Genomic DNA, 69,626 nt, shown 5'->3' with positions numbered 1-69,626 from the left:
TACTAACCAAAGGATAAAAAAAAAGCTAAAATATTTACTTGACAATATAAAAAATACTACCATGTTATTTACCACTCATTCCTAATTACCATGAAGCACATTGGCATTCTGCAGAGCATTGTGAGTAGGAGTGACTTTGTTAAAGGCACTGATCTCAACAAATAAGTAACTTACTGTGAGACTTCAGGGGATACCGATTGTGACTTTTGAATTAGATATTTACTCAAGAATAAATGAAAAATTAAATACTGGCTTTTTTTGATCAAACCCACCTACTATAAAATTTAATCCCTTTAAAGAACATGAATCGATATTTTTAAGAAATTTATATGTTTGCTTAACCCTCCCCACAACTGATTTTAGATATTTTTATATCCCCCAAAGAAACCTCTGCCCATTATAGTCATTTCCTTGGCCTTCCCCTTAGCTCTGACAGCTGCTAATCTACTTTGAGTCTCTACCAAATTTCTATTCTGGATATTTCCTATAGAGAGATCATGTACCATATGGCCTTTTGGGTCCGAATTCTTACACTTAAAGTGATGCTCCTCTAGGTTGTATATATCAGTACTTCATTTTTATGACCCAATAATTGTCCATTATTAATAGACCACATTTTGTTTATCCATTCATCAATTGATAGACATTTGGGCTATTTTGCTTTGGTACTATTATAAATAATACTTCTATATAATGTATATAATTTTGTATGTATAATAGTAGAATTTCTGGGTCATACAGTAGCTCTGTCTTTAATCTTTGTGTGGTCTTGGGGTTGGAACTGAGGGCTTAAACTTGCTAAGTAAGCACTACTTACTACTTGAACTGTACCTCCAGCCCTATATTTAACCTTTTTTTTTTTTGGGTCTGGTTGTGGGGCCTGAACTCTGGTTCTGGGCGCTGTCCCTCAGCTCTTCAGCTCAAGGCTAGCGCTCTACCACTTGAGCCACAGCGCCACTTCCGGCTTTTTTTTTTCTTTTTGCTTATGTGGTGCTGAGGAATCAAACCGAGGGCCTCATGTGTGCAAGGCAAGCGCTCTACCACTGAGCCACCCTCCCAGCCCCTATATTTAACCTTTTGAGAAATTATCAGACCACTTTTAAAACTGCCTGCATTTTTTACAACCTTTGCCAACAATGTATGAGAAGTACTAATTTCGCCACATTCTAATTAGCCCTTGTGTTTTTAATTTTAACTCTGTTAGTAGGTATGAATTCTTGTTGTATTTTCACTTGTGATTCCATGATAACTAATGACCTACTTATTGGCCATTTATATGTCTTCTTTAGGAAGATACCTACTCAATTCCTTTGAACATTTTTTTATTTTTTTGCTGATCCTGAGGCTTGAACTCTGGGCCTGAGCTTTTTTATACAAGGCTGGTGCTCTCTACACTTGAGCCATAGCTCCACTTCTGGCTCTTTGTGGCTAAGTGGAATAAGAGTCTGATGGACTTTCCTGCCTGGGCTGGCTTTTAACAGCAATCCTTAGATCTCAGCCTCCTAGTAGCTAGTATTACAGGCATGAGCCACCAGTGCCTGGCTTCCTTTGAACATTTTAAACTAGGTTGTTTATTTTATTCTGCTTTAGTAGTTCTCCACTCTAGTTATTTATTTCTTATCAAATATATGCCTTGAAAATATTTTCTTCATTTCTGTGTATTGTCTTTTCATTGTTTTTTATTTTGTTTTGTTTTTTCCAGTTGTGGGACTTGAAATTGGGGCCTGGGTGCTATCTCTGAGCTTTTTTGCTCAAGTCTAATCCTCTACCACTCTGAGCCACAGCACCACTTTTAGTTTTCTGGTGGTGAATTCGAGATAAGAGTCTCATGGACTTTCCTGCCTGTGCTGGCTTCAAACTGTGATCCTCAGATCTCAGCATCCTGGGTATCTAGGATTACAGGTGTGAGTCACTGACACCAGCCTGTCTTTTCACTTTCTTAATGTTTTTTTTTTTTGGGGGGGGGGGGGTTCTGGTCATGGGACCTGAACTCTTGGCCTGGGCGCTGTCCCTCAGGCTCTTCAGCTCAAGGCTAGCGCTCTACCACTGAGCCAGCCCCTTAATGGTATTTTTTTAAGCACAAATGTTTCTAATTTTAAAGAATCTCATTTTTTCTTTTTTGTTTTATGTGTTGGTTTTTTTTTTTTTTTTTGGTTGCTTATGCTTTTGGTACCTCTGAAAACCATTGCTTAATCCTAGGTCACAAAACTGTATGCAGCTGGGAAGGTGGCTCAGTGGTAGAGCGCTTGCCTTGCATGATGAGGCCCTGGGTTCGATTCCTCAGCACCACATAAGCAAAAAGAAAAAAGCTGGAAGTGACACTGTGGCTCAAGTGGTAGAGTGCTAGCCTTGAGCTGAAGAGCTGAGGGACAGCGCCCAGGCCCAGAGTTCAGGCCCCACGACCGGACCAAAAAAAGAAAAAAGAAAAACAAAACTGTATGCATTGCTCTAAGAGTTCTATAGTTTCAGCTCTTACATTTAGATCAATGATTCATTTTGAGCTAATTTTCATATAAAGTGGGAGGTAAGGATCCACCTTCATTTTTTTTGCACGTGGATATTCAGATGTCCAAGCACCATTGATTGTAAATGCTAAGGATAGGTAGGCTTTAGAGAACAGCATGTACAAAGGCATAGCAGCATGCATTCATGAATACACAGGAATAGTAACTGGCTCATCTTGACTATAGTATGTAGTCTATGGACAAATAGGTATCTTTCAGGATGGATGAAACTGGAAGGACATGCAGGATAGATTATGGAGGGAGTAGAGTGCCAAAAGTTGAAAAACATCAGAGTCAGGCTGTTTTAGAAGACTGATCTAGCTGCAGACTCTTGGCAGGGTTGGAATTAGGTAAAGATTCTAAGATACTTAAAATCAGTCAGTGGTACTTCTACAGTGGCTTAGATCAGAGGTCAGAAGTAAGAATGTAATGGTGAACAGAAAAGATGAACCAGTGTGTAAACAAATATAATACTGGCATCCTCCCCACAGTCTTTGTAACTGATTGGAGAATGAGAGCTTATCAGAAGAAACTTGGGAAATTAGTGGTTCCATCATCAAAAATCAGTGTAGCTAGGAGCTAGTATGCTAGATGTACATTCTTTACAAGCTGAACCATTCCCTGTAGGGAAATTTAGTGTTCGTGTAGAAATATAATTCTAGATCTCAAGATAGAGGTGAAGATACATAAAGATTTGGGAGCGATCACATAATTATGGCACTTAAAACCATTTTTATAAAATGAGGTGAGCCTTCCTTTCCTCCTGTCATCCATCTAGCCCTCTCAGATGATATTTCTTGCTGCTTCCATTGACTTGTTTCACTCTCTCATTCAACAAATGTTTATTAGATGCCTATAATCCCCAAGTAATATTCAAGTCACTATTGCTATAACACAAACCAAATAAAAAAGTCTGCTTTATTAGAGAGTACAGTCTACTGGGAGGAAGCAAATTGTAAACACATAAATAGCTATAACCTAAAGTGTACTTTAAAAGTGCTATAAAGACAAAGCAGAGGATGGGAGGGAGAAAATTACTTTTTTTTGTTTTCTTTTGCAATAGTGGGGATTGAACCCAGAGACTCAAGCACACTAGGCAAATGTTTTACAACTGAGGTAATCCCCCAGCTCTTGCAGTTGACAATATTAAATAGAATAATGAAGGAAAGCCTCAAGAAGAATGAGTCTCAGCCGAGCGCTGGTGGCTCACACCTGTAATCCTAGCTACTCAGGAGGCTGAGATCTGAGGATCGCGGTTCAAAGCCAGCCCGGGCAGGAGAGACCGTGAGACTCCTATCTCCAATAAAAACCACCAGAAAACCGGAAGTGGCACTGTAGCTCAAGTGGTAGAGTGCTCGCCTTGAGCTGAAGAGCTGAGGGACAGCGTCCCAGGCCCAGAGGTCAAGCCCCATGACCGACCAAAAAGAAAAAAAAGAAGAATGAGTCTCCTAAACATTTTTGCCTGAGTTGGCCTTGAACAGTTGTGATCTTACCATCCCAAACATCTAGGATTATACGAATGAGCCACAGTGCCCAACCATGGTCTTTCTTAAAGTTGGATATTTTTGGATATAAGTAAACTGGCCCTGTGATTCAAATATGTCTTCAAGTATCTCAAGGATTAACAATAACACAAGTCACAGAAATATCCAAATGTGCCCTAGAGTCTTAGCCTAAATACTAAGGAGACTAAGATCTAAGGATCACAGTTCAGAGCTAGCCGGGCAAGAAAGTCCAGAAGACTCTCATCTCCAATTAACCATCAGAAAACCAAAGTGAGGAATAGCTTTGAGCAGAAAAGGCTCAGGGACAGCACCCAGGTCCTAAGTTCAAGCTCCACAATCGACCAAAAAAAAAAAAAAAGACTTACAGTTTTGTTCCATGACAAGCACTTAATTCAATTTGATTAATTAGTCCACTTGGCTGGACCAGGAAATCATACAAATCTTTATATGTAACAGGAACTCCTAGACAAGGAGATACCTCTAGAGCTTCTGCCTTTCACTCCCTTGTGCCAAGGTAGAATCATCTCCTGGGAGAATCTTTACCCAGGCCTATGACAAAGCTTTGTCTTTTGTCACTCAGTTGTGTTTGTTGTTCTGCTTTCTTTCCCAACAATGTGATGGGGAATTAATCTGTATCTGACCTGGTAATGTTCAAATGTTTCAAGGATTTCCCTGACATAAAGATTGCCCTTCTTGGGGCTGGGAAGGTGGCTCAGTGGTAGAGTGCTTGCCTTGCATGCATGAGGCCCTGGGTTCAATTCCTCAGCACCACATAAACAGAAAAAGCTGGAAGTGGCGCTATGGCTCAAGTGATAGAGCACTAGCCTTGAGCTGAAGAGCTGAGGGACAGCTCCCAGGCCCAGAGCTCAGGCTCCATGACCAACCAAAAAAAAAAAATAAAATAAAGATTGCCCTTCTGAGTCTGAATACTTACAGTTATTCAGAGTTCATCATTTTATGTACATGTCTAGATATATGTGTTCATGTGTGTATGCAGCTGATACACCAGTCTTTAAGGATCAGAAATTCACCTCCAAACTCATCAGAGCTATGTCAATTATGAGAAGACAATTTAGTAGTCTTGAACTTCTTTCTGTGTTTTGCTGGCATGACCACACTTTAGAGTATTTTTTTTTTCAGGTGATTTGGCTCTGTCCACCAAGCTTTAAAAGGCAGGCCTTTGTTTTTCTGACTTCTGTAGTCTTCTATGATTTTCCATAGCTTTTTTCTTTCAGATTCTTTTCCATCTTTTTTTTTTTAAATTGTGAAAATACTGTACAGAGGAGTTACAATTACATGGGCAAGATAATGAGTACATTTCTTATCAAGCATTGTAGCCTTCCTTTGTTTCCCCTTCCCATCCCTTCCTATCCTCCCTCCGCCCCCTCTTTTCCATCTTCTTAAATAGAAGCCTCTAGTTTGTTAATATTGTTTCTTGAGAGCTAGTTATTTTGTAGGTATGTGTGTGTTACCTTAAGAGAGATCAAGTAAGCCATTTGACCTTTAACAAAAGAACTGATTGAACTCAGTCTTCTTTATCTTCACTCCCCTTTCTAGTGACATTTCAGTATCTTATCAACCTTCAGAATTCCAAGGGTACAACCTACACAGAACAGCCCATAATGATTCTCAGGTTACTTTCTTTCTTTTTTTTGGGGGGGGGGGGGTCTGGTCGTGGGGCCTGAACTCTGAGCCTGGGCGCTGTCCCTCAGCTCTTCAGCTCAAGGCTAGCACTCTAACACTTGAGCCACAGCGCCACTTCCGGCTTTTTTCTTTTCTTTTTTTTTTTTTGCTTATGTGGTGCTGAGGAATCGAACCCAGGGCCTCATGCATGCAAGGCAAGCACTCTACCACTGAGCCACCTTCCCAGCCCCCCAGGTTACTTTCTTATAATGGAAAAATAACTTATTTTGATTAATTTGAAATTCCCATTCTGAAGTCATTCTCCATAACTCCATTGCCGATCACACATATATGTACATAGATACATGTATGTGTACATATGTATATATGTGTGTATGTGTGTATGTATAAAAATAAGTTTAACTTTGAATTTTTATAACTATAGATTTTCAAAAGCTGCAAAGAAACTTTCCTTTTTTGGTCCGATTGTGGGGCCTGAACTGTGGGCCTGGGCGCTGTCCCTCAGCTCTTCAGCTCAAGACTAGCACTCTACCACTTGAGCCACAGCGCCACTTCCGGCTTTTTTCTTTTTGCTTATGTGGTGCTGAGGAATCGAACCCAGGGCCTCAGGCATGCAAGGCAAGCGCGCTACCACCGAGTCACCTTCCCAGCCCCTGCAAAGAAACTTTCAAGGGAGCCTCATGCATCCTTTCCACAACCTCCTCTAGTGTTAACATTTTACAACTGTTGTACAAAATCTTTAGAGCTTACTCACACTTCATATTTCTACCTAAATTTGTGGATGCATGTATTCCTATATAAGGGCATGTGTGTATGTTGATGGAGTTTTGCCATGTGTGTGCTCTGGTATAACTACCACAGTTAAGACACTGAACCTTATCATCACCCCATGTTCCTCTCTTTTGTGTTTGCTAGTTCTAGGACTTTAACTCAGGGCCTTGTGTTCTCACTTGGCTTTTTTGCTCAATCCTAATGTTCCACCACTTGAGCCACATCTCCACTTCTGGCTTTTTACTGGTTAATTGGAGATAGACTTTCCTGCCCAGCTGGCTTCAAACTGTGGTCCTCAGATCTCAGCCCCCTAAGTAGGTAGGATTACAAGTGTGAGCTACCAGTACTGGACTTCATGGTACTCTTTGTAGCCACTTCTATCTGCTCATTCTAATACCCCAGCAACTGCTAATCCATTCTCAGTCCTATCATTGCATTATTTCACTATTGTTACATAAATAGATTCATATAGAGTGTATCCTTTTGAGGTTGACTTTAATCATTCTGGTTTCCTTGAGATTCACTCAAGTTGTTGTGTTTATTAATAATCAATTCCTACAACCCTGAGATACCACCTTACCCCAGTCAGAATGTCCCACATCCACAAATCAGCCAACGACAAATGCTGGAGGGGATGTGGAGAAAGAGGAACCCTATTACACTGCTGGTGGGAATGTACACTTATACAACCACTTTGGAAAGCAGTCTGGAGGGTCCTTAGAAAGCTAAAGATTGACCTCCCTTACGACCCAGTCATACCACTTCTAGGCATCTACCCTGAACAACAGGAACCAATATACAAGGACACGTGCACCTCCATGTTTATTGCAGCACTGTTCGCAATAGCTAGGATATGGAAACAACCTAGGTGCCCCACCACAGATGAATGGATCCAAAAATTGTGGTATCTATACACAATGGAATATTATGCAGCCATTAGAAATGACAAAATAATGGCATTTGCAGGGAAATGGATGGAGCTAGAAGGAATCATGTTGAGCGAGGTAAGCCAAGAACGAAGAGACAAACGGTACATGGTCTCCCTCATAAGTGGATGCTAAATCCAAAAGGTTAGGTGATACGACAAAACTAACAGGACTTAAGAAACAAAGAACTCCCGCTCATCTGGTTGAACCACTACTAAATATCCTCATGCTGCTGATCACAAATATGGTATATAACATGTGAACACTGTTATATATTACAGACTGTGGTAGACAATTTGCTCCAGAGAAGTTAGAATGAACTTGTGACTTTGAAATTATGTAATCATTTAATCACAATCAAAAAAAAAAGAACCTCGGGGAAGGGAGGGAGGGAAGGGATGGTAGGGGGAAAACAATGGAGGGGGTAACAATGTTCAAGAGGAAGTGTACTCATAACCTCACTCATGTAACTGTAACCCTCTGTATAGTAGCTTTACAATAAAAAAAAAAAAAAAAAAAAAAAAAAAAAAAAAAATAATCAATTCCTTTCTGTTTTTTGTTGATGACTAATATTCCATGGTGCCACTGGTTTGGGATTTTGTTTTTGTTGTTGGAATATTTTGTTTCATTTTGTTGGTGCAGTGCTGGGGATTGACCCAGGGCCCTTGAGCATGCTAAGCAATGCCATAATTTTTTTTAAACCATTTACCCTTAAAAGGACATTGGAGCAGTTGCCAATTTGGGACTTTTATGAATAAAGCAGAATGGCCACTAGGGAACAAAGGCCCAAGTAAAAGAAGTTGTTTCCTTGGGATGAATACCTAAGAGTGCAACTGCGGAGTCGTGTGGAAAATTCATTTTTAGTTATAAAAGAAAAAAAAAAAACAACTTTTCCAGAGTTGGATTTTTAAGATAGCCATCTCACTGTTCAGTTCCTCCTAGATAGAAAAATATCCTTTTAAAGTCCCATGGATGGGATGGTAGGGGAAAACAAAAAGGAAACAACAATGATCGATAGGAAATGTACTCATTACCTTGCTCATGTAACTGTAACCCCTCGGTACAGTATTTTTACAATAAAAAACGTACAAAAAATAAAGTCCCCTGGAGCCAGAGAAACCTGGATCCAAAGCTCAGTAACATTGAACATATGTTTAACTTTATTTTTGAGTTCAAGATTCACTATTTATAGCAAAAGAAAGGGTAACATTGTCCAAAGAAAAAGACTAACTAACTTGTGAAATGGTAACCCCTCTGTACAGATCCTTAATAATAACAACAAAATTATATTTTAAAAGATTCACTATTTGCAAAATAGAGACAATAATTCTTGAGACAGGAAGTATTTAGCAATACTAACAAGTAAAACACCAAGAGTAGTGTGTGGTATACAATCATGACAATGCTAGTTCTCTTTCCCCACCCTATACAAAATAATAATCAAACATTATTTTATAATTTACTTTCAAAGTCCAAAACTATACTATATTTATTCATATTCTTTTTTACTTAGTTATCTTTATTAAGTTGGTTATACGTAGATATTTCCTTAGTAAAACTAGCTTCCCTTTCTTCCTATCAATGATACTTGATGGCATAATTCTTCCAATTCTTGGAGGCAGAAACAAGCTGACGTCTTTCCACTGTACACAAGTATTTTTTTCTTTTAGGTCTGTGAACAATTTCCTGATGACAGGCCCAAAGGTAAGGGAAAACTTCTTTGACTAATTCAACATTACTGATTTTTAACCTGACAGCTATCAATTTCTTTTCATTATAGCCACATCTTTTATAATTCTGTAGTAGATGTTATACATAGAAAACCTAAGGCCCAGAGAGAGTTAGGACCATGCTTCAAAACGCAGGGCCAATTAATGCCAGAGCTCAGGTAAGACTAAAGGGTACTTATTCTGACTTTATAGGCCATACTTTCAAAGGAACAGAAGTCACCAGCCCTTCTGTGTCAGGCTGCAAAGTCATACATCCTTCTCCGTGCATTGGAGGGATGCATTTCCCAGGCAATTCCAATGAAGAAATAGCTTGACACAATCCTACATGAAAGAGGATTTCCAGATCCAAAGTGTTATCTTCCAAGTGGGCAATGGAAGGAGAAGGGCTGAAACTTCATGAGCTGCAGCTCATTTAGAGAGGCAGTTTGCTACGATAAATAAAGACTAGTGGGAACTAGAGTCTGATAAAACTGACTTTCATTCCTAGTTCTGCCATTTGCTGACTGAGTACTTCACCTTCCCTTTCTCAACTTCCCAATCTATACAATGGCCCCTATTTCACAAGATCACTTGTAATATTAAATGAGACCATTTGAATAAAGGACTTACTCAACCATTATTTTGGAGGGATGGGTGAGTGGGCAGGAAGAGAGGTTGTGTGGCCAGTTTGGGGGAAAATACTTCCTAAGTTCCTCTCTGTTCCTCTAGGCTTACCTTATCTACTCTAGCAGTGTGGCAGCTGGTGCCCAGAGTGGTATTGAAGAATGCAAATACCAGTTTGCCTGGGACCGCTGGAACTGTCCTGAGAGAGCTTTGCAGCTGTCCAGCCATGGTGGACTCCGCAGCGGTAAGGAAAGCTTGGTCTCGGCATCCTGGCCTCCACTGGTCACAGTTTGGAGCCTAAAGGATGTCCCCCTTTCTTCTCCATATACTTAATTTTGTCACTTGGTCTCTTCTCTCTGGAAATCTCCCTCTTCTGGGATCTCTTTTCTTTTCCATCTTCTCTTTTCCTACCTATGGAATTTTGTTCTTTCTTCCAAATCATCTTCACTGTTCAACGAATGAATCTGCTCTCACCTCGGTCCTATAAATAGCATCCTTGTTCACACAGTTGTCTATGGTTTCCCTCAATATAAGTGATGTCAGGAGATAGGTCAGAGTCATAATTCATAATTACTCAAGGGTTTTTTTTTTTAGCTCCTTTCTTCAGCAAGCTGAACAGAGAGGAACTGGACAAATGGAAACTAGGACTGAGAACAGATTTCCAGAGAAGATCAGTAACCATATCAATAAATGGAAGAACTGCCCATGAGAGGTCTTTGTGAGACTAGCTATGCATGTCCGTTACAGTCTAGTATTCCAGGAGGAAGCAGGGATGGGTTCTGTACCATCTGGCTTCACAACCATGACTTTCCACACTTCTTTCTCAAACTCCCACCAAAATCCCTTATAATCAACAACAATAATAACAATGTCAGTCAACAACAGCAATAATAATGTCAACAATAGTCCAGTCATAAAATGTGCGATCTGAGGCTGGGCGCCGGTGGCTCATGCCTATGATCCTAGCTACTAAAGAGGAGAAGATCTGAGGATTGCGGTTCAAAGCCAGCTCGGGCAGGAAAGTCTATGAAACTCTTATCTCCAATTAACCACCAGAAAAATCATGTGGCGCTGTGGCTCAAGTGGTAGAGCACTGCCCTTGAGCTGAAATGCTGAGGGACAACGCCCAGGCCCAGAGTTCAAGACCCATGACCAAAAAAAAAAAAAAGGGGGGGGGTGAAGCTAGGGGTAGAGCAGACTATGAAGGAGGGAAAAGTACATTATGAAGTAGAGGAAATAGGGTGGAGCTAGGAAAGGCAAGTGTAAATGGCCTTCAAAGGAAGATAACCTGACTGGAATTTCTTGGGGGCCATCTCTTCCTCTAACTCTATGGATTTTGGGTTCCTGTTAGCGAATCGGGAGACAGCATTTGTGCATGCCATCAGTTCTGCTGGAGTCATGTACACCCTAACAAGAAACTGCAGCCTTGGAGATTTTGACAACTGTGGCTGTGATGACTCTCGGAATGGGCAACTGGGTGAGTACAGATGTAGTATGGGTGGGTAGTCCAGCCCAGAAAGTTCACTTACAGAATGAAGAACTTGCTGAGTTAATGCTATAATCTTCTAAATATAAGGAAAATCATGGTGACAATTAGTGAATCTATTTAAGCCCAAGCCCCACAGGGTGGTCCTCTTCTCCCATTGAGTGCTTTCTTTATTTAATAACAACAGTAGAGGGGCTGGGAAGGTGGCTCAATGGTAGACTACTTGCCTAGCATGCATGAAGCCCTGGGTTCAGTACCACATACACAGAAAAAGCTGGAAGTGGAGCTGTGGGTTAAGTGGTAGAGTGCTAGCCTTGAACCAAAGATGCTCAGGGACAGCGCCCAGGCACTAAGTTCAAGCCCCAGGACTGGCAAAATAACAATTTTTTTTCCTGTCAGTTGTAGGGCCTGTACTGTGGGCCAGGGCACTGTCCTTCAGCTCTTCAGCTCAAGGCTAGCGCTCTACCACTTGAGCCATAATGCCACTTCTGACTTTTTCTGCTTATGTGGTGCTGAGGAATCGAACCCAGCACCTCATGCATGCCAGGCAAGCACTCTACTAAGCCACCTTCCCAGCCCCAAAATAGTAATAATAGTAATAATAATGACAACAACAACAACAACAACAGTGGAACACCATGTCTTGCAGACACAATCTTCCTTTCCAGCACAGGGAACTTCCTTCCATGTTGCCTGTCCCGGTGTACTTCTCACTCCACCTGCACTGCTGCTCCAATCCTCTGTGTCCTTTCAATTCTGTTTCACATGATTCACTTGTGCCCCTTGTCCTCCTCCAGCACTATTCTTCCCTTTCCCCCACTAATCACAGGCTGCACGCGTGCATTCTCTTCCCACTAAATAGGAGAATTCCATGTGGCAACTCCCTGCATAATTTAGCAGGGGATTGACTGAGACGGAAAGTGGTACCCCAAAGATGGCAAAAAAAGAAAAAACCCCAAACGAATCTTCTAGACTGAAACAAATCCACCTTTCCTATACCAAACACCACCACCTCAATCTATTTATAAACAGTGGCTCAGAAAGCGCCTTGTCTGCTCAATGACCTTCCCTGTCCTTTTCCAGGAGGCCAAGGCTGGCTTTGGGGGGGCTGCAGTGACAACGTGGGCTTTGGAGAGGCCATTTCCAAGCAGTTTGTCGATGCCCTGGAGACCGGACAGGATGCCAGGGCAGCCATGAATCTGCACAACAATGAAGCTGGCCGCAAGGTGAGTCCTGCAGCCCCCGGCATGAGTCGGCCCTGTGGCAGGCCCCTGTGGCAGGCGCGGGCAACTCCTTGCGCAGGCTGGAGTGGCGCCCGGCACGGGCTGGGGGACGGGCCTCTTACGTTCAGCTCTCTCCCCAGGCAGTGAAGGGCACCATGAAACGCACGTGTAAATGCCACGGTGTGTCCGGCAGCTGCACCACGCAGACGTGCTGGCTGCAGCTGCCCGAGTTCCGCGAGGTGGGCGCGCACCTGAAGGAGAAGTACCATGCCGCCCTCAAGGTGGACCTGCTGCAGGGGGCGGGCAACAGCGCGGCGGGCCGCGGCGCTATCGCTGACACCTTCCGCTCCATCTCCACCCGCGAGCTGGTGCACCTGGAGGACTCCCCGGACTACTGCCTGGAGAACAAGACCCTGGGGCTCCTGGGCACCGAGGGCCGCGAGTGCCTGCGGCGCGGGCGAGCGCTGGGCCGCTGGGAGCGCCGCAGCTGCCGCCGGCTGTGTGGGGACTGCGGCCTGGCGGTGGAGGAGCGCCGCGCCGAGACGGTGTCCAGCTGCAACTGCAAGTTCCACTGGTGCTGCGCCGTGCGCTGCGAGCAGTGCCGCCGGCGGGTCACCAAGTACTTTTGCAGCCGCGCGGAGCGGCCGCGGGGAGGCGCTGTGCACAAGCCCGGGAGAAACCCCTAAGGGTCTCTCCTGCCTCGGGTCCCCTGTTGGTCCTTGGCTTCTTTGAGAGACCCCCGTAATAGAGGAACGTAGGGAAGGGGAGCCTCGCGTTCCCAACCCAGAAATCCTGAGAGGCAGAAAGGTCAGTCTCCCCGGAGCTTGCCGCTTTCCAGTTTCCTAGATTCCTCTGCCATAGCCCACAGCTGGCTCTGCATGGTCTTTGCTACCCACACTTAGGTCTGAGAACTGTTCCTAAGATCCAGCGCTATTGATCTTTTTTTGGACTAGAAGGAAAATAGGCATTCCTTCTCCCCTTCTCCCTCCACCCCCATTCTAGCTGCCCTAATGCCTGATCTAGCCGACCAAGACTTGGGACCTGCAAAAACCCTTCCCAGACAAGCAGTGCCCAGGTAAAGCCATAGCCATTCTCTTTACCCCTCGCCCTGTCTGCTTGCAGCTCTTCCCCATAGATTCATTTCCTCCTGCAGAGCCCTCTCGGGAATTCCTAATGCTGTCTCTTTCCTCTTTCCCTGTAAAGAAGCCATGAGGAAACTAATCTGGGATGGAGCAAGCCGCAGGCTGAGGTGATTGTGGTGGAAGAGAGAACCATAGAGCTCTCAGTGAACACCAACTGTGCTGTTCCTTCTTATGACCTATGTCATTCGTGGATGTTACTGGTGGGGCTGCGACCATTTTTTTTTTTCTTCTGGTCAGTCATGGGGCTTGAACTCTGGGCCTGGGTACTGGTCCTGAACTCTTTCAGCTCAAGGCTAGCGCTCTACCACTTGAGCCACAGTGCCACTTCCGATTTTCTGGTGGTTAGAGAAAAGAGCCTCAAGGACTTTGCTGCCTGGGCTGGCTTTGAACTGCGATCCTCAGATCTCAGCCTCCTTAGCAACTAGGATTACGGGCTTGAGCTACCAGTGCCCAGTTTATGACCTTTCTCTCTTTCCTTTTTTTTTTTTTTTTAATTGGTCGTGGGGCTTGAACTCTGGGCCTGGGCACTGTTCCTTTTTGTGCTCTACCACTTTGAGCCACACCACCACTTCTGGTTTTCTGGTAGATAATTGGAGATAGGAGTCTCAAGGACTTACTTGCCTGGGCTGACTTTGAAATGGAATCATCAGATCTCAGCCTCCTGAGTAGCTAGGCTTACAGGTGTAAGCCACCTGGGACTGGCAAGGGACAGTGACCTTTTTAAACAAGTATCTACACATCTAAGTGGCATGTGTACCTCAGATACACCTTCCTCCCTCCCACCCACCCCCCCCCCCCCCCCCCCCCGCAAGAGGTCTTGGAAACTGTAAGGGGAGATTGATTACTTATCATTTCCTATCTTTCTTTTATTTTGGTCAGTTGTGGGGCTTGAACTCAGGACCTGGGTGCTGTCTCTGAGCTCTTTTGCTCAAGGCTAGTGCTCTACCACTTGAGCCACAGTGCTACTTCCCATTTCCTATCTTTCTCCCTTCTCTTACCAACCAACTTGAACTAAAAGAGCTTTCCTCAAAGGAGGTTTGTTCCTCTGAGCCAAGATTGGGGTAAATACGCACACCCTGCTCTTTACCTCCAAGACTGGCCACAGGTAAAAAAGTGAGCCCTTTTGTTTCACTTACTTGGTTCCAAATAGGGATGATTTGGGCCTTTGGATATTCCCCTTCAATAAGTAAACTTCCTAAAATCAAAAGTGTTGCCAGTAGGACTCTCAACACCTTGACCTTTAATTTATTGTAGCCATTGTGATATGTGCCCTTTTCCCCAGGCCCTGAGCTTATTCTGGGGATTCTATGGGTAGGGTGGGGTGGAAAATATAATCTCCACTCTCTCTCCTCCCTCTACCTTGGCTAGATACCATCTTTGTCCCTGAGCCTTGCTTCATTGATGGCCTAAATAGCCTGACTTGACTGAGGCTAATCTGCAAAGGATTAGTAAATCATACACATAAACCTTCCACTAATACCTTTTGCTCAGAACTAAGAGCTTGCTGCTTGTGATGCTTGACTTATTGGTTCCATTCTCAGAAGGAAGCAGTTCAGGGGGGACTTGTTTATGAAATAGGGCTCTGGGAAAGATGACCCAAACCAAAGCAGTCCCTCTGTAGCCCAAGGAGCTTTCCAGCCTGCTTCCTGCCACAGGCTAATCCTGGGTTTGGGCACCCAAGAAGTTGTTCTGGACAGAACTGGTCAAAACGCTAGATAACCTTATCTCTCTTCTCCCAGAGTAGGAGGGAGTGCAGAAGTCACAAAAGCCAAGGCTCTAGGGACTCTAGGGACTAGCTAACCTGGAAAAGTAGTCTATACTGTTTTCTATACCAGACAGTGGTGAAGTCAGCCTTATCCCTACACATCTTCTGGTCCTACTAATATCTACTGGGAGAGAGGTTCCTCTGTAGCATTTTCTCCGTAGGTTCCTCCGTACATTTCTCCCAGGCTCTTGGAGCTTCACCCTTATCTGTGCCTCTTGACTCTCCCAAGTTACTTTTCTTCCCTGATCAAGCAGCAGCACTCACTAACACACTGGCAGAGTCTACTTGGAAGACAGCTAGAAAACAGCAAAGAACAGTGCCGTAAAGGACAGCTGCATTCTGCAGGCAGTCTCTCAGCATAAAATTGGAATTTATCAAATTCAAGTTTGGTAACTCCAAGTCATGTTGTCAGAAAGTTCTTTCATACATTACTGTTTTATATTCCCAAATCGATATGATTGACATCAGATTTATCCCAATTGTATATAGAAAACATTGTTGAACTACTTTAGATCCGTATTGCTGTTTTTTTTTCTTACATGATCCACTCATTTGTTCATTCCGTAAACACCGGAATGTGATAAACAGCTCACCACACCCCTGCATCCAGCTTCTCATCTCAGCAGGGTTATATCAGCAGGGCTGCATCCCCTTCCCAGGTGGACAACTCCAGAACTGCTGGCTAGGAAGATACCTTGTAGGTCAGCTAGTCAAACTCTTTGTGTGTTATTTAAACTGACGCTGAGGAAGATGACTGGCTCGTAATTTAGTGTGGGATGAATCCTGGAACCCAGGCCCCTTCCTTCCCCTTGTGTGCACCTTAGGAGCCATCTGTTTCAGCTTGAGGACAGAAGCAGAGGGAGGTCCTGAGAAGTGACAAGAACACTGGGAGGGATAGGCAAAACACTGTCTCCTTCCTGTCCCTGGCCTGTGAGCCTACACACAGGCAGGGCTTTCTTTTCTTGAAAAGAATCCCAGCCTCAACTGGCCTTAGCAGCGGGTCAGGGCAGAGACAGAGAGAGGGTCGTCCTTGGCGCGCTGGTGGTGCTGCTGCTGGTGGGAGGGGAGGGCAGGCCAGGGCACTTGCCTATTGTGAGTCTGGATTGGATGCTTCCACTCATTCATTTCCTTTTAATTAACCCACATTCCTGGAGGAGAAATATTTATGTTGGCTCCCATAGAGGCAATCCTCAGACTGGAAAGAAGGGGGAAGAAAGCCTGTCTTAGCAAAACAATATCTCTAAAGAGCTCAAGAAGAGAAAATAGGGGAACAAAATGCCATTAAAATAGCCTTCTACCCCCACGGGAGTCAATGAAAACTTCATTTCACATGTTAATCCGCCACTCCGCCCCCTTCTCTTCTCACAACACCTTTTCCGAAAGTGTTTGGGAAAAGTCTCTGCAGTCAGTACACAGCTCCCTGCAGCTCAGACTTCTCCTTGTGTTAGTTCAGGGCCCCAAGTGGGGCTCTCGCTCCAGCAGAGGCTTTTTTCAACCCCCCTTTAATTTAAACAAAGACTTCGGAGTTCATCAACCTCCCACTGAAATTCACAGCTGCTGAACAAACTAATCCCCTCTCCCGGCCTTTCTTCCCTTCAATGGGCTCTTGGCTTCAAAGACACTTTGGGAAAGGACTTTGCTGGGGCTCACACTGCTTCATCAATAGAAGTTAGTGCAAGTATTATCTGAAGAGCAAGTGGCTTTACAAACAAATACAGCCTAACAATCCCTCCCTCCCAAACACACACATCTAGCCTGCAGACATGATGGGATCCACAACAGGATTAGGCTAGTACCCGCTGCTTCACACCCAGGCCCTTTGTGCAGCTGAGCTCAGCCCTGAAGTGGTGTGGAGGAAACCCTGTAGCTGAATATCAGGCAGGAAGGACATGGACACACACACACACACACGCACACACACACTCAGACACACTCACATACCAAGCAGTGTGGCCACAGATGCTGCAAAGGAGAGTCTTGCAGCCTAAATCTATGGAGCTGGACTTGAAGAGAGAGGTTCCTTTCTTCAGCTCTCTTGACTTCTTGTCTCCTCTTCCCAACCTCTCCCTACCTTCTTAGGGTATAGGGAACAAGACCCAGATGATTCAGAAGACAAGTAGTGACAAAATAAGTCCTCGAGGAGACAATGATTGGGAGATGACAAAGAAAACAAATCAAAGCAGCTTTATTGCAGTATTAAGTACATCCATATATCAAAGGCAGAGTTGAGCCATGAAATGCAACCAGAGAAGGCAGCCCTGAGATGGGTGATAGCTGAGAAGGAGAAATTATTCCAGGATGGGAATTAAAAAAAAAAAAATCACAGAATGGAGAGCCTGAGGCCTTGGGCTGGGCTCAAACCTAGGTGGAATCAGGGGCAGTTCCGTGAAGACTGTGGTCCCCCTGTTTTTATCTCGTAGTTCAAGACAGTTCCCAGCAAAAGGCAATGCACCCCTTCTATCTGTTCTCTAGCCTAGCCCAACCTGAGTAAAGCAGACACAGAAAAGTTCTACTTCAAACAGGCCAATTTTCTCTGTTGGTTCTGCTAAGCACCCAACCCTCCATGACTTGCTCAAAGGCTGAACAGCCAGCTTACTCTCAGTCCTTGGGGCTATGGATGAATATAGACCTGGAAATATGTAGTCAGAGGTGTGAGAAGATAAAGACCAGGAGTATAAGCCCCAGAAAGGAAAAACAGGAAACCCACAAAGTGGGTCACAGAAGAGGTAGACATGACCATAACCCTGTTCGTCCTCCCTGAAGCTTCTAGAACAGAATTGTTTCTTGGGGAGAAGACATGGTAGTGCAGGTCTGGTCACTGGATTGCATGAAGGGAAGTAGGACCTGGCTCTACACCCTGCCTACCAGGGTGCATAGAGCCCAATGTTGCAAGGCATAAAAGGGGTAAGTTCAGGCACTCAGCTGGTTTGGAGTCCACCACATCACATACCTGGCAGCTAGGGACGAGGGAATTGGAGAAACAAATACAATCTGTTGCAAAATTCCCCTTTTCTGCAAGGAGGAGTGAAGCAATGGCAGCAGTGGCATCCTGGGAGGAGAGGCTGCCTGGCTTAGCCCTGCAGCTTCTGCGCGATGGTGAGGACGGCCTTCAGGACAGGCATGAAGCTGGACACCTCGCTGAAGCTACTGCAGCTCACCACATGGGCATGCACTGCAAGGCCCTGTGCAAAATTTCCTGCATCCACACATCGGGCAACTTCATGGAGCCCAGCCAGGACAGGGGCTGAGAGCTGTGGAGGGGTTGACCCTTAGGTTAGTAAGCCCAGCCGAGCCCCTAGCCTGGCAGCCTGGAAAGGATAACAGGACTGAAGTGCCATAGCCTGGTCCAGAGGAGGTGTACATTTTGGGGGTAGAGGAGCTCAGGGAGATGTATGGAAAGAAGAGACACTGGGCTTCCTTTGTCCACAGGTGGTGATGAGAAGGCACAGGCAAGAGAGCACAGCCAGACCCCAGTGGCTCACGCCTGTAATCCTAGCTATTCAGGAGACTGAGATCTGAGGATCACAATTCAAAGCCAGCCGGGGCAGGAAAGTCCATGATCTCCAATTAACCACCAGAAAACCGGAAGTGGTGCTGTGGCTCAAGCAGTACAACGCTAGCCTTGAGCTGAAGAGCTCAGGGACAGTGCCCAGGCCCAGAGCCCAGAGTTCAAGCCCCATGACCAAAAAAAAAAAAAAAAAAAAAAAAAAAAAAAAGAGCACAGCTAGGTACTTACTGTCCCCTCACAGAGCTTCTCATAGAGATACTCTAGACGTTGGGCTGCCTCCTCCAACTTCCTTTTTGTCTTCTGCAGGGAGAGAAATGGATTCTGATCCACTTCTAAGTCTAATACTATTGGGGACTATAAAGAACCACAGTATATAAAAGCTAGAATGGCTCCATATTTCTTCATTTCAGAGGAGGAAGTGGAGGTCTACACATGGTAAGGGACTTGCTCAAGCTGACACAGCCAGAGAATGAACTGGTAGTTTTCCTTATCTCTGGTTTTACCCTCCCTCCAGTACTTCCTGCTGCCTGTAAGTCTCCATGTGCTTTGATCCCCCTACTAGGAGCTGAACCTCAGACCAGACTCCAAGTCCCTCCTCTACTCTGCAAGACATCAAAGAAGTATAGCACACAGTCAGCCTAACTAGGAACAGTGAGGGAACTGGTCTACACCTGAAGCCAAGTGTTGAGAAGGGCATTAGGGGAGAACTCAAACTTACTAAGTCAGTTGCAGATAGGGAACAGCGCTGGAGAAGTGCCTCAAAGCTGACCTTCAAGGACTGATGCTCTGGAGGCAGCTCCTTCCTTTCCATCTCTTTAGAAGGCTGCTGTTGAAGTTGCTAGTAAAGGAGCAGGGAGAAAGGAAAGACAGGCAAGCTGCCCTCATGGTTCCCCTAAGATCTAGCCCTCAGTAACCCTGGGTCATACTCTTCCCTTTAGAACAGAGCAAAGAGGTCCTATTATAGCAAGGACATCTTCAGTTCTGCTGCTACCTGAGGAATTAGCCAAGCTACCACTCTTCTACACCCAAGCAAGGATGGAAGGTTTCCCAGTGGGGAGGAACATGTCTTCCCTGTTACCTGTAGGTTACGTTCTCCTGGAGCTCCAGGGGGAGCATGACTTACACTGGAGACAGCAGGCTGTTTTGGCTCATGGCCAATGCTCATAACTGGAGCAGTAATAGGTGCCAGAGGCATAAATGTCTCTGGCAGCTAAAGAGAAAGAAGGGACGTGAGTCTAAACAGAGAGATGCCATAGGACCTGATTTGGGGAGTGATAGACAAAGGATATAGGAGAGTGAGTGGGAAGCTGGGAAATGGAAAGAGTAGGGAATGTGGATAGGCAGGAAAGAGGGCAACACTGAGGGTAAAGACTGATTGCAAGAACAAGGACAATGTGGGAAGGCTAAGGATAGGGCTGGACTCTGTAAGTAGGTAGAAAGCGAATCCCAGGGAATTAAGGGAGTGAGTAGAGAAAGATGCACTCACCGTTCTCCTCTGGAGGTTTCCCCTGGGGCCTGGAGCAACCTGCCGGGAATCTTGAGGTCCTATAGAATAAAGACAGGGATTTTTAGGGGCATGCTCAGGAACATTAGAAATGCTTGGTCTAAGGGCTGGTGGCATGGCTCAGTAGTATCATGGAAGCCCAGAAAACATAAGGTTTAAACTCTAGTACCATCAAAATAAAATAAAATTTAAATAAACACACAAATGCTTGATCTTAAGTCTGGTTCAGTTATATCTTCCTATGCACATAAGCCAAACTCCTAGCTGACACTCCAACCCACAGGAAAGGGAAGAAGTGAGATACTAACCACAAGAGGGAAGTCATAGAAGGAAGACTTACCTGGACAAGGAGTCCAGATGCCAGCATTTGGGAGGGTACTAGAGGGTGGAGCATCTGGCCCTCCAGGAGGATAAGTCATTGGGAAATGAGGAGAAAGGGCTGGGGCCTGGGAACTCAGAGGGCTGGGACCTGGTGGTCCCATACGAGGTAGAGGAAGTAATCTAGGAGGTTCATGTAGGAAGGTAGAGTCACGCTGCATGACCTCTGAGGATTCCATGGGTGGAGGAAGACTAGAAAGAGGCCACATTCCAGGCAATCCCATAGGGTTTGGAACTTGAGCCTTTTGTCCTATCAGCTGTGGCTGAGATAAAGCTGAAGTAGAAAAGAAATGGGTTATTTGCCACCATAGAATTTGAGAGAGACTCAGAACTCATCAAGGAGGAATAAGTCAGCAATGACCGAAGAAAGCCAGGTGTACTGGCATACCCCTATATATCAGCTACTTGGAATCTGAAGAAGGGAGGATTCCTTGAATCCAGGTGTTCCAGACAAATCTGGGCAACATAGTAAAACATTACCTCAAAAATAAAAAAAAACCTCAACTGTTAATAGTAATGAGTAATTAATAATGTGTATAGAGAGTTATAATTTAGAAAGTACTTTAAACTATATTCCTATTTGTCCCTCAAAATAATCCTATAGGACCAAAATGATCAACAGAAGTATTTTAATATACTGCAAAAAGGCTCAAAGCCTTCCAGCTAAGAGATAACATGAGGGATTCAATAAAGGATAGGAATTCAGACTTAAACTTCCAAGTTATTTTCTTTAAATAAAAAAAAACAAAAACAAAAAACTCAGCCAGGTGCGGTGGCTCATGCCTATAATCCTAGCTACTCAGGAGACTGAGATCTGAGGATCAAGTTCAAAGTCAGCCCAGGCAGGAAAGTCCATGAGACTCTTATCTCGTTTAATAAACCACCAGAAAACTGTAAGTGGTGCTGTGGCTCAAGTGGTAGAGTGCTCACCTTGAGCTGAAGAGCTGAAGGACAGCACCCAGGCCCAGAGTTCAAGCCCCACGACCAACCCTCGACACCCACCCCCCCCAAAAAAAAACAACCCTTTTCTTTCTAGACATGAACAGATGGGTTTAGGAGGCAGTATGTCTATCTTTCTGGAGATCTTTATGCTACACAGAGAGATCTTCACTCAATCACTCACCCGGCCTTACCCCAGGGCGTAAAGGCAAGGGCTGGGCTGCCTGGAGTGCAGGTGCCCCAGGAGCCCTGGAGTAACTAATCGTTTGTGTCATGGAGCCCTGAAAAGGGCTAGGATGGGAAGGTGGCAAAGGCATCACTAGTGAGGGCTGAGTTATGGCCCTTGGCCTTGGAGAGGAAGATGAGATCTGTAAAGAGAAAGAGGGTCAGCTCTTAGAAAAAAAGTAGCTGAAGTAAGTAACTGAACTAAGAATAACAATATAGAAAATTAATGAAACAAAAACTAGTTTATTGAAAAGAAACAATAAAATTGACTCATTGTTGTAAAAACTGGTCATGATAAAAAGAGAGGGCTGAGGATGTAGATTGGAGACACAGCACATGCCTAGTAAGTGAGAGGTTTGGGGTTAGATCAATGCTGGGGGGAAAAAAAAAGATAAAAAGGGAGAAGACATTAGGTATCAATGCTAGAGATGCAAGAGGGGATATTGCAGTAGACTTTGAAACCACTAAAACAACACCAAGAAACAATGTCAGTTACTAAATTCAGTAAGTTAGAAATGGGAGCAATTCCTCAAATCCACAAACTTCCAAATGAAAGATAAACAATATTCCTATAACCACTAGAGAAATTGAATTTGTATTTAAAAAGCTCACTCCAAGCTGGGAGCCAGTGGCTCACATCTGTAATCCTAGCTAATCAGGAAGTTGAGATCTGAGGATCACAGTTCAAACCCCCCTGGGCAGGAAAGTCCATTGAGATTCAAGTGGCAGAGAGCTAGCTTTGAGGGAAAAAAATAAGTTTAAGGACAGCACTCAGACTCTGAGTTTAAGCCTCAAACCTGCACATACACACAAAAGGGCATCCCAAGCCTAAATAGCCTAAGCGTTTTCATTGGAAAAATCAAAATTCAATGAATTATCAAAATTTAAAAATCTCTTCTAGAAAATAGAATGAGCATTTCCTAATTCACTTTATGAAACTACTATTATCCAAATACCAATACTGCACAAAGATAGCTCAAAATAAAACCACAGACTAATATTTCTCATGAACATAGATACAAAACTCCTTGACAAATTTTTAACAAATCAAACCCAACAATGTGTATAATAATAATAATGTAATAATATTATAATAATGTGTATAAAATAATATTCCAAGTTGGGTGCTAGTGGCTCAAACCTGTAATCCTAGCTCTTTAGGAGGCTGATATCTGGAGGATGGTGGCTTGAGGCCAATCTGGGCAAAAAGTCCATGAAACTCCATCTCCCAAATAACTGGCAAAAATCTAGGCTGGAGGCATGGCTCAAGTGACAGAGTACCAGATGAGCAAGCAAACTGAACAAGCATGAGACCCTGTGTTCAAGCCCCAGCACCACCTAGTAATAATAATCTACAACCAAAAGGGGTTTATTCCAGGACATGCAGGGCTGATCTAATACATTTTAAAATAAACCAATATAATTCACCATATCAGGAAGATGCAGAATAAAAATCAAATAAATTAACAAAGTTTTACCTGGTAAGCAGGCTGGGATCCCAGTCTATAAGATGTCTCTTTAGCATGGGGGATAACTCCAACAACAACCCGGGAGAAGGGGAAAGGAGGAGCCTGTTGGCCCAAGACAGCAGAACCTTGAGCATGAAAAAGCCGATCTCTCAGCTGTTGAACTGATGGCTATAAAAGTGGTAGGAAGAGATGTTAGGTAAATTAAAACAAGAAACTATCTCTTAAAAGCCTGGCCTCTTCACCTTAGACTCAGAGTTCCCTAATCCTTGCCCAACACCTGCATACCTCCCTCCTGGCTGTTCTTTCTGCTTGGAATGTCCTACATGTGCAGATAAAATACTTCTCGAAGGTCCAGCTCAGCTTATCTGGGCCACTGGAAAGCCTCTCTTGACTTCTCCAACAAACTCAGGGTCTTCCCTGAAATACCACAGTTCTTAGTATAAGTTTCTGTTACAGCTCTGCAAATTACTGACATCTGATCTCTCTCCATAGATTGTGAGCTGTTTGAGGATCATGATCCTATTTATCCTATGAGCTTCAGCATTAACACTGTGTCTGAAACACTGAAGTGCTCAGCCTATGTTAAATGATGGAATAAAATGATTTGCTTTTTCACTTGGCCCCAATTACCTGAGCACAGTCACTGGGTAGGAAGCTCATAGCAGTAGATAGGCTGCCCTGAGCTGCAAGGAGGTTGGCATACTGGGTGATCCTGTATGTTGTGGTAGGGCCTGGGGCCTCCCTGCCAGGACCCTGCAGTAGCTCCAAGCTTCTTCTAAGGACCATCACTTTCTCCATCAGGTCCTATAGAGAAAATGGCGAGGGTGGCAACCTGTTGAAGGTACGTCCTGCTCTCTCAGTGCAGGTGGCTCATCAAGAAATATTCCACTATCAAGTGTACTCATTACCTTACTCATGTAACTGTAACCCTCTGTATAGTATCTTTACAATAAAAAATTAAAAAAAAGAAAAGAAATATTCCACTATGAATAGAGAGGGAAGGCACCTTGCGGCTTCCCAGGTGAGTGCAGGAGGCCATGTTGTATTAGAGAGGTAACACAGAAGGACCACTTGGCCTCAGTTCCCAAGAGGTTAAGGTTGGGCTCAAATGGACCCACCAGTATGTTCAATTCGTGCATATATCTACCATCTCTTTTGGCTTTCTTTACCATTTCTACTAGAATATCATCAACCACACTCATACTAACTCTTCCATGCAAGACTTTTGTCTCCTACCTTCATGTACACCCACAGAGCATAACTGAAATCCACCGAATGCTTCACAGAAACTAATAAAAAAATCCACACTCAAACTAATCAAACTATAATGTGAAAGCAGCTACTGCTCAGTCTCCTTGGAGGAAAGGGATGGTATTTCGCCCTTGGGAGAAGACACCAGACACTGAGGGGCTTTTGTTCTTGGATAGGACCTTGGTTCCCACCTTTAGCCTCCCCTAAGAGCAGCCAGAACCCTGTAAAGAAGTACCTGCAGAGCCATGGGGGATGTGGCCTGGGAGGAGTTTACACAGCACTCTACCAGCCGCTCCACACTCCCTGAGCACACGTAACAGAGTCTGGCCTCAGAGGTTAGTGCCCTGCTGCCCTCCTGCTCCATGCGAGTTCCCAGCATGTCTGTGGAGAGATGCAAACTTCATGGGTGGATTTAATAATGAGGCTAAACTTGACTTACAGTGAAGGCCCAAATTCTTACATCAAGAAGTGACATGTGGGGGCTGGGAAGGTGGCTCAGTAGAGCGCTTGTCTTGCATGCATGAGGCCCTGGGTTCAATTCCTCAGCACCCATAAGAAGAAAAAGCTGGAAGTGGTGCTGTGGCTCTAGTGGCTCTAGTGGTAGGGCACTAGCCTTGAGCTGAAGAGCTGAGGGACAGCACCCAGGCCCAGAGTTCAGGCCCCATGACCCACCAAAAAAAAAAAAGTGCCGTGGCAGTGAGACAGAATTTAACGGTCCCTACTGGAAGCTGGGGCATGAATTATAGTCCTTGCCTCCAGGCTGAGCCTGACATCAGTACAGGCGGCAGGCCCAGCCTCCCAGAGGTCAAGCTGCCTCTCAGCTTCCTCCTTGCAGGAGCCACACCCAAACACTAGAGCCACACCTACCACAGAGCTCCGGAAATTTCTCTTGCCCTGAGTATGTCAGTAGCAAGGCCAATGCCTCTCTCCAGTTCTTCAGACTACAGGCACATACCAAATCCTTCCAATTCTTCTGCACAACACAGGCGAGAAGCTGTAATGGGCAGAGAAGGAAGGAAGCCCTCAGCCATCCTTGCAGCACAGGCAGCTGGAGTCACACACAGGGACGTGTTAATAAAGCCATCCAGGAGCAGGCCACTTGAAGAGGGCGAGCAGCGAGGCAGATGGTTAGAGTAGAAAGATAGAGGCAGACAGATCATTAGACACTAGTCCCAAGATGTGGGCTTCTACCTGACAAGGTCCAAGTAATTGCCTCCCTTTTTCGCCCGCCTGATTAGCAGTTACCGGAGAGATTTTGGTTCTCCTCTTGGTGAAGTAGCGCTCCTGTGTCCGCTTCAGCAAATCTGTACCCCCAGCCTGGGCCAGTATGATAGCTTCAACAAAGCGCTCCTCCTTCAGACACAGCTCCACAGCAGGGCCCAGTTCCCCAAGCAGCAGAGCCTGGCTTAAGAGTCCATCCGTGTCTGCAGGCAGAGGCATCATCTAGCTTCCAAATTAGCCTGTTATCCTGCTCTCACTTCCTGTCCCTGCAGAGCCAATCAAGGGCTCACTCCCTCTGTCTCCATATCACATGGCTTGCTTTGCTCCCAAAACTCTGAAGCTTCATTTCCTGAATAGCAAAATGGATTGGGATGCCCCGGGAATAACAAGGTCCAGTAGTACCTCTCTAAAGATAGGACTCAAAACCAGGGAGGACCTCATGTGGTATATATATCACAGGTGTGGCATGTGCTGGCTCCACAGGGCAGGGCAACTGTCCCTTTAGTAAGGATTGGAAAACAGACCTTGGTAGAAGACCTTCCAAGGAAGGACTCATCCTGAGCCTTTAACTCCCATTTCTTGTATGAGGAGCAAGAAATATTTCTCTTTCTTTTCCATGTTAGCCCTGTTATACTAAAATAAATCCTTCAAAACAAACAAAAGATCCAATGCATGAAAATCTACAACCAAAAGAGCTCTAACTGGTAAGAGACCCACCACTATTTAAGAAGGTGGGAGGAGCCGGGTGCCGGTGGCTCATGCCTGTAATCCTAACTACTCAGGAGGCTGCTGGGCAGGAAAGTCCGTGAAACTCGTATCTCCAATAAACCACCAGAAAATCAGAAGTGGGGCTGTAGCTTGTGGTAAAGCCCTAGCCTTCAGCTGAAGAGCGACAGCACTCAGGCCCAGAATTCAAGGCCCATAACCGACAAAAAAAAAAAGAAGAAGAAGAAGAAAGAGAGACAAAAAGAGACTGGGCCACAAGTCTAGGCCTATCTGCTCCCAAGCAGTTTCTCTCCCTCAGGTCCCAGGTACCTTCTGTGATGGGGATCTCCCATGGAGTCATGCTCTGAGGGACTAGCTCATCAAAAAAGGCTGAAGAAGCAGAAACTTCATCTGTGGTATGTTTGGAGGCCTATAGAAGGAAGGACAAATGTGACGATGTATGAAATGAATACCAAATAAAGAGAGCATGCTTAGTCGCCCTCTCTGAGAATCTACTGTTTGGTCCTTAGTGGGTAATACTAAAAGAATACCCAGTAAGGTTTAAGGAAAGTCCTAGTTATGGTTCAGGGACAGTTATGTTCACTCTTAGCCCAAAAGCTGATAGGCTCTGTGTCTTACTTTGGTTCCAAATAGTGAGTAATTTGAAGATTTCTGCAGAAGTTAATCATTTACTAAGAGCAAAGCAAAGAGCTAGCAAGGAGAAGATGCTCTAAAGGCAGGCTCCTATGCTACCCTAGGTCCAGTTGTCCAGGCTACCATACCTGACTGCCGAAGGCAGGTCGTCTGGTACTGTTGAGGTAATCTCCTTCAGGCTGAAGGCTCTCTCCTGACCCTACATTATTCTTCAGCCACGTGCCCACCTGCAGAAAGTCTAATGAGTACCTCTCTTCCCACAGTAAAGTCAAACAAGCCTTAGGCTTTCTTCCCACTTCCATGCCCCAACATCTGGACTCTAAGATCCCTCATCCCTTTTATTGGGAACAAGCCTAACTCCAGAAGGTAAAAATACTCATTTATGAATTAAGTCCAGGAAGAAGTGTTCTAAGATTTCTTCAAGCAGAATTCTCTTATTTTCCATAATATAGCTATCTTTCAGATGTGAAAAGCACATACCTTCTTCTGAAGCTCATCTTTATCGTATCCTAACAGCTTTAGGAATTTCACTTTGGAGTCACGCTGTAAGGTCACCTAAAGAATCAGAGAATATACAAGAGTCTCCATTAAATGAATGTGAATGACCCTCATCTTTACACTGTGGTGGATATCTGTGCCAGTATACTGTTCAATACAGTTCTGTGTACTAGCATTATCCTGCTGAGGGCAGGATAATGCTACCTTTCTCTCTTTTTTTTCCCCCTCTGGCCTATGGGTAGTCTTAGCATAACCCTTTACCACTTTCTGTAAGAGTCTGACCTTCAATTGACCTCCTACCTCTGTTACCCTGGTAAGATGATAAGAGTAAAATGTCAACTGTTTTGAGGCAATGTTGCTTGTGTGTGTGTGTGTGTGTGTGTGTGTGTGTGTGTGTGTGTGTGTGTGTGTGTGTGTGTGTGTGTGTGTATACACTAGCACTGACGCTTGAACTCTAGGCCTTGAGGCTTTTTCATTCACCAGTGGTGTTCTATTATTTGAGCCACACCTCCACTTTCACACTTTCAGCTTTTTTTTGTGTGTGTGTGAAAATACTGTACAGAGGGGTTACAATTACATGGGCAAGGTAATTTTTGTTGGTTAATTGGAGATAAGAGTCTCTTGGACTTTCTTGCTAGCCTGTCTTCAAACTGAGATTCTCAGATCTCAGCCTACTGAATGGCTTGCTTGTGATTGGCAAATTGCATTTGTCCTGGAGCTATGTAAATTACAAATAACTGGTGTGGGTGCCATGTTCAGGGCTTCTCTGGTTGTAGTGACTTTTGTTATTGAACAGTTCCCTTGCAGGGACACGAAAAGCGAATGATGCTTTGGGATTGTTGGTTCCTGTGATCAAGAGGCTTCTAGCCAGGGCAGCTTGCCCATCTCATGTCCTTGCATCTGAGATGCCTTTGAAGAGCTGAGGAAGGGCAATGAATTGCTGCAAGGTATGCTGAAAGGACTTCCATAGGAGTCTTGCTGATGCTACCTTGAGGACAAGCTGTGGTCCCTGTCCCCTATCCATCTGAGGACACTGATGACAAGAATGACCTATGTAGTTTTGTGAGTCTAAATAGTCAAGTCTAGTGTAGTTGAGAAGATTCCTAGCAGAGGTTTCCTGGAGACAGTAAACAAAGTCAGCTTCCTATTCAGTGTCCCAAGACTTCCTGAAGTTCCTTTCATATGGGTCAGCTGGCCGCGGCCATTCATTATTCCACGTGAAACATGAACTCTGACCACAGTTTTTCTCATAGTGTCTTTGGGCTGGCTCCTCTTACTATGCTCTTCCTTGGGAAATGTTCCACCATATTCAGCTTTAGAAACCTTCACAGAGGGTACAGGTGGTTCATGCCAATAATCCTAGTTATTCAGGAGGCTGAGATCTGAGGATCATAGTTCAAAGCCAGCCTGGGCAGGAAAGTCTACAAAAACACTTATCTCCAATCAACAGCAAAAAGCTGGAAATGGAGCTGTAGCTCAAGTGATAGAATACCAGCCTTGAACAAAAAACTCTAAGGGACAGTGATGCAGAGAGAGAGAGAGACAGAGACAGACACAGAGCAAACAAGCAAGAAACCATCATGGGGCCAGTTGCCAGTGGCTCATGCCTATATTCCTAGCTACTCAGGAGGCTAAGATCAGAGTATCTTAGTTTGAAGCCAGCTGAAGCAGGAAAATATAAGACATTCTTTTTTTTTTTGCCAGTCGTAGGGCTTGAACTCTGGGCCTGGGTGCTGTCCCTCAGCTCTTCAGCTCAAGGCGAGCGCTCTACCACTTGAGCTACAGCGCCACTTCCGATTTTCTGGTGGTTTATTGGAGATAGGAGTTTCACGGTCTCTTCTGCCCGGGCTGGCTTTGAACCGCGATCCTCAGATCTCAGCCTCCTGAGTAGCTAGGATTACAGGCGTGAGCCAGCGGCGCCTGGCAAATATGAGACATTCTTATCTCCAATTAATTAGCTTTTCACTAAAAAGCTGAAAGTGGAGGTACTGATCAAAGTGATATACCATCAAGTTTATGCAAAGGCCTGGCGTTCAAGCTCCAGTACTACTGGCACAAAATATAAGAAGGAACGAAGGAAGGAAGGAAGGAAGGAAGGAAGGAAGGAAGGAAGGAAGGAAGGAAGGAAGGAAGGAAGGAAGAGAGGGAGGGAGGAAGACAGGGAGGAAGGGAGGAAGGGAGGAAGGGAGGGAAGGAGGAAGGGAGGGAAGGAGGGAGAGAGAATACCGTCACCAAAGGCTGACTTCCTGATCAATCCTTCTATTTTCTTTCCCACTCCTCAGCTTATATCCTATTTATATAAAAAATATCATTTCTTAAAAGATCTTCCCAGATCATTTCAAATTCTTTTGTCTCCCAGTTCCTAATGTGTACCTTCATAAATCTATACTATATTTGAAGCACATGGCTTTCTTTTGCATTTTTCTTTATAATTCCCAAAGTTACACAGTCTTTCCACCACCTGACCAGTCAGTTTCTTTCCTTTCTTCTGTTAGACCTCTCATTTGCTCACTTTCTTTAGCAGGTGTAGCACTCCAACTTGACACTATGTTAGAACTGGAATGGAATCTCTGCCTCCAGAATATAATGGCACCTGAACCCTGGGACAACAAAGATTTACCTTGGGTTACCTGAAACAAACTCAAAACGTTTTTTTATAATCATGTGCCCTTCCAACTAATCTTCCTTCCCTTCTTTCTCTCTCCTTCTTTTTTCTTCCTATCACCTATCTATCCTCTGGCATGATACTATGAAATCCTTTACTTTGGCTCTGATATCAGCAGTAGGGATTAATGCAAAAGAACTTCTTGTACTCCCCATCTTCACAAGTGGCCTCCAACCTTCTGGTAGAATGTGAAGATTCTGTGTCAAAAGACACAGGAAAAAACCAATATGGCTTAGTTAGGCCTTTTATAATATGGGTCACAGTGTGGCTGTGTACCTCCTGAAACTGATAGGCATTAGAGTTCTGAGCTTTCAGGAAACATCTCTGAACAGCCTCCTACCTTCAGGAACTCCCAGAGCATCTTTTCACTTGGCAGTGAAGCTTGCTGACTCTTGTTCTTACAATAATTCAAGAGATTTCCGGATCCCAAGGCCTCCTGCAGCTCAGCTGACTTCATCAGGAATTCAGATTCTGTGGTGACTTGACTCAGGAAGACAAGGCGGGAGCAAGGCTGTGTCACCTGCTGGACAGGGGTGCTGGGAAGACCAAAGGTAACCAGCTTCCCCCCAAACTGGTGAGAAAAGGTAAGAAGAATAAAAGTTATCTTCAAGCCAAAAGCTAATACCAAGTCAAGATCACAGGGAAGGCTATAAATCGGTCAAGACGAGGATAGGAACTCAGTAAAAAGAGAATTCCTGGAGGTGGAATAGGATACTAAATTAAGTACTAAATGTGTTCCATATTCAAACCAGTCCTGCATTCTTAGTGTCACTAACTTAACTTAAAATGTTACTACATAGGACTCATTTTCTCCTTTCCTGTTCTGGTACCACCAGTCTTCCAGCACCTCGTCTAAACAAGGTATATTATCATAAGCTATACCCAGTATAGTTATGTCTTCCCTCTTCTAGCTCAAAGTCTCTCATATTGAGCCCCTCCAGCCCATTTTGTGCTAGCACAACTCGATTACTAGAACAGTTGGCTAGCCTTCATTAGTTTCCCTCCTCTATCCCCTTCTATTCCACCTATTGTTTCACCAAACCTGTTCCTACTTAGGAGCTTTCACAGGTCACCGCAAGGTGCTTACACGCCTCTGCCTGAATTGCACTAACCCCCACAAAATCAGAGCCAAGCCTATTTCCCCAGATGCTCTTCCTCTTCGCTCATTTAAGTGATTATATCATAGTCTTAAATATCCAGTATACTCCTGTTTCTATGCCTTTACCCACAAAACCAATGGGTTTTCAGGCTCAAAAGTCTTTGAACAGAGGAATGACAGAATAATATTGACTTCTTCTTTCTTTGTATTCCTCGTAACTCTCCAGATATGTGAGGATTAGAGACATCTCAGGTAAAATCTCAGGATGCTACAAACAGGAGTTCTAAAGCAATTTCTTTTAGACAGCTCCAGCATAGCAAGCAGGGTAAAGAGTGACAGCATCAAAAGAAAGTCTGGAATCACTGATAGCTTGGGAGATGCAATGAGACTTCACCTGAGACAGAGGTGGTGAGAATAATCCTGAACCCTGCTCCTTACCAAGCACATGAGAGGCTCCCATATCCAACAACACCATAAACCCCTGGCACTTACAGCAAATGAAACACCTGCTGGCCTTCTGATCCATTTGGGAGGCTTTTTTAGGGGAGGTGTCAATGATGCCTGAGCCACTTGCTCTGGCACCTGCAGTGGTGGAAGGGGCTGTCCTTTGCCGAAAGAAGAGGAGATCTGGGCAGAAACAACACCTGCATCACAAACCTGATTAGTCAAGAACTCCACCTACAAATACCATTTTAAGAGGGATCCAGTTTAATCTATAAATGCAAGACTGCCACTTTTCAGGAGATGAGGATGGGACCGAGGGTGAGAGGGGGATGTCCATGCAGGAAGCTCTTGGGAAGCCTACTACATTGGCAGCCTAAGTGTGATACAAAATGAATCTACAACTGAGGGGGGACAGTCTATATTGCTGAGAGAATGATCCCAGCATGGAGGTCTAAAGTCCCTGAAATACTACATAGAACATCCAGTAACAGGAGGTGAAGGTCTCCTTTTATTTGTGGCAGAAACTGACATCAGAAAGATGGACACAGGAGCACTGGGTACAGCCCTCCAATTCTCCGTGTTTAGTCTCTCTTCAACAGCCCCCACTTCTTCCCAGGTCACATGTTCTTCTCTTACCCCCATACATAGTCCCTTCCCTCCAGCACTCCCCACCAGGCCCCTCAAACCTTGTCAGCCTGTCCCACGTGCTGGACTTCCCAGCTCCTCCCCATCACAGAATACAAACTGATCCAGCCATCGAAGGAGGCAGCAGAGAATGCTGGAGGGTTCCGAGGACACCACTGCACATCGAAGCACCAGCTGCTGTCTGTGGGTAGTGTATATACCACCTATCATGTAGAACATAACTGTGAGGGATCATACAGCTCTGGAACCCTGAATTAGGCGAGGCCACCTGAAACATGCAGCTGGGACCCCACCACCATCTCATCATACCCACAAAAGGGCCACCTACCTCACTGCTCCCCAGGTTCCAGCAGAAGATCTGGCTGTCCTTGGCACTACTAAGCAGCAGCTCGGAGTCAGCTTGGTTCCATGACATTGATAAGATCCCTCTAAAAGAGAAACACCTATTATGAGGAAGCTGGCCTCTTAGCTAAATCTCAGCCCTATAAAATGAGTGGTCATATTTCATTTCACAAGTGAGAAAAAGGAGGCTTTGAAAAAATGAAAACCCCTTTCAGATAACTGCATAGCCACAATACAAGCCAAACCCCAGAGGCTGAGAATCGTGTGCTGCTCTTCTTGCCCTCCAGAGATCACTGCTTAATGGCCTGCTTTTCACCAATCAGAGTAGAAGTACGTAAAAGTATGAATCACACAGAGTAGAAGTGTGTACAAGTATGAATCACACAGACACCTATCCTCCTGGTGCTTTCAGAACAGAAGAATAAACACTGAGGACCTAACCTTCAAAGTCCCTAAGAAGGTATGAAGGCCTTTCAGCTAGAAAGGGCAGGTGGTGGAACCACTTCCTCTGCTGAGGGTCCAAGGACTACAGCTTCCGGGGCAGATCTGTTCATGAAGAGGTAGTAACCAAGCTGCTTTAATTAATGGGAAGTCTTGGAGGAAGCTACTTTATCACAAAGGGAAATGAATATTATCCTCAGATCAGATGCTAGGGAAACTCCTAGCAGTACTGGTATACTTTGACTCAAGGGATCACATGTTAAAGGTTTGGTCCCCAGAGAGGTGTTTACTAGAATGCAGCAAAATCTTTAAGCAGTAGGACCTAGTTATTGGTCACTCAGAGCACACTTCCTCCTTTCTTTTGCTCCCTGGCCAGGAGGTTAACCATTTTCCTCTGCCCTGTATTGTGCCATGATTTGCTGCCTTAATACAGGTTCAAAAGCAATGGGGCTAATGAATCATGAACTGACATCTCCAAAACTGTGAACTAAAATAAACCACTTTAATTTTATTTATATATATATTGCCAGTCCTGGGGTTTGAACTCAGGGCCTGGGTGCTGTCCCTGAGCTTTTCTGCTCAGGCTAGCACTCTACAACTGTGAGCTACAGTTCCACGTCCAGTTTTCAGGTGGTTAAATGAAATAAGAGTCTCACAGACTTTCCTGTCTGGGATGGCTTCAAACTGCAATCCTTAGATCTCAGCTTCCTGAGTAGCTAGGATTACAGACATGAGTCAACTGTGCCCAGCTAACCTTTTTATTTTTAGAAATTGATCATGTCACTAGTTATAATAGTGATGGAAAGCTAATACAGAGACTAGAAATTGGTTCAAATGTTTTTCATTACCCCACCCCCAACTCCCATCCCCAGAAGTTACATGGACTTGGCAGGCTCTTCTCCATAACCTTAGGGTCTAAAGGAATGTCTCTTGGTTAGGGCTGGAGCTAGCGCTCACTCTACAATGATTTTGAAGCCAGAGAGGATGTTTGGTAGCTAAAGTGAGATGTCAGTTGCTTCGAGGTCAGTTGTGCCCTGCAAGCTCCCAGAAGATGTGGGCTGTATTTAAGATGCTACCTGCTGTGGTTCTCTAGCACTTTCAGAGGTGAAGAAGCAAAGCGCAAATCCCACAACTGAATCACTGGGAGTCGGTCATCTTCTGAGCATAGCACTAATTGGGTGGCTATGTCTGGGTGCCAGGCAAGGCAGGAGCAATTCATCTGTGAATAAAACAGGTCACATTGAATAATGTAATCTGATTCTCTGATTATGAACTTTTGTTTATTAAGTAGGAATGGAACCACTCTGAAGGTACTTTTTGTGTCTCTTCTATATTGAGAATACCATAGCTATCAGGGAATAAGTGATAGCCATAAATAGGTAAGCTTCCAGATCAGCTCTATTTAGCTTCCCTAAGCTTCCTCCCCCACCCCCGCCCCCACTAGTCCTGGGGCTTGAACTCAGTGCCTGGTGCCATCCCTGAGCCTCTTTGTGTTCAAGGCTAGTGCACTACAACTTGAGCCATGGTACCACTTGTGGCTTTTTCTGAGTAGTTTATTGGGAGATAAGAGTCTCACAGACTTTTCTGTCTGGGCTGACTTGGAACCACAAACCTCAGATCTCAGCCTCCTGAGTAGCTAGGATTACAGGCATGAGCCACCTTCATATGGCAGCTTTTACTCTTAATAGGAAATCTGCTAAGGAACTGAATTCACATGTCTAATACTCAAATGTGGATTCCTGGCCTTGGATTCCACAGCCATTCATTTCCTTCCAGAAGCCCCAGCAGCTTGTCATCAGAGAGAAGCCAGGGCCCAACACCCTGAGCTCTGGCCTCCACCACTCACCTTGCTGCTGTGATCACTGACTTTAATGATAGGCTCGTTCTTCCTGAGATCCCATACAATTGCCTTGCCGCTGGGGTGAGCAGAAGATAGAATGTGCTGGACTTGGCGGTTCCAAGCAAGTGCCTTGATGTCTTCTGAGGGCTGCTGAGTTAGGATAGCAAGGAAGAACAACTTGTCACTCCCTGGACCAAGTGGCACTTGCCCTTCCACTGCTCCCAACTACCCACAGCAAACCCATGAGGCTCAATAGTCCCAGGAAGGGAGCCAGGAGTTAAATTTTCACAAGAAGATCATTTGGCATATTGGTGTAGAAGTGAGGTAGGTGTGTGTGTGTGTGTGTGTGTGTGTGTGTGTGCGTGTGTGTGCGTGTGTGTGTGTGTGTGTGTGTGTGCGTGTGCATGTGTGAACGTGTGTACGTGTGTGTCTAAGAGAGAGAGACAGAGAGAGAAACATCTGGACTCAAGTGTAGGGACTCAACTTGCACTAAAAATAGCCCTCTTGGGGGGTGGGGGGTGGGGGATGGGGGATGGGAAGGGATGGGAAGGGGATACAAAGGAGGAGGCAACAATGCTTGATAAGAAATGTACTCAGCCGGGCGCTGGTGGCTCACGCCTGTAATCCTAGCTACTTAGGAGGCTGAGATCTGAGGATCGCGGTTCAAAGCCAGCCCGGGCAGGAGAGACCGTGAGACTCCTATCTCCAATAAACCACCAGAAAACCGGAAGTGGCGCTGTAGCTCAAGTGGTAGAGCGCTCGCCTTGAGCTGAAGAGCTGAGGGACAGCGCCCAGGCCCAGAGTTCAAGCCCCACGGCCGACAAAAAAAAAAAAAAAAGAAATGTACTCATTATCTTGCCCATGTAATTGTAACCCCTCTATATGGTATTTTCACAATAAAAAAAATAATAAAATAAAATAAAAATAGCCCTCTTGTCTAGGACAAAGAGAGAGGGAAAAGAGAAGGAAAGTGAAGGAGAAAAAAAAAAGCTTGAATACCCAAGACCCCCAGAAAGAGGAGTGAGGCAGAAACAGAAAACAGTGCTACTTTCAGGGCATACCGTGCTGAAATCCATACTCACCTCATGATACTATGAGCATAAGACAGAGAAACGCCAGGAAGTATAAAAATGGGACCAGTCACAGACTGACAGAGATGCATAGAAATAAGATGCACCAGATCTCAAGTACATATGAGAGCCACAGATGGAGACAAGGCTGACCCACCCCACCTAAAGGACAATAGTATGTCAAAGGTCCTTCTTTCACTTCATCTCCACTGCTCTGGACGTGTCCAACTCACACAACCTATAGTGTTATGTCACTCCTACTCCTTTCTCAGTGTCTTTTGCTCCCAATTTCCACCCACTCCACACACACACCCTTCATCCTCCTTCCAGAAGCTCTTTGAACAGCTGTCTGCTCCACAGACAGCAAAACTCCCAGCCCCACCCTCCATCCCAGCTCTTCTCTAGCAGGTAGCATGTTAATCTGTGGGGTTTTATTGCCCTCCAGTGGTAAAGACTGAAATCTCTTGTGCTCTGGCTGGTTGCAGAATTCAAGACTTAACCTGGGACAGCTGCCCAACAGGTTACAGCAACCCCAGGTCAGCCTCCTCACCTGTGACTTGGATCCTGGGGTCATTGGAACACTCAGGTTATTCAAATCCCAAATGAAGATTTCAGAATCACTAGCTCCTGAGGCTAGGAGGTTGCCCTGTGTGAATAAAAGGCATTTGGAAGTGTGCTATCCCAGAAACAGAAGAGCAGGAAAGGGAGGAGACCCGCATGTGGGATAGTTAAAGTTTCCCATTACAACCTCAAAAGGGTTCAGAATTTCAGCCTGGAGGTATAAGCAAATGCTTCTATTTAGATCTGCTGCTCCATGGCTTGGCTATATTTGATTAATGGAAATTAGTACCTGGAAAGGGTTAAAGTCGAGAGCCCTGACAGCCCCTGTGTGCTTCTGTCTCTGGGCAATCACAGGTTCCTTTCCCGAAGACAGGATGTGGGTCACATTGTATAGCGTAAGCATGCCATTGTCCCCGCCGCCTGCAATAACCCCAGAGCTTTCCAGAAGCCCATTGCCAAAGCTCCCCCAGATCAGCTTGTGAAACCTACAAAGAGGAAGAACTGGTATCAGCACCAACTTCTGTCCATGTCTGCATGCAAAGGGAGTCTTTGTCAGGTTCTGCCACTATGCTGGCACCCTCACCCTCAGACAGGCTCTGCCTAGCACCTTCATTGCCCAGAAAAGGAATGTCTCCTTTGCCTGGTTCTGACTGTCCTGTGGGAAAAAAAATATTCCATCTGTGTTACACGAAAAGCCAGGAAGCCCCTGCCTCTAACTTATATGAATATTTGTTTGTTTTAAGAAGATATTGAAGCCAGGCAGTGTCTCAAGCCTTAGGAGGGAGAGATCAGGAGACTGTAGTTGGAGGCCAATCTGGGCAGAAAACATAGTGAGATTCTATCTTGTCCAATGGCTAGGTGCAGCAGTGTGCACCTGTCATCCAAGAGACACTGGGAAGCATAAAATAAGAGGATTCCAGGCTAGGCTATCCCAGGAATAAAGCAAGACCCTACCTTGAAAGTAACCAACCCAAAAAGGGAGTTGGCAGGGTGGTTTAAGTACCTGCCTAGCAAATGTGAGGTCCTGAAAGAAATTGAATCCTATGAGCACTCTATTAGGTACTAGCTGGCTTCCAGTTCAGCACTCCGTAGGTATTATTATTATCCCCATTTTCAACTAAAGAAACAGGTTTAAAGAAATTGTTAAACTGCTGTTCACACAACTAGAAGTTCAATCTCATTTTATAGCTAGAAAATAGCAGAGTCTAAGCCGGGCGCTGGTGGCTCACGCCTGTAATCCTAGCTACTCAGGAGGCTGAGATCTGAGGATCGCGGTTCAAAGCCAGCCCGGGCAGGAGAGACCGTGAGACTCTTATCTCCAATAAAACCACCAGAAAACCGGAAGTGGCACTGTAGCTCAAGTGGTAGAGCGCTCGCCTTGAGCTGAAGAGCTGAGGGACAGCGCCCAGGCCCAGAGTTCAAGCCCCACGACCGACCAAAAAAAAAAAAAAAAAAAAATAGCAGAGTCTAGATTCATATTATTCTAAAGCTTGAGTCACAACACCAAAAAATACTTCCTCTCATTGTGAGAAGACCAAGACTCTCTTGTGCCTGATTCAAAGCAGCCTCCATGAGAAAGGCCAATTGCTGTCCTTTCCTCCTTCAAATTGGAAGTGAGGAAAAATAACTTGAGGCCTTCCCTATGCTTTGACTTTTCCATGTGTCTGGCTCACTCCAGCTGTCGTGAGCAATGGGCCAGCCATACAAACATGGAAGCATGAAATGCTAGGTGCATTAGCACCAAGGAACTGGAAATACTTTCTGGCTTTCTGGGGATACGTCCAAAAAGACAGTGCCAGTCAAAAGAAATGGATGTGCCCTGGATCCTCTGTCAACAAGTATGGGCCCCCTGAAAAGCCCCTTGGGAAGCCTGCCAGGGCATCTACCTCCTACTCTACAGTGGCTAGCCATCAACATTTTCACAGTTCTTCAGATAAGCCAGATTTCCACACAAAGTGATGTCACAAAACCTCTAGATGCAATGAAATATTTCCACACTCTGGGAATAGTGGGCAAAGAATGGAGTGGTATGATAGGACAGAAACTTGTTTGCCAAGCATTCATACAGAGCCAACCTGGCAAGTTGCAAACCAAGCACTAGTCAGGCTAGGCCAGCATCTAAAGCAGAACAGCAGAATGGACACAACAGTAGCTCTGGTGCTACCTTCAAGCAGAGGTTTAGGTAGGCAGGAGCACTGATCTTCATGTAAAAGAAGAAGGTATATTGGCTCAAGTGGCTGGCATGTCACCCAGGGACTAAAGCAGCCAGAGATGCCAATTAACAGATCATACAGGAGATACAGTGTATGGCTAGTGCAAATACTCACACAGGCTTGCAGATATTTCAGTATGGTCAGAGCACATAATATCCAGATCAAAGTAAAACAACCTAAGCCCTTAAAAGTCTCCAAAGGGTTAGAGAGGTGTTACTTCAAGGAGCAAACTGCATAACCTAGAGTGTGACAAAATAGGTTTCTTTTTATATGCACAAAAAATTTATTTGTGCTGTTACCTGCCTTGCAGGAGGACATGTTAGTCAAGTTAAGCAAGGAAGGAGACTATCACTCAGTGGGCTCAAGGAGTGTCAATCATCTCTGCCCTCCAGTGGACAGGAAATGAGTTAGTCATGGGGGGAGAGGAGTAGCAGGGAGAAAATATGACAAAATGGTGATAAATTGATATAGCTAAGTAAAGGTCACAATTGTTTATTATACTCTTCTATAATTTTCCTATAAGTTTGATTTTTTTTAATATAGTTAACAAACAAAAATGATAGAATATCTTGAAAATAGGAAATGAGAGGCACAGGGAGGAGGGACCTCTTTTTGTTGATGAGACAGAATCTCATTATCGCAGGCTAGCCTGAAAGTTATGATTCCCCTGACTCAGCTTCTCACATGCTGAGATTATAGGTATATACTACCATCCCAACTTGGAAGGGGTGAATTTTTAAAAAACATGAGAATAGAGCTGGGAAGATGGCTCATTGGTAGAGTGCTTGCCTTGCATGCATGAGGCCCTGGGTTCGATTCCTCAGCACCCATAAGCAGAAAAAGCTGGAAGTGGCTCTGTGGCTCTAGTGGCAGAGCGCTAGCCTTGAGCTGAAGAGCTGAGGGACAGCGCCCAGGTCCAGAGTTCAGGCCCCATGACAAACAAACAAAAACAAAACAAAACATGAGAATAATTCTCTGCTAACACACTAATGGCAATGATAACAATAATGACTGCTATACTAGAAATTACATAGCATTTCAGAATGATGGGTAGTATCTAAGGGACATACAGGTTCATTGATTCCCACCAGACCTCATAGAGCAGAATGTCCGGAAGTATATCATCACATTTGTAATAGAAACTCCCAAGTGATTACAAGTATCCAGGGCTGGAAGCACTGCACTATGTATATCAAACTGTATACTGGCTTAGAGAAAGAAGGGAAGACAATGAATTTCAAAAAAATAGAACAAGGCTGGGAAGGTAGCTCAGTGGTAGAGCGCTTGCCTTGCATGCCTGAGGCCCTGGGTTCGATTCCTCAGCACCACATAAGCAAAAAAAAAGAAAAAAGCTGGAAGTGGCGCTGTGGCTCAAGTGGTAGAGCGCTAGCCTTGAGCTGAAGAGCAGAGGGACAGCACCCAGGCCCAGAGTTCAGGCCCCACGACCGGACCCCCCCCCCCCCAAAAAAAAAGAACAAAATGAACAGAATAATCTGATAAATGTAAAATCAGGATGGTAAGCCAGTGACATTCATCTGAGACTAGGATTTAGCACCTTATGATTAGAAATATCTGCAATATACACGGGGAGAATGACAGGAAAGTAAAACAGGCTGGGATGGGGCCAGGGGGACCAGCCGGAGGAGAGAGGGGCCATTCTCATTCTTCAGATCCCGGGGATTACTAGTCATGTTGGGATCTTTCTGAAGAAATCATCTTGGATAGCTCAGTATATAAGACACCTACTTCTTTCTGTTCCAGTCTCAATTAGTGACTTACTGGAAACTCAGTACCACAAATGACAGGTGGAGATACCATGACTAAGCTGTTTATTGAGATGGAGGTCCTGCTAAAAAGTCTAAAAGGGGTCTTGCTAAAAAATTCATCCCTTCCAAATCAGGCCTGGTGATATATAGATATAGATATAGATATAGATATAGATATAGATAATCTCAGCATGTGAGAGGCTGAGTCAGGGGGACCAGGACTTTCAGGCTAGCAGAGCAACAGAGCACTTATCCAACAAGAACAAAATACTAGGTTTGATCCTGCACATCACATGTTCACTATATTGTTTATTTTGACCACTAGTTCCAAGTGCCGGCAAAACAGGCAGGCAGATGAGGTGAAATTCAGTACTTGTATTTCAAAGTCCAAAGTCCCTTCAATATTGTTGGCTGTAAGACTAATTGTCACCCTTGAAAAGTTCTTAAGAGACAAAGACTGACTGAAAACAAAATGAAATGTTGGATGCAGATTCTGCTTGGTAACCCTGAAGTTTTTAAGATAGCTCCTTCATTTAACTGGACTGATACTGTTGCTTATCTTGTTGAGAACAAGAGCCCTTTCCTACTGCCCTCTTCTTATCTCCAGGGTATAAGAATTAGCTCATTCCTGGGGCTGGGAAGGTGGCTCAGTGGTAGAGCGCTTGCCTTGCATGCATGAGGCCCTGGGTTCGATTCCTCAGCACCACATAAGCAAAAAGAAAAAAGCCGGAAGTGGCATAGTGGCTCAAGTGGCAGAGCGCTAGCCTTGAGCTGAAGAGCTGAGGAACAGCACCTAGGCCCAGAGTTCAGGCCCCATGACCAGACCAAAAAAAAAAAAAAAAGAATTAGCTCATTCCTTTCAAGGTCCTTTCTGATATGCTTACAAAAAGCCTAAGAATATCCCATTAAAATTACGGACTGATCCTCTAATGCCCATTTCTCAAAGATACAGGTACAGGAAATATGAAAGATGTGAACACTGCACAGCAAAGGATTCTATCATAAAGAGATGCAGGAGCTCAGGGTGAACATTAAGAGACCTTTCATTATTAGGGCAAACAACACAAAAACAGAAGAGGGTCTTCTGCCTGAATATTTAACTAAACTCTTATAGAGACCAAGAAATGCACAAAGGGTTCATCAATGATCAGTTGGAAGACTGCCTTCTAGACCAGTAATCTCTAAGGAAAGGTGGGCAAAATAATTCACCGGGCTATAGAAAAAAATATGTACATGTATATAAAATCTAAAAGTATATAAAACATAGGTTATTAATAGTATAGTAATACATGCTTGTTATTTATATTGAACATAATTTGACCATGATACATTTATACATTTTTTTCTGATAGTACAAAAAGTTACAAACCATTGCTTCTGACTGTAAGCTCTACCTTTTCCAAACCTCTAAGGAACAGAGAAAGCTTGGTGTGGTGGCTTACACCCTAATGCTACTCAGAGGGTTGAGGTGGGAAGATTATCAGTTCAAGGCCAGCCTGGTCAACCTATCTATACCAAATTCTAAAAAGAAAACCAGTGGGATAAAAGAAAAAAGGTAGGCTTTAGACACAGATAAGTCTAGACTTAAATTCTAGCTTCTGAGTTTCTCGTACTTCCTAGGTAAAATGGAAATACTGATACTTATCAACAGAGTAATTTTGAAGAATGAGTATAGTATAGATGGCTCCCAGTATACTAAGTATGTGCTCAGTGAATGATAGTACTTTGTTTATCAGGCCTTCAAGACCTCCTTCATTGTAACCTCTTCTACCAACCAATTAGGAGAAGAATGAATGATCTTTCCTCATTGCTGTTACACAATATCACCCATGAAGTGAGCATCCAATCAGCACCTAATAGCAATGAGGAGAGCACCTTTCACTCTCCTCCTTGTTGGCAGACAAGTGTGATATTGTGTAACTCTGTTATCTTCACAAATGCCAAGGGAGGAAGGGTTTAAAAACAACCCCAAGTACATGGAGTTCTAGGCTTATGTGAAGCGTGGTTATCACATGCCTTCTGCCTGCTGCTGCTGCTGAAGATGATAACCAGGAAGGTGGAGGGTGGGCTATTTGTTTTTAAATCCTTTTGCAAAGTATACCCAGGATTAACTTTTTCTCAGAAAAGCTACCTTTTCCCCCCACTGTGGCCTTATAATCCCTGAGATGTATTCACTACTCCCAGGATTCCTCATCAGTGTCTGGGTCAAGATCTTCCCTGCACACTCATTTGTAGTGCAGAGTACCTGTTTGAAGAAGAAAGGACTCCTTTGTGTTTCAAGTGCAGAGAAGGGTCCCTGAAATCAACCTCAAAGATCTCCAATGTGCCATGGGTGTTAAAGGAGGCATCGAGCTGCTGGGCAGATGTTCCTAGGCATAAGAAAAAGTAGAATATAAGCAGCAATAGTTATAGATGTAAGGAACAAATGGGTTAGGGAATGCTCCATAGAGTAGATGTGCCTGGCCTTGAGCCTTAGTCCATGATGGCTGCCAGGTACCCTAAACCACCTACTATCTCCCTTGCTTATATTGTGAGCCATCTCACCTAGCTAAAGATTTCTCTGATCTTATTCACAAAAGAATTCTAGATGCTGTGTCTCCCCTCAACCTATATATTTCCAGGGCTTCTAGTCCACAGGATCATCTTACCTGTGGCCAGATACACAGGATACTGGCTGGCTGGGCTCCACACTTGGACAGCTGGCTGCTCAAGTTCCTTCAGCTTCATGGTGAATCCTGTAGGTGGCAGGAAACTAACATGGCCTTGGCCCACTGAAAATAGAAACTAGTAAGCATAAGAGCCAGATCCAGGGAACATCCAGAAACACGAGATCTTGTTTCTCTCCAACATGAGATGGGGCAATTCAGGGCAACACAGGGTGACTTAATGAACTGTAAAAGTAAAGACAGTCCAGTTACCCTATTACTGGAATCTAATTTTTTTAAGGTTAACTCTTTAGACCTGGGCTCCACTGGCTCACGCCTGTAATCTTATCTACTCAGGAGGCTGAGATCTGAGGATCAAGGTTCAAAGCCAGCCCGGGCAGGAAAGTCTGTGAGACTCTTATCTCCAATAAAACACCAGAAAACCGGAAGTGGCACTGAGCTGAAGAGCTGAGGAACAGTCCCCAGGCCCAGAGTTCAAGAACCATGACACACACACACACACATACACACACAAAAGGTCTCTTTCTCCACACTCTTTTGTTCTTCATGTCAATTGTTTTTCATCTAGGGAAATGGTACCTCTATCTACTACCTCTAATCACCTAGGTGTTCAGCCCAGAAACCTGAAAATTATCCTTGATCCCTCCTTCTCCTTTACTGTTTCTAATACATCATTTTGGCTCCCTTTTTTATGTTTACCTCTGAAATGTTAGTCTGTCTACTTTCTATGCCCAAAGCTCCCATCTTATTGGAAGATACCATCATTGCTCACCTGGATTACTGCAGTAGTCTTTAACTACTTGTCTCCTTGCTACTCATGGAATCCCCCAAATCCTTCTCTACATCATAGCAGGAGTGAACTTCTAAAACAAGATAATAAGAATTTGGAAACAACATTCATAAACTCTTTCTATAATCTATTATACACTGACAGTAAAATACTATTCCTGGGGCTGAGAAGGTAGCTCAGTGGTAGAGTGTTTGCCTCACATGCATGAGGCTCTGGGTTCTATTCCTCAGCACCACATAAGCAGAAAAAGCCAGAAGTGGTGCCATGGCTCAATGGTAGAGCACTAGCCTTGGGCTGAAGAGCTCAGGGACAGCGCCCAGGCCCACAGTTCAGGCCCCACAACTGACAAAAAATAAAAATAAAAATAAATAAAAGAAATTCTAGTCCTTGGTTACCACTTTATCTTTTACTACTTTTCCCTTTAATATGTGTGCTCCAGTCATCTTAACCTTTATTCATTTCATGACCTTTTCCTATACTAGAGCCTTTGCAGGTGCTTTTCCCTGTATTCTCAATTCTCTTCCCTTTGCTCTTTCCATGACTAGCTCTTTATTATATCTTTCCCAGTTCAGCGGCTAATTTCTTCAGACCCACCCAATCAAATACAGCCCTAATCTTTTTCTTTTTAGAAATGTATACTTATTCGCATTACATTGTCCAACTCCATAAGAGCCAGCACCGTGTCTAATTTGTTTCTCCATGTTATGCGAGTGCAAAGACTAAAGGCTGACAAATAGTAAGTGTTTGATAGATATGTGCTGAGTAAGTAGGCACTCACTTTAACTCTGTGGTTTCCAATCTAATATATATTCAAGCCCCATCTCAACAGGCTAACAAAGGAGCAGAAAGACTTTTTTTTTGTTTTTGTTTTTTGTTTTTTAAGTGAAGGCCGTTGGCATGGCTCAAGTAGTAAAGTGGTCAGTCATGAGGTTCTGAGTTCAAATCCTACACACACACACACCTTAAAAAAAAGGAAACTTAGGACCTACTGGGCCAGTCAGGGGAGTCTCACCTATAAAAACAGGATGTAGTATTATTTCATCTCATATACTTTCCAGTTTGGAGGCAGCGGGGTTCTCTAAATGAAGTTCTATCAGGTAGGTGTCCTCCGAACAGCTACACACTGTGCAGTAGTATAGTTGTCACCGGTGCCACCTGCTGGTCTTAATCATTTTCACATTTCTGGGGCAAGATCTAATATCCGAAGTAGGACCTGGCTAACAATGGTGGGTTTAGGGTGCACATCTCATTTACTTCTCTCGATAAAGTCCACTCAACTGTTAGCTCCCTTATACAGAAGACAACTGGCTAGGCCAAGCTGTGAATGCCAGTAAACATCAAGATCCCATACTTTGAACCACTATAGTAAAGTAGACTAAACTCCAGAAAGTGTTTAAATCGCTGACCGTTCAGGAACTGGGAAAACGGGCTTTTAATCCGCTCTGTTCAAGGCCGCGCTGGGGTCGGGCGAGGCCGGGCGGTGGTGGGTGGGATGGAGGCGGGAAGCTAGGACCACTCCACCAAGGGCCTACCAGACCCGCAGCGCAGGGAAGAGCCGGAATCCCGGGCGCGGTGACTGGGGCGCGGGTTCGGGGCCAGCCCAGGCACCAGGAGGCCGGGAAGGTGCGGGCACGGCGCTTCCCAAGAAGACGCTCGCGGGGCGCTTGCTGCCGGGCGCCGGGACCGAGGGGCGCCCGAGCCCTACCTGACACTGCGCGGTGGGCGCCGCCGAGAGGCGCAATGGCCGAACCCCAGGGGAGCGGACCCCGGGGCACCGGCAGGGTCTCGGCCTCGAGAGAGCTCCCGCCGCCGGCGCCTCGGCTTCCCCGCAAGGTCCCGGCACTCCGGGGACCCCAGGCCAGCGAGGGGAAACCCACCTGTAAGGAGGGCCGGGTCAGGGGTCAGGTCCTCTCAAAGCGAAGGGCTTTAGGGTTCAGCCAGCGCTGTGGACGGCGCCTGCCGAGGGCCAAAAGTAGTCGGGCTCCGGCCAGGCCGCCACGCGCCACCCGCACGCTGAGCCGAGCCCAGCCTGCCTGGCGCTGCGAATCTCTGTGAAAGCGCAGGGCACCGCTGACCGTCGCGCCTCCCTACCTGCGCGGTGACCGCGCAGGGCTCCCGCTGCAGGTCAGATCCTACACTGGTAAATTCTGCTCTGTTCAATTTGAGCCAGCCTCTCGGGACAAGCCTATGAAAAGAGAACATGCTCACTCAATTCATTAGCTAATTAAAGCTCCAGAAGACCGGATGGACGCTAGCTCCGGGGGCTCTCCGTGGAATCCACTTAGTTGAAAGGGCGAAAAAGCAAGCAAGAATGGGAATAACTGGCCGTGCCTTTGCACTCCTGCAATAACGCGCGTCACCAACTCTTGGTTGAATTAGGGAAGCAGGTCTGAGCAGGGCGAAACTACAGTAGATCAGGGGCATGAGATGGGTTCGCTGTCTTGCTGCTGCAAGAACAGGTCAAGCAAGAAGGGGTCAAACTGGAGGCGTGACAATGGGGACTGTGGAACACGGGCTCTAGATTCAATTTCAAGGACATCTGGGAATGATTCAGAACTTGAGTATGTATGCATGACAATGATTGCATTTGGCATCTAGCAATATGGAACCCCTGGGACAGTGGGCAGAGCTGGATTTAAGTTAGAGACTAATAGGATAATCCAGATAAGAGGCTATGAACCCCTGTGGTGATTGTAAAAAAGAAGAGCTAGCTGGACTAGGAATGTGGCTTAGTAATAGAGTGCTTGCCTAACATACATGAAGCCCTGGGTTCTATTCCTCAGTACCACATAAACAGAAAAAAGTGGGAAGTGGCGGCCTTGAGCACAGAGAGGCTCAGGGATAGTGCCCAAACCCTTAAGTTTAAGCCCCAAGACTGGCAAAAATTAAAAAAAAAAAAAAAAAAAAAAAAGCTAGCTGCACAGGCTTTTGCGACGGATACCGTAAGGAAGTCAAGATTGTTAGGGCTTTCAGATGGAGAGACTAAAAGAACAAGTGCTATCATAGGAGATGGGATGTGAAAAGATCATATATGCACTTTATGTTGGGGGAATTGTGAGATTTTTCAAATAAAAATGCTAAGATCTTGGACCTGATGATTCAAAAGTTCATCTTAAAACTGGGTGCTGGTGGCTCTCACTTGCAATCATAACTACTCAGGAGGCTGAGATCTGAGTGAGGATTGTGGTTTCAAGCCAGCCCAAGCACAAAAGTCTTTGAGACTCATTATCTTCAATTGACATCCATCCTAACCCCCACCAACTAAAGAGAGCTGTGGCTCAATTGGTAGAGCATTGAACAATGCCCAGGCCCTGAGATCAAGCCCCAGAAACCAGCACACGCACCTGTACACACACACTCACACACACATTCATTTTACAGCTGAGCAAGAAAGCCGATCAACAAACAACTCAATGCTGAATTCAAACACCAGTACCCACACAAAAAGGGTGAAAAAAGGAACTAGCCCTCAAGTTTGTCTTAATGGATTCCACTGTATTCTTCTTCGATTACTTCCAAAGCTGAGATACAGTTACCTGATACTGGAGCCAAACTCATTAGAATTCTTTTCATCTAGACATGGGAGTTTAGAGACCAGACAGAAGGTAAGTTATACTGTTATCTGTGCTTGGACCACTTTCTTCTCATTCAACACTCAAATGTCTTTCTTGAACTTTTTTTTTTTTTTTGTCAGTTGTGGTGCTTGAACTCAGGACCTGGGTACTGTCCCTGAGCTCTTTGGCTCAAGACTAGTGATCTACAACTTTGAGCCACAGCACCACTTCTGGCTTTTGATGGTTAATTGGAGAGAAGTCTCACAGGGACTTTGTTTTTGCCTGGGCTAGCTTTGAACTGCGATCCTCAGATCTCAGCCTCTTGAGTAGCTAGGATTACAGGGATGAGGCACCAGCACCCGGCTCTTCACCTTGATTTTTAATCGCTAAGTTCCTTTTCTAGGAAACTACTTGAAGGCAATTACTTCTTGTTCAATTTTATATCCCCAGGGCCTGTCAGTGTCTGATATATATATATATATATATATATATACATATATATATATATATACACACACACACACACACATATATATACAGATGTTTGCTAAAGAAGTGATTATTAAATGCTTCAGAGGACAATGAAAACAAAAAGTCATGGGCACCTTCAAAGTGTGGCATTTCAATAGAGGTATCAAATTCATAATCACAAAACCTTCATTTTGTGTGAATGTGTCTGTGCTAGTACTGGGGCTTGAACTCAGTGCCTGAGTACTGTCCTTTTGCTTTTTGGTTCAAAGGTGGCTTGAGCCACACCTCTACTTCTAGCTTTTTGCTGGCTAATTGGAAATGAGTCTCACAGACTTTCCTATCTGGGCTGGCTTCAATCGATTCAGATCTTAGCCTCCCCAAGTAGCTAGGACTACAGAATTAACTACTTGTAACTACCATTCTCTTTTAATTCCCTGGACAGCCACTAAAGGATTTCTATTTAATGTGAATGGGCTTGTTTCTTATTTAACTTATCATATTTAACTTATCAGGCAATATAGTAATTTAAGAAATTAATGCAAGGACACAAAATATAGGCTGGTTTACTTAGAAACAGATGCATTGATTATAGAGTCACTGGGAAAATTCATTTTATGATGTTTTCAGATCATCTTGAATAATCCTCCAGTCTTAAAAGGTTCAGAAATTATTTTCCCTCCAACAGAGCCTAGGCTCTGTCCTTGAGCCTTTCTGTGCTCTACCACTTGCGCCACAGCACCATTTCTGGATTTTTCCAAGTACTTTATTGGAGGTAAGTCTCATGGACTTTCCTGCCCAAGTTGGTTTTGAACTGTGATCCTCAGATCTCAGCCTCATGAGTAGCTAGGATTACAGGCAAGAGCCACTGGCGCCCAGCTTCCTTCTGCCAATTCTTATCCTCCTTAGAACTGATTTGTCCATCTGTATTTCCTTGGATTTCATACTTCCATAATTCCTCATTAGTCATCTTTGTATCAATCACTTCTATTTAATATGCCTTATCCTAGTCTATGGAGTACTAAACAGGGCTACCTTGTAGGTTATTCTATGGTAGTTTTTTTTTTCTCCTAAGGCAGACTCCATATATCCCAAGCTGGACTTACAACCAAATGGCCACCATTCCTGGCTTCCACAGCAATCTGCATGAACTACTGCTGTCACCTTTTTTGTGTTTGCCAGTACCAGAGCTTTCACTCAGGGCCTCAAGCTCTCAGCTTTTTCAACTCATGTCTAGCGTTCTACCTCATGAGCCACACCTACAGTCTGGATTTTTTTGCAGTCTTAATTGGAGAAAAGTCTTGAGGATTTTTCTGCCCAATCTGGCTTCAACATCTCAGCCTTGGGGGGAGAGGGGGTAGCGGGGAAGATTGGGTGGGGGGGACGGGAGGGGGAGGATGGGAAGGGATGGGAAGGGGAAACAAAGGAGGAAGCTACAATGCTTGATAAGAAATGTACTCATTATCTTGCCCATGTAATTGTAACCCCTCTGTACAGTATTTTCACAATTAAAAATAAAAATCATCTCAGCCTCCCCAGTAGCTAGCATTACAGGCATAAGCCACCAGCACCTCGCTCAAATCTATATTCTTACAAGACCACAGATAGGTACAGGCTTCAGCTGGTCCTCTGAACACTTACCTAACGCCATAAAGTACTTGAGACATGTTGAGTACTTAAAAAAAATTAACCATTATTATTAAAAGGGTCTGATTGGTGTGATTGGCTGTTTTGTTTTCTTTCTTTGAGAAAGGGTCTTATTATGTAGTTCAAGCGGGCCTTGAATGCACAATCTTCCTGCTTCAGCTTCCTAAGTGCTGGGACTATAGGTGTACACTATCATATTTTATGGGAAATAAATTGTTCCAATGTGGGAAGTTGAGAATGCTATCTCTGCAAGTGGACCTCTCAACCACCTGCACAGTTCCAGTGAAATGAACAAATTAGAAAGTTACACATAGCATTCCTGCTCCCATCCTTCTAATTTCAGAGCAGGAAAACAGGATGGTAGACAGTAGGCAGGGAGAAAAATTAAAAGGACGAGAATGGGTTTCTTCACAGCAGTGACTAGTCCTGGGGAAATGAGGCACAGATATCACAGCACTGAGTTTTAATAGGGATTTTATTAAGGTTAAATCTCTAGGAATGAGGGAACCCTAGTTTGAGGGCACAAAAGCCGGCGAAGCCTCCTCAGATCTCATAGTGAACCACTGGTTCAGGTTCTTTGGTGGGGTCACCGCCTCGTTCCAGGTACAGATTATTATAAGGATATTGCTTTGGCCCCTAAGAAAAAAGAAAGATAGGTCAGTAAGAACAGCATACATCCAGCCAATACCTGGCTAAGCTCCACTCTGAGTTAATGGGTACATAATAGCTTCTAGTCAGACACAGCTGCGCTAAAATTGAAAGAGTAGCACTCTCTTCCTTGCTCAGCCCACAGCACAGAAAGAGCCTAGATTGTAAGAGAAGTGCTGCCTACCATGTGAGTGAGGAAAAGGAAGAGAAGAGGAAAGGGAAATGTGGGGAGGGAGGAAAGGAGGGAAGACAGGAAAGAATGAGACAGAGAGTCAGTCAAAGCTTTCTAAATGGCACGATGCATCCATCCATCCCACTCTCTCTCGGGGTCAAGACAGACTCAATCTCCTTTAAGTCACTCAGCCTCTAATGGTTCTACCACTAAAGTGGCCTAGCAAATGAGGCGTGCAGGAGCAGCAGTGGGGGAAAAGCACAGAGGAGACACGGCTGGGATGTGCTTTAGGGGCTGCTGACTTTACCAACAAACAGCTGTCGGAGGACACAGCTCAAGGGGAGGAAAAGGGTGATGTGTTTACAGAACTGAAAAATGGAAGAGCCACACTGTGTTTTGCTCTCCTGAAGTGAAGTTAGTGCTCACCCTAACTCCGTGTGCACTCTCCAGCAAGGAACCCTTGAGGCTTGACAAGAAGGCTCGTGTCAGTGCACACAGACATATACCAGCTTCCTTCAGGACACTGGTTACCTATCTCTGCAAAGGTAACACAGCAAACACGGAAGCCTCTCTGCCTTCATTTCTTCTTCCAATCCATCCTAGAGATGACTCCCAGATTAATCTTCTTAAGAATCCAGCCTCCATCTATCACTCTTTTATTCTAAAACCCCAAATGGCTGTACTCTACTACAATTAGATCAAGTCACCCCTCAGCTCAACTCTTGGTACATAGGGTCTTGAGCCTGGCCCATGGTAGGGGCTGTATACATATCTTTTGAATACATCACCACACTATCAAGTCTAAATCCCTTAGCCATTCAATAAAAGCTGTCTGACTTAAATAAGCAACTCACTTCACAATATTTTTTTTTTAATACACTGATTTCCAAGTATAGATCTGTATCACAATTGCCAATCACTATCAGATTGTTGAAAACAATGATTCTAAAACCCTACTATAGAGCTGCTAAATTGGGGTCTCCAAATAGGGCCTAGACCCTGAATGTTCACCAGCTTGTTAGTTGGTTACCTAGGAACTACTTTATACCCTTTTTCTATCTCACCCTACTCTTTTTCCTAATGGAGGGGAACATGTTTTCTCCAATTTCTCCCCACCACCCAATCCATTTTTTAGCATCCAGTTTAACCCTACTCCTTGATGGGAGCTCATCTCCGTTTGCACACACATTCACCACATGCATTTATACATATAAACCATGTCAACCACCCAGTGTATTTGTTCAAATGCTGCTCTGTTATTTACCTAAATTTACTTAAGCCTTCTTAAAGCAAAAGTGTATTTTCCTTGTCCTTTATATTCTCTAAATTATAACTGTTTGAGTAGATTTTTCATTGCCTTTAGTATAATATAGAAAGTGCCCTTCATATGTCCAACAAAAGCTAAGGTTTTTAAGCTCTACATTCCTTGACTTGTCTTGCAAACTACTCATTGAAATAAACTTGCTAAAGTACACTCCTCAAATGGCAACTCTGAAGACTAGCCAGCTTCCACATTCTTACTCTTCATCTAGTGCTAGAGTACTTCTATTTAGACTGATCTAAGAAGTAGGAATGAAGCAGTGTTTTAGTACTTGTGCCAGTCCAGGAGTTAAGGCCTTTCTATCTTTCTAAGACTATAAGAAGCCAAATTTGGCATTGGCTGGTTATCTACTCCAGACTTCACTTCCTTAAGACGAGGCTAAACTTATGTAATGAGGGGAGTACTTCTCAGATACTCACCACAGGCTGGTAGCTGGGAAAAACATCTCCAACCCAGAACATGAAAACCATGAAAGCCACGAAGCCAAAGAGCTGCTTACACATGAGATCCCAAGAAACAGGTGTGGGAGATGTGTCCACTCGGTTCCTGATATACATGTCTATGTCCCAATGTAACTGAGGCAAAAAGGCAGATAATTGTCACAAAGTGGTCTTCCTGCAAAAAGCAGGCAGTTCTAAGACTACACACTAATACAAGGCTTGACAGAAGCATTCCACTGCCTGTGGGCCATATTCTGAGTTCTAAGACACATGGGCCCACGGGACTGGATGCTGTCCTGTCTCAGCCTCACCAGAGAAAGCTCAATCATGAAATATGCTTTCACAGTACTAAGCTTGGACTTTTCTTCGAAGTCCCATTATATGGGCCATAGATGAAACCTCAGGTCTCAAATTACTGAACTTGCTTCTGTGAGCAGGAAAGCTTAGTGTTAACTGGATAGAGAAGTATCATTGGAACTAATGAGAGAATCCACAGGAAAACACAAGAAGGCTGGAAAGAAGGTAAAATGGGTTATGGTTTTCTCACCGGTTCACCCCAGTTCGTCCTCAGGTCCGTGTGGTCCCAGTGATACCACGGATCCCTCTCATGCTGTGAGCGGTCAGGGAGCTTCGGATAGTCACCATACCTGAGAAACAGTAAGAACTTCTGGAAAGGTCCACGATCAGTCTCAGACAATTCAGAGTCCTCATCTCAGATATGAGAAACCAAGTGATAAATATAAGTACTTTGCCAAAGGACAAAAGAACTGACTCTTCAAACAAGATCTCAAGTTCTCACCATTAAACACAGAGCAAACCAAAAAAGTCCTAATTGAAAATCAAAAGCCATGCTTTCCTTTCTTTCAAAGAGTTGTATAATTCTATATTAGAGCTAAAAGAAAATTTAAAAACCAATTGTTCAGATGCCCTCATCAGGTACTAAATGAAAATAAAGTTTGGGTCTGGCTCCAAAACCACTTGGGATTAAGAAAAAGTGTACACATTAGAAAAGCATTATTTTCATAGCAACTGTATTTCTAAGCTGGCACACATCTCCATGTCTCAAGTAGGTCATGGAACCTCTTTCTTAGCTGGATCAGATTCACCTTATACAGACTGCTACCAGTCCAACATACAATTGAAAACCAACGGTAGCATTTCCAGAAAATGACTGGAAAGTCAGAATAGGGGGTACTCGCCTGCCTTGCATGCATGAGGCCCTGGGTTCGATTCCTCAGCACCACATAAGCAGAAAAAAAAAAAGCCGGAAGTGGCGTTGTGGCTCAAGTGGTAGAACACTAGCCTTGAGCTGAAGAGCTGAGGGACAGTGCCCAGACCCAGAGTTCAGGGCCCAGGACCGGATCCAAAAAAAAAAAAAAAGAAAAAAGAATAGGGGGTACTGAATCCAAGATTGAGGAAATGAAGGGGGCTGGTAATTTAATCTGCTTAACACTTGCGGCGATTTCCACAGCTCTATCAGAAGTATATGTATATATATACATACATATATACACACATCTGCACATAAGTATACACACATATATACATATATGTGTACACACACACACACACACAGAGAAATAAAGAACTCCATCTATAAATACGGTTCTCATGACAGGAATCCAGCCCCAGCCTCGTCGTGTGCCTGGATAACAGCACCTGAGCCCAGCAGCTGCTCAATCTAAATGAAACTCGGCGCTCTGGATGAAGCCAAGGAAAGGTTCCTGCTACTCGGGAGTCCTCGAGGGAGTCATTAAAATCCCGGCTTTCTCTTTGGAGGAAACAGCTAGAGCCAAGGAGAAAATTGAAATCCTCTGGGCTGCAGCTGCTCACTCACTCCCGGCCTCCGTCCATCAAGGAAAGCACCCCCACCGGGTCAGGGTCCAACACCCCATGCAGCGGTCCTTTCGCATCACTATTCGGGGGCAAGCGGACCCTCTCTACTCACCCCATGCCATCATCCGGGTAAGGCTGGTAGTCTTCCACACGCATGTTATACTTCTTGGCGGCGGCGGCGCGTTCTTCGGGGGTCTTGGGATAGGGCCCCGGCAACATGTCTTTGGTCATGTGGAAGGCTGAATGGCAGAAGAGGCCATTTCAGACAGACTCCGCTCTCCAGCGGCCGGGGAGGCTCCAACCTGCGATGTCTGCAGAGGCCGGAGTCCCGGACTCGGCCGGAGCCGGGATCCCAGTATCAGGATATACGCATGCGCCCTCCGCCCCCGTCACGGTACCCACGATCTCCCTTCCAGGCGCTACACATTTCAGGCCTCCCCTTCCCACACCAAGGACTTTCCAGTTTGCGCCGACCTGTCCGTGCTCCTAACGGCACTGCGTTCCGGCATGTCCTTTGCAGCCATCGGACTCCCAGGACCCCTGCCCTCAACGCCGCCATCTTCACCTTCTTCGCGGTTCCTCTTGCGCATGCGCAAAGGCCAGCGACGGCGGCTGAGCCGGGCCAAACAAGACCGCCCAAGCGCGCAGCGGGGGGCGGGGGGCAGGGGGAGGGGAAAGCCTTCGGGCTTCATCCCGAGCGAGCTTTAAGCGCGGTGCTGCAAATAGCTAGGAAAGTGAGCAGGAGGAAATAGCAGGAAGGAGAGAAAAACCAGGCAGGTGACTTCGTTGCTATTTCGTGTTACTGCGCTCCTTTCCTCCCTCATCTAACAGAAACATATACTAAGAGAATGGGGACTCAGAGCCTGAACACCTAAGGTAGACAGCTGACCAGGAGCAATACAAGTAAGACGAGCTTTTTTTATTATTATTATTATTGTCTGTTGCCTTTTTCTTCTCCTTTACTGGCCTTCCATCCCCAGATGTGGCCCTCCTTCAAATTTAGGCTCTTGGCTCCTAGCTTCCTACTTTCCAGCCACCTCAACTCAATGAATGTAAAACTAAACCCTGCCAAGCAGTGTCATACCACAGCTTACAGCTCTTTCCATAATGGATATGATTCCTGAAAGAGATGTCCAAGAGTCTACACTTCTCAACACTATTGCATTGGGCTTAACTTCCCAACACACACGTTTGGAGAACACAGCTACATCATGTCTCATTGTTATCATCATTTCGATGATAATAATGTTAACTATCTTTTTTGAAAAAAAAGCTTAATTAGGAAGAATAAAGTGACTATATGCTAATGTGAACTAGTAGGGTGTACAAAAATGGGTCTAATAATTTCCTTTGCTTTTCTTATTATTACCTTTTATTTGAAAATACTGAAAACAGGGGTTATAGTTACAACACTTCCCTCACTCTCACCCAGTTTTTCCTTCCCATCCCACTCTCTAGTTGTATAGTGCATTTTCAACATAATGTCCCCTAAGTTCCATTGCTGTATTCGGTTAGTTGGTTTGTTGGCATTTGATAGTCTTTTGAGACAGGGTCTTGTTATGTAGCCAGACTGGCCTTGAACTTGATTTTCCTGTCCCAAGAGGGCTGGGATTTGGAGTGTGGGCCATCACATCCAGCTAATTCCCTTTCGGATGACTTCCAAGACTTGGATTTGATTTACATGCATCTTGTTCTTTCCTTAAACCTGGAAATAATGAAAACCTTAGTATTTAGACCCTACATCCAGCCATAAGAACTTTTAAATAAAGCACTAGAGGTCATTGATACAGCCTTTTTTAAACCAGTGTTATTATGTGGGTTCCATGGTTGGCGACTAATAATAGCATTGATCTCATAGCAAAATATAATCAAATAGGAGAGATGGTGATATAGGCAAAAAATAAAAAAATCAAGTGATGCTAAGCAAAAGAAAACTGTCCTTGATTTTTCATTTCTAAGAGATGGGGAATATATAACCTGAAGGCATGATTCAGTATAAAGTATCTTCTTAGAAATCATGAATCCCTGATTTCAAACACTAGGGGAGAGAGAGAGAGGATTTGCTGTGTTGCTTGCTTAGGCTGTCCCTGAATCTCAAATGATTTGCTCCTGTCTGAGCCTCCTGAGTTCTTGGGACTCTAGGGAGGTGTCACAATGTACCTCATGCATGATTTTGCAAGATTTGAATATTCTTTTCCTTCCTTTTTTTTTGTCGGTTGTGGGGCCTGAACTCTGGGCCTGAGCCATGTCCCTCAGTTCTTCAGCTCAAGGCTAGCAGTCTACCATTTGAACCACAGCGCCACTTCCGGCCTTTTCTGTTTATATGGTGCTGAGGAATCCCACACAGTGCCTCAGGCATGGGAGACAAGCACTCTACCACTGAGCCACCTTCTCAGACAGCCTTCCTTTCTCTTTCTTTCTTTCTCTCTCTTTCCTTCTCTCTTTCTTTCCTTCTTTCCCTCCCTCCTTCCTTCTCTTATTTCTTTCTCTCTCTCTTTCTTTCTCTCTTTCTTTCTTTTTTTGCCAGTCCTGGGGCTTGAACTTAGGGCATGAGCATTGTCCCTGAGCTTTTCTTTTTGCTCAAGGCTGGCACTCAACCACTTGAGCCACAAGCCACTTCCACTTTTTTCTCTTTATGTGGTGCTGAGTAATTGAATCCAGGGAGCCTCATGCATGCTAGGCAAGCACTCTACCACTAAACCACATTTCCATCCAAAATTTGTATTTTCCACTTAACCTTTTGCCTGAGACTTCAGAGTAGTCTTTTTTCCGATATCTATCCATGTGTCTTCCTTAGGTAGGCTTGCTTCTCTCTCCATCTATGACTCTAATGTCTAAAGTTTAGTTACACTTATCTCCTTCTTTGCTTCCTGTGTAGACCTGGGTACACTAAGGCAATATTTTGTCGATTGGCTTGTCTGTGACCTCCCCCCCCCCCCCCCCCCCCCGTCCCCCTCTTCCTCCCTTTCCCCTGTTTCTCTGTTGAGGGACCAAGGTCTAGCCCTAAGTTTTCCAGGGATGGAATCTAGGCTGTAGAGCTGTCAGTCACCAGTAGGTGGAGCTCCTTCTCCACGTGCCCGAACCACTCTGTTTCTCGGTTCATCTCTATGGTTTCCGTTGTGGTTTCGGCCGGAACAGGCGGGGCTTCCGCTTCTTAGCTCAGAGATGGCGGCGACAGCGGCGGAGGCTGCTGGGTCGGTTTCTGGAGAGCTTCGGGAGGAGGCCGAAGCCCCAGGCCCGGCCTGGGATGAATCTCAGTTGCGCAGTTATGGTTTCCCGACCCGACCCATCCCACGTCTGAGTCAGAGCGACCCCCGGGCGGAAGAGCTCATCGAGAATGAGGTGGGGGGCGGGGCCCCGCCTAGGTCGGGAGGAGGAAGGGACCCCGTGGGGAGGAGAGGCCGCTGGACGCGGGCAGCGGCGGGGGGCTCGCCCGGGTGTGCACTAACAGGACCTCGGGTGGTGGGGAGACCTGGGGAGGGCGGCGGAGAGGTGGCCGGTGAGGAGCCCGCGCTGCTTGAAGGGAAAAGTGATTCTGAAGTTGAGAGTCAGGGAAGTGAACCCACCTACTTCTTGGAATTCTTGCATTTCCTTCTTTTCACTTGGTGTCTTTGGCTTAGGAGCCTGTGGTGCTCACTGACACAAATCTTGTGTATCCTGCCCTGAAATGGGACCTTGGATATCTGCAAGAGAATATTGGCAATGGAGACTTCTCTGTGTACAGTGCCAGCACCCATAAGTTCTTATACTATGATGAGAAGAAGATGGCTAACTTCCAGAACTTTAAGCCGAAGTCCAACCGACAGGAAATGAAATTTCATGAGTTCGTTGAGAAACTGCAGGATATACAGCAGCGTGGAGGAGAAGACAGGTAAGTTAGCAGACTTTGGTTTTACCAGTGGGTTTATGACACCCATGTTTCTTTCCTGTGCTTGTGTGAAGGTGTGGCAGAGTTAGGTGAGTAAAGATTGGAATCTCTGGCTTTATACTAAGGGGTATTCTTCCCTTCTACCTTGTACTTGGTGGTTTGGGGTGGGCAGCAACCAGTCGACTTTCTAGCTTGAAGGATATGAAAACTATTAGACTGAGCTGTGGATCTCTACTGTCTCTTTTTCCTCAAAATGATTGAGAGTCAAACCTGGCTTGAGAGGTCAGTCAAATGATGGAAATTAACAAACATATCTGGGTGGAAACTAAGGAAACTGAAGGAAAATCTTTTATTCAAAGTGAGGAATAATTATTTCATTTATAGGACAAGTCTTAGAATTGCTAGATGTTCTGTTTGGTTTTTTTCAAAAAAGCTCAAAATGAGGATTCTTATTTACAGTCTTTGGACTTTTAAGTGTGGGCACCTATTCAACTTTTAAAGAATTTTAAGCAGAAGCCTAAACAAAGCTATTTCTCATTAGATTTATCCCTAAAACAGTTTGCAGGTCTTATAAGATATTGTGCTAACTGGAGACTGTTCATGCTGAAAAGTTATGTGGTTTGTTGTGATTTGGGGCTAAAGGATAGCAAGATCCACTAGAGATGAAAAAGATTGGAAGTATACTTAAGGGGTAGAGCACGTGCCTAGCAAGTACTTGACTCGAGTTTAAACAGAGTACTATCAATAATAATGATTATTATTATAATAACAACATTGCCTTAACCATTACAATTTTAGGTTAAGTATTTTTCTTAGAACCAAGACAGGGCTGCTTCTGACTCTTCTTCAACTCTGCCCACTGTGAACATCTCTGGTAGAGTTTTCATATTCGTTGAGTAACACATGACCTTCCTCAGATATGTAAGGAGCCTGGGTGTGCACCTGATAAGGCTGTAGAAAGCTGCTCTGGATAGCTGGTTAAGTCAGTTAAGATAAACTAGATTTCAAGTTAGAGCTCAAGCTGGAGACAAGAAAGGTTCTTTTCTCACTTTTATACATGTTCATTATAGGTGAAGTCATCTTGTTCTTATATCATCTTGTTGATTCCTGAGGTCCAAATTGGCCCAGAAACAGCTCTAGCTGGACCTTGGCAATTGCTGTGACAGAAGGAAAGATGGGATAGTTTGTACTGTCTCCTAAAATTACAGCTGGACACAACACAAGTCAATTCTGTGAACACTTCATTGGTCAGAAAGTTAAAAAAGCCAATCTAATTTAAGTGGGCGCAGAAAAGTGCCTCTTCTATTGATAGGGACAACCTTCTGGTAAACAGGAGTGCAGTCTACCACAATGGCTATCAAAGGCCAAAGAAGATGTCAGGCCTTAAGAGCCTCTGGAACAAATGGCTTTGTGGATAAGCTTCTAGGAAACCGTAGAATCACACATATGTATATCTTTGTGGAGAACCTTGGTTTGTTCGTTTACACTAGTACTGGAGCTTGAAATCAAGGATTTGTGCTCTTAGCTTTTTGCTCAAGGTTGGTGCTCTCCTATTTCAGCTACAGCTCCACATCTGGCTTTTTGCTAGTTATGTGGAGGTAAGAGTCTCTCAAGGGGCTGGGAAGGTGGCTCAGTGGCAGAGCGCTTGCCTTGCATGCATGAGGCCCTGGGTTCTATTCCTCAACACCACATAAGCAAAAAGAAAAAAGCCGGAAGTGGCGCTGTGGCTCAAGTGGTAGAGTGCTAGCCTTGAGCTGAAGAGTTGAGGGACAGCCCCCAGGCCCAGAGTTCAGGCCTCACAACTGGACCCCCCCCCCCAAAAAAAAAAAAGAGAAAGAAAAGAGAGTCTCTCAAATTTGCCTGGGCTGGCTTCAAATCACAGTTCGCAGAACTCAGCTTTCTGAGTGAGTAGTTAGGATTACAGATGTGAACCACTGGTACCGACTGAGCCCTGAGTTTTTAAAAGGATAAAAGACTTAAAATGATGTTTTTTTTTTAGAAACCTGGTGTTCAGAGAATGCAAGATAAGAATTCAGTTTTGTGAGAATCCACATCGGCCAAAATTTTCATGACTTTAACTGCTTGAGATGCTGGTGGTTTATATTTTCAGATGTGGGGAGGTCATGTTGGGGACTTGTGTGCACACGCTGATGGAATTTTTTTCTTGGGGAACATAGGTTGTATCTCCAGCAAACTCTGAATGACACTGTGGGTAGGAAGATTGTCATGGACTTCTTGGGTTTTAACTGGAACTGGATTAATAAACAACAGGTAAAGCGTGGCTGGGGGCAGCTGACCTCTAACCTGCTGCTCATTGGCATGGAAGGTAAGAAATATCTTAGAAAGTAGTTTGGCTTGAAGTCATTCAAATCTGATTTCTAATTCTGTCTCTATCACTTACTAGTTCTATGTCATATAAGAAGTCACTGAACTTGTTTTAAGCCTCAGCTTTTTCATCTGCAAAGGAAATATCATAAGATCTTATAAACAGCTATGGTGATTAAATGAGATAGTGTGTTGAGCCTTTAACCTAGTTTCATGCCCTCTTAAAAATAAGTTCCTGGGCTGGGAAGATGGCTCAGTGGTAGAGTGCTTGCCTTGCATGCATGAGGTGCTGGATTCGATTCCACAGCACCACATAAGCAGAAAAAGCTGGAAGTGGCGCTATGGCTCAAGTGGTAGAATGCTAGGCTTGAGCTGAAGAGCCCAGGGACAGTGCCTAGGCCCAGAGTTCAGGCCCCACGACCGACCCAAAAAAAAAAAAAAGTTTGCTTTTCTCTTTCTTAGCTGTTCTTTGGGTGCATATGCTGAGATATTGTAACGTCTGAAATGCTGCTGCTATCTATTGGCTCTCTCTGGTTTTATCCTAGCAAAAAGGGAAATAACCTTTTTCCAATGTAGATTCAACTTTATCTTTTAAATGTTTATGGAGATGAAAATTCAGAAATAATAAATAAGTTTGTAAGTCTTTCTTCTACCTCTCTCTCCCACCTTCTCATTTTCTTTCCCTGGAGGTCCTATTGTGTTAATTGCACACATAAGCAGATTTGTGGATGTTTTCTGTTTTTCTCTTGAATAAAATATGTTTAGACTCCATTTGGGGAAGGAGCACTATATTTGGGGCAGGCTCATTGTCTCTTTCTCTTTTTTTTCTTTTTTAGATGTGTGTATGTGATTCTGGGAATTGAACTCAGGGCCTCCTACTTGCTAGGCAAGTGCTATACCACTTAAGCCATGCCTCAGTCCTTATAGTCTCATTTTTATTTCTACCAGTAAAGGCCCTCAATAGATACTTAGTGAATGATGAATATATTTTTTTGTTGTTGTTTTTTGTCAGTCGTGGGGCTTAAACTCTGGTCCTGGGCACTGTCCCTCAGCTTTTCAGCTCAAAGGCAAGTGCTCTACCACTTGAGCCACAACACCATTTCCGGTTTTCTGGTGCTTCATTGGAGATAAGAGTTTCACGGACTTTCCTACCTGTGCTGGCTTTGAACCACAATCCTCAGATCTCAGCCTCCTGAGAAGCTAGGATTATAGGCCTGAGCTACTGACACCCAGCTTTTTGTTTGTTTCTTTTTTTAAAAATATTTTTTATTAAGATTAAGTGATTGCATAAATTTCACAATATTGTAGGATAGTGATTCTTTCTTTTCTTTTCTTTTTTTTTTTTTGGTCCTGGGGCTTGAACTCAGAGCTGGGGTACTGTCCCTAAGCCTCTTTGTGCTCAAGGCTAGCACTCTTATTACTTGAGCCACAGTGCCACTTCTGGCTTTTTGTAAGTAGTTTATTAGAAATAAGAGTCTCATGGACTTTTCTGCCCAGGCTGCCTTGGAACAGTGATCCTCAGATCTCAGTCTCCTGAGTTGCTAGGATTTCTTAAAACAAAGAATCAGTAATTGTTCGTTGGCATTAACCTGATTATTGAACTCTGAAAATTCTTAATGGTCTTTGCTTTGGATTTGAAGGTTTCTAGCAGTGCAGCTTACAAAATGACATATACGTGCTCCTTTGATGCCACTTCTTAGTTGTTTTGCCAGGGGGCAGTCAGTTCTTCTTCCATGATTCAGAGTTTTTCTGTCGTTTTCTTTTCCTGTGGTAGGTGGGGCACAGGGATTCCTTAGGGAGAAATGAGAGAACAACTGTCCTTTGAGGTCATATTGACTCTCAGCATTTGAGAAGGCAACTGTCTGGGCATATCTAGGCTAGGCTAGAGAATGTTTTCTAAATGCAAGGATTCTGCAAATGGTACAGAGGTAACTTCAGTTACACAGGAATAGATGGAACATACACACCAGGTGATATAATATACCTTATTTCTACATCACTCTCTTCTGTAGTCTGATAAACTTCCCTTCAGTGAAAGTCACAGCTGCATTGAGCCCAAGTGTTGCTGTGGGAGTGTTATATCCCACAAATGTGGTAAAGTGGGAGCTTCAAAAGACCTACCCAAAGTAAGGACATATTTATACAACTTAAATGACTGGTTAACTCCTCAGAGCAGGTCATGCATGTGTTGTTGGTGAGTCATTTGTTTTTTGTTTTTGGGGTTTTTTTTTTGTCGGTCGTGGGGCTTGAACTCTGGGCCTGGACACTGTCTCTCAGCTCTTCAGCTCAAGGCGAGCACTCTACCACTTGAGCCACAGTGTTATTTATGGTTTTCTGGTGATTTTTGGAGATAAGAGTCTCAAGGACTTTCTTGCCCGGGCTGGCTTTGAACTATGATCCTCAGATCTCAGCCTCCTGAGTAGCTAAGATTACAAGCGTGAGCTACTGGCACCTGCCGGTCAGTCATTCCTAACTGTTTTACTTCCCTAAAATTCTTGGCATAGTCAAGAAGAGTGCAAGTATATGCAGTATATTACCCTGTTTGATGTGTGACTATCATTTTGATGTGCTTTTGCCTTCAGTAAGTGCAGAAGCCATCTTTTAGGAAAGTTTACCTTGCTACCTGATGATGGACTCTTGCCTAGTGATAATTTGCTGGACTTAGTACTCATAAATGTAACATTTAATTTGCTAAAAGTTGTTATTGCAATTTCCATGATTCTGCCTAAAATTTGATTTGGAACCATTAGCTGGTGGGAGTAGACTGGGTTTCTCTCTGGCATTGATTGGGCTCTTTGTTTAACTTGTGTAGTAGAGTTACTTCTCCAGATAAGAAAATGTCTTTCTTTCTACAGGAAATGTGACACCTGCTCACTATGATGAGCAACAGAACTTCTTTGCTCAGATAAAAGGCCATAAACGATGTATCTTATTCCCTCCGGATCAATTTGAGTGCCTCTATCCATACCCTGTCCATCACCCATGTGACAGACAGAGCCAGGTGAGCTTGAGTGGAAGAGGGTGTGGAACTCCAGATTCTAGGAGTGCCTAGAAATCAAAAGCTTTTGTCCCCTTCCCTATGGTAGTAATGCCAGATTTGGATTAGTGGCTGGTATTGCCTTAGATGAAATCCTACAGGATAATTCCACAGTGTAGCTCACATATTCCAAGCTCTTGTGGTAGTCCCCAGATGTTTACAAGTATAAACAGCCCGTAGAGCTAATTCTTGGGGGGCAGACTCCATCATTGATGTTGGTGGACTCAGATTACTCTGATTGGCTTACAAGTTCAAGGAACAAAACGTTCCATTGGATTTAACCATTGTTACATGCTGTTTCTTTCTATATAGAAGTAGGTGAATAAAAGTGAGATATATCACAGTGTAGTTCATGGACCTAAGTGAGGCATATAGTTGAGTTGGTGGCTATCCAAAGACACCCCTTCTTTCTTGAGGTGGAAGCTGCATAATTACTTCATACAAGTCTTACTTGGTTAGAATTTTTTTTGGGGGGGTGGGGGTCCAGTTGTGGGGCCTGAACTCTGGGCCTGGGCGCTGTCCCTCAACTCTTCAGCTCAAGGCTAGCACTCTACCACATGAGCCACAGAGCCACTTCCGGCTTTTTTCTTTTTGCTTATATGGTGCTGAGGAATCGAACCCAGGGCCTCATGCATGCAAGGCAAGCGCTCTACCACTGAGCCACCTTCCCAGCCCCTGGTTAGAATTGTTTAGAGGAAAAAGTTTCTGAGGCTTGGACTATGCATGAATCCTAATTTGGGCCATTGAGGTAGTCATCACAGGAGCATTGAAACCTAGGATTCTTTATCACTTGATATTCAAGTAAGCACTGCTTTATGTAGATGTTGTTCTTCAAGAAAGAAAGCAGGTTTAATGTGCATTGTGTTCTACTAGACATAAATTCTGAAGACTTTTTTTTGCCAGTCCTGGGCCTTGAACTCAGGGCCTGGACACTGTCTCTGAGCTGCTTTTTGCTCAAGGCTAGCACTCTACCACTTGAGCCACAGCACTACTTCGAGCTTTTTTTCTGTGTATGTGGTACTAAGGAATCGAACTCAGAGCTTCATGCATGCTAGGCAAACACTCTACCACCAGGCCATCTTCCCAGCCCCATAAAAACATTTTTTAAAGGCATCTTTTTCAAAGTAACTGGCACATAGTCACTGGTAAAGATTTGGTGATTGACTTTTTTTTATTGTAAGGGTGATATAATGTACAAAGGGGTTACATTTATATAAGTATGGTAATGAGTACATGTCTTGTCGAACATTGTTACCCCCTCCTGGTGATTGACTTTTATTTTTTCTTTACTCCCTTAGGTGGACTTTGACAATCCTGACTACGAGAGGTTCCCCAGTTTTCAAAATGTCGTTGGTTATGAAACAGTTGTTGGTCCTGGTGATGTTCTTTACATCCCAATGTACTGGTGAGGATGAAGCTAGGGTTGGGGGCCTCTTGAGAATCTTTCTCATTCCCTAAAAAGCTTTATCTGTGTCCCTTCTGAGTTGTGGCAGGATTGGTCTTAGGCAGTCTATAGGAAGGTTGGCATATCCAGATGTGAGCATGCGTACACGTGGGGGAGATAATCCTGTCTATAGGAAAAGAGAACAATCTGCCAAATCCAAAGAGACTTATAGCTGGAAAAACTGTTCTTACTTCTTTGCTACTAAGAGACTAGGTTACTCTGTGTTTTAACAGTATGAGTATGAATATGATACCTTTGCTGTTTCCTTTAACTGGATTTTACTGAGTTTTCCATCTCCTCTGAAATGTAACTAGAAGCCTGTTTGTTCTCTTGCAGGTGGCATCACATAGAGTCATTATTAAATGGAGGGATTACTATCACCGTGAACTTCTGGTATAAGGTGAGTATGTCTGATTGTTTTGCCCAGATGGAACTGGGGCTGGGGTGAAGTAGGTCTAATAAGTGGTTTGGGCTGGGTTAGATGGTTGGTCATCCCTAGGATGATTCCCAGGTTAGGTGAGAAGCAAAGGGATAGAATTGAATTAGTTTCTTAGAAGAATAGTATAGAAACAGTGAGGTGATATTGAATCTGCTGCTAAGAGCATTTCTTGAGCTGCTGCTTCCTTTATAGGGGGCTCCCACTCCTAAGAGAATTGAATATCCTCTCAAAGCTCATCAGAAAGTGGCTATCATGAGAAACATTGAAAAAATGCTTGGAGAAGCCTTGGGGAATCCACAAGAGGTAAGACAGGGTTGGTGCAATATTCTCCAAGGCTCTTCTTTGTCAGTATCTGATATCCTCTCTTCATAAAGGTTACGAGAATGTTTGGAAAAGCCTTTTCTGTTGAGAACTGGGTGTGACTGACGGATCAATTATAATCTGTTCCATGCTAGTAGTAATGTCCCCCAGGGGGCTTATGTGCCAGCTGGGGACCCCTAAACGGATTCTTCTGGAATGGGAAGTGGGCAATAAAGCATCTTGTGCTCTCCCAGCTGGGCCAAGCTGTAGGTAGCTTTGCTTTCCATGCAGGTGCATCTCTGGCCCACTGTGTAAACGAGGGAAGTTTGTATTTATAATACTCTTTTTTCTTATAAGAACCCTAAGCATTCAGAGATGCCTCTGGAATGGGGAAGTAGCACCAGGCATAATCATAGGTAGCTTTTTGTTGAAGATAGAGAAACATTTAACATTCCTCTAGAACATTAGAGCAACATGTAGGCATACTCTCGGGTATTTGGAGCTTTTTAGCTCCTCCAGTCTTCTCTTGTCTGGGTGCTACTTGCAGATACAGGGTGTATGTAGTAAGCACCCCCCACACACACACCCGCCATGATCTTCATAAATAAATTTGATTAGATTGCTCACAGGATTGAATGTGAGCCTTGTCCCTGACTTTGGCTGGGCATTAACTATCTCTAGGTACACCCAGTCCAACTCCAGGCAGTTCTGATCCTCCTCTGTCTCTTTACAGGTGGGCCCCTTGTTGAACACAATGATCAAAGGGCGATACAACTAGCCTGCCAGGGGTCAAAGCTTCCTGCCAGGTGACTGCTATCCCGTCCACACTGCTTCGTTGATGAGGACAGGAGACTCCAAGCACTAGTATTGCACGCTGCACTTCAATGGACTGGACTCTTGCCATGACCCTGGAGGCAGGTGTTTGGGGCAAGGCAAGGGTAGCTGGTACTCCAATCCTATTTTGAAAGACTTCTCACCCTTGCCTCTTGTGCCCCAACACTTTCCTTCTCTGCCTCCCGAAAGTCTTGCATCCAGTGTGTGGAGTCCTAGCTTCTGATTGTCATTATGTCCCTCTGTGTTAGTCTGTCAACCTCGGGTTATGTGAGTGTATGCATGTGTGCATGTGTGCACACATACATGCAGGTATGTAGTTGATCTTTGTTCCCTCCTCCTGGGTCAGGATGTCACTTCTGGCTCTTAGACCTATCTCCTGTAGCCTCAGTGCCTCAGCCTGAGAGAGAGGATATGCTCCTACACTCCCACTGCTTCTGGACTGCAGAGCCAAAGCAGTTTGTCCATTAGGTCAGTCTGCTCCAGCCAGTTTTTACATTCAGACTGCAGGCCAGATAGAAATGGCTGTTGAGACTCTACTGGGGAGATGAAAGGGAGGTTTACCTTTGGGAGCCTAGATAGCTGTCTAGTGGAAGAGGACTGGACAGGATTCCAGCTGGGACCTACAATCTTAAGCCATACATTGAAAGGAACCTTGGGACATAAGAACTAAGAATTGTGCTTACATTCTAAGTTGTGGACACATACAGCTTTTCTTTTCTAGCACCAGCTCTTGCCCCTGTAACTATCAAGAGAGTTAGCATGGCTAGGGATGTTAACCTCTTTGTGCACACATGCACGTGTGCATTCATTTGCACATGTGTATGTGTGGGTGTGTCCAAACTAGCCAGCTTCCTGCCTACCAAGGTTCTTCACTTGCTTACCTTGTCCAGTGTGACAATATGGTTTGAGTCCCTGGATACTACAGCTTTTTAACTCAGATTTTAGCTGTTCTGTATTAGTCAGGTCTCATTGCAACCTGCCTAAGGCTGACAGGCAGTAGCCTCCAGATCCTATCCCTCTTGTCCAGGCCATGTCTCCTACTACTGCTGAGCTTTTTGGCTGAGTAGATCAAATGGGGTCAAGCTTAGGCAGCTAACTCACTACCTTTTATCCACCAGGGGGCAAGGGCAGAAACATATCCTTGCCTATTAAAGCCAGCGCCTCTGCCAGACCCCACTGTGATGTTCTTCTACACCCTCAAAAGGGTAACTGGTAGAACATGAAAGGAGAGTTTCCTTTTCTGTTAGCAACTACTCATGGGAACCCTTCTCAGGGCTGCATCTTACAGCTGGGCAGCTAAGTATTGCACAACTCAGAGGGCCATCATTCACATCTATTCAGTGGGGTATTTGGGGCCCCCAGGAAGAGAGGCGACCCTTTGTCTATTAACTTCCAATCTGTTCTCCATCATCCATTGGAAGTCCCTCCAAAGGTTTACTTCTGAACTATGGCTCTCACGTGTGAAGTTCCATTTACAGTGCCCTGATGGACTGAAAAGATGCATGTGTATGTGTGTGAGCACCTGTGTGTGTATTTGGGGCATGTGTGTTCATTTTAGAGCCCCATTCTGGGGTTCTCTGATAGAGTATGGATTTACAAACCCAGTACCTTCTCAAGTATAGCTGTTTAAAATACAGCCAATGCTGGGAAATGTGATTACAGTGAACTCCATGCCTCCATTTCTTTCAGGAAAGAGGAGTGCCACAAAGAGCAGGGCAGATGAAAGATAAACTTGGCCACGGTCACGTTGGAAAGCTAGATTATCTTTGTTCTCAACAAGTGTGCTGCCTTTCTGCTCAACTCTCAGAATTGTAGGTGATACACAACAGGGTGCTATGGATTGGTCTTTACAAAAAAGAATGCTGACAGGCTTGCTGTAAGGTGGCTGAGGGGAAGAAGAAGGAAAGAAGGCTGAGACCTTCACAGCGTCAGTCCTAATCCTTAGATAATACAGCAGCAATTCCTGATTTTTAGATACATAATATGTGCCTAGTGCTTTTATCTCTCTTCCTTACTGTCATGCAAGGTAGGTTTCCCACTTCACCAATGAAGAAATAGGCTCAAAGAGATTTAGTGATTAGTAGCAACCAAGTGATATTTGCAACACCTCATCCTCCTTTTCCACCAAACTCCCCATCTTCCCTTGATTCCTTGTTCTCAGGCTTCAGTCAGTGTCTGCAGGTGAGCTAAGACTAAGGGTACAGGAAGTCCTTCTGGGCTCCACTAAAGACACCTGGTAAAACTGCCTGAGAAACCATATAACAAGCTAAGCGTGCTGGGGACCATTGTGTGGGATGAAATTCTAGGTCCCTGTGCTTTGCTGACAACATCCAGGAGCTCCTCCTAGCAGATCTCTGCATCAGAGTTGAAATTCCAGTTCTAGATGTAAGAGCTTTGGTTTACATTCTGTTGGGTCACTTACCCCAGGGAAGAGATGGAAGTGCTCCACCTACCTGGAGTTAGGGTGGTTGGGGCTCAAATTGTGCTTGCAGCAGAGGAAATGTTGCTGTAACTCTTACCCCATGTCCCATTCATTACCCCATCCAAGCTAGCGGTATGGCAGTCAGATGTGACTTGGACCTGTCTTCAGGTCAGCCATATTGCAAGCTCCTATTTCCACATCAGGTACAATATAAACTACTGTTTTGTGAAATCAAATATTTGTTGGGGTGGGGTGGGTGTTGGAATTCTGGAGGAGGAGGGGCTGTTCTGGGCATCCATCGAGCAGATGCCCAAGATGCCTGGGGGAGACCAGCTTCCCCTACAAATCAGAGCTCTAAATTACAAGGTTTTTACCAACGCGAACAGTTGGGGGAAGTCGTCTGCTCTCATTTGCGTAATGGTTTCTGTCACTGGTGATTAGACACAGGATGAAGGAAAAGAAATTTGACAATTAGGAATGAGCGATCATTAATCTGAATCTGTTAGGAGACAGAAAGGGGAATGATCCTTCCAATGGGCCAGCCCAGTATGGGAAGACATCCCTCCCTCCATCCCCCAGAGACTCTTGGTTCAAATATTCTTTTCTGGTTTCCACAAGTGGGTGGAGCTTGTATTTCTTCAAGGCAGCCTGAAGTGGATACAGAAACAGACTTCTTTG

General features: G+C 44.6%; 4 protein-coding genes across 9 annotated transcripts in view; 2 read left to right on the top strand and 2 right to left on the bottom strand.

Annotated features, from left to right (window-relative positions):
• Nucleotides 1-9,024: 9,024 nt before the first annotated feature.
• On the top strand, nt 9,025-13,090 carry Wnt8b (Wnt family member 8B). Its single transcript, XM_042689616.1, has 5 exons — nt 9,025-9,054; nt 9,789-9,927; nt 11,035-11,160; nt 12,253-12,395; nt 12,533-13,090. The coding sequence occupies exons 1-5, from the start codon at nt 9,040-9,042 to the stop codon at nt 13,076-13,078; spliced, it is 969 nt and encodes a 322-aa protein (XP_042545550.1). The 5' UTR covers nt 9,025-9,039; the 3' UTR covers nt 13,079-13,090.
• A 4,378-nt stretch (nt 13,091-17,468) lies between these two features.
• Sec31b (SEC31 homolog B, COPII coat complex component) lies at nt 17,469-46,188 on the bottom strand. 5 transcript variants are annotated; one of them, XM_042689648.1, is made up of 27 exons: nt 46,071-46,188; nt 44,176-44,266; nt 43,386-43,508; nt 42,983-43,106; nt 37,048-37,243; nt 36,748-36,843; nt 35,134-35,277; nt 34,364-34,506; nt 32,833-32,932; nt 32,546-32,707; nt 31,908-32,042; nt 30,657-30,887; nt 27,634-27,708; nt 27,282-27,380; nt 26,830-26,929; nt 25,819-25,997; nt 25,441-25,567; nt 24,809-24,954; nt 23,953-24,126; nt 23,332-23,490; nt 21,813-21,996; nt 20,652-20,963; nt 20,294-20,352; nt 19,886-20,017; nt 19,526-19,645; nt 19,036-19,107; nt 17,469-18,550 (listed from the first exon to the last, which is right to left on the bottom strand). In XM_042689648.1, exons 3-27 carry the CDS (start codon nt 43,462-43,464, stop codon nt 18,371-18,373), a joined length of 3,528 nt encoding a protein of 1,175 aa, XP_042545582.1. In that variant the 5' UTR covers nt 43,465-43,508; nt 44,176-44,266; nt 46,071-46,188; the 3' UTR covers nt 17,469-18,370. The 5 variants fall into 5 exon arrangements, with proteins under 5 accessions (XP_042545582.1, XP_042545581.1, XP_042545584.1 ...); XM_042689647.1 differs by having other exon boundaries at nt 43,386-43,472; XM_042689650.1 differs by having other exon boundaries at nt 35,134-35,274; nt 43,386-43,472.
• A 4,122-nt stretch (nt 46,189-50,310) lies between these two features.
• On the bottom strand, nt 50,311-54,873 carry Ndufb8 (NADH:ubiquinone oxidoreductase subunit B8). Its single transcript, XM_042689563.1, has 5 exons — nt 54,754-54,873; nt 54,392-54,518; nt 52,991-53,090; nt 52,423-52,578; nt 50,311-50,498 (listed from the first exon to the last, which is right to left on the bottom strand). Exons 1-5 carry the CDS (start codon nt 54,836-54,838, stop codon nt 50,406-50,408), a joined length of 561 nt encoding a protein of 186 aa, XP_042545497.1. The 5' UTR covers nt 54,839-54,873; the 3' UTR covers nt 50,311-50,405.
• Nucleotides 54,874-55,025: 152 nt separating this feature from the next.
• The window catches only part of Hif1an (hypoxia inducible factor 1 subunit alpha inhibitor), a 16,732-nt gene continuing 2,131 nt past the window's right edge, over nt 55,026-69,626 (top strand). The window contains exons 1-9 of one of the 2 annotated variants that reach the window (XM_042689254.1): nt 55,026-55,182; nt 57,418-57,621; nt 57,900-58,150; nt 60,325-60,473; nt 63,328-63,473; nt 64,808-64,914; nt 65,290-65,353; nt 65,585-65,695; nt 66,426-69,626. The exon at nt 66,426-69,626 is cut by the window's right edge and continues 2,131 nt beyond it. In XM_042689254.1, the coding sequence (XP_042545188.1) occupies nt 57,445-57,621; nt 57,900-58,150; nt 60,325-60,473; nt 63,328-63,473; nt 64,808-64,914; nt 65,290-65,353; nt 65,585-65,695; nt 66,426-66,470 (1,050 nt within the window). In that variant the 5' untranslated portion in view covers nt 55,026-55,182; nt 57,418-57,444 and the 3' untranslated portion in view covers nt 66,471-69,626. Of the gene's footprint in view, nt 55,183-57,379; nt 57,622-57,899; nt 58,151-60,324; nt 60,474-63,327; nt 63,474-64,807; nt 64,915-65,289; nt 65,354-65,584; nt 65,696-66,425 lie in introns of those variants that run through there. The other variant, XM_042689255.1, reaches the window with a different exon arrangement.

This window comes from Dipodomys spectabilis, unplaced genomic scaffold, assembly GCF_019054845.1.
Source record: "Dipodomys spectabilis isolate Male_0828 unplaced genomic scaffold, ASM1905484v1 ptg000125l, whole genome shotgun sequence".
Classification (NCBI taxonomy): domain Eukaryota; kingdom Metazoa; phylum Chordata; class Mammalia; order Rodentia; family Heteromyidae; genus Dipodomys; species Dipodomys spectabilis.
The sequence above is the reverse complement of the archived record's forward strand: the minus strand, read 5'-3'. Positions and strand labels throughout refer to the sequence as shown.

Coding starts and splice junctions, on each gene's coding strand:
- Wnt8b (XM_042689616.1), top strand. Junction 11,161..12,252: donor CTCTCGGAATGGGCAACTGG/GTGAGTACAGAT, acceptor GTCCTTTTCCAG/GAGGCCAAGGCTGGCTTTGG. Junction 12,396..12,532: donor ACAATGAAGCTGGCCGCAAG/GTGAGTCCTGCA, acceptor CTCTCTCCCCAG/GCAGTGAAGGGCACCATGAA.
- Sec31b (XM_042689648.1), bottom strand. CDS start 43,464: ATGAAGCTGAAGGAACTTGAGCAGCCAGCTGTCCAAGTGTGGAGCCCA. Junction 21,997..23,331: donor GATCCCAGCCTGCTTACCAG/GTAAAACTTTGT, acceptor TTCTCTTTACAG/ATCTCATCTTCCTCTCCAAG. Junction 19,108..19,525: donor CCCTATCTGCAACTGACTTA/GTAAGTTTGAGT, acceptor CTCTCCCTGCAG/AAGACAAAAAGGAAGTTGGA.
- Ndufb8 (XM_042689563.1), bottom strand. CDS start 54,838: ATGGCGGCGTTGAGGGCAGGGGTCCTGGGAGTCCGATGGCTGCAAAGG. Junction 54,519..54,753: donor GCCGTTAGGAGCACGGACAG/GTCGGCGCAAAC, acceptor TCTGCCATTCAG/CCTTCCACATGACCAAAGAC. Junction 52,579..52,990: donor GGACGAACTGGGGTGAACCG/GTGAGAAAACCA, acceptor TTTTTGCCTCAG/TTACATTGGGACATAGACAT.